This window comes from Conger conger, chromosome 1 (genome assembly GCF_963514075.1).
Source record: "Conger conger chromosome 1, fConCon1.1, whole genome shotgun sequence".
Classification (NCBI taxonomy): domain Eukaryota; kingdom Metazoa; phylum Chordata; class Actinopteri; order Anguilliformes; family Congridae; genus Conger; species Conger conger.
In genome coordinates, this window is record NC_083760.1 from 33885838 (window position 1) to 33957926 (window position 72089).

General features: G+C 40.3%; 2 protein-coding genes across 4 annotated transcripts; both read left to right on the top strand.

Annotated features, from left to right (window-relative positions):
* Positions 1-864: 864 nt before the first annotated feature.
* Positions 865-5860, top strand: rsad2 (radical S-adenosyl methionine domain containing 2). Its single transcript, XM_061240057.1, has 6 exons — positions 865-1297; positions 1467-1628; positions 1908-2137; positions 2710-2859; positions 3910-3942; positions 4063-5860. The coding sequence occupies exons 1-6, from the start codon at positions 985-987 to the stop codon at positions 4225-4227; spliced, it is 1053 nt and encodes a 350-aa protein (XP_061096041.1). The 5' UTR covers positions 865-984; the 3' UTR covers positions 4228-5860.
* Positions 5861-8799: 2939 nt separating this feature from the next.
* LOC133128228 (probable E3 ubiquitin-protein ligase RNF144A-A) lies at positions 8800-44926 on the top strand. 3 transcript variants are annotated; one of them, XM_061241603.1, is made up of 9 exons: positions 8800-9458; positions 23871-23971; positions 32088-32238; positions 34433-34537; positions 35744-35804; positions 36464-36674; positions 39736-39883; positions 40447-40536; positions 40886-44926. In XM_061241603.1, the coding sequence occupies exons 3-9, from the start codon at positions 32101-32103 to the stop codon at positions 41015-41017; spliced, it is 885 nt and encodes a 294-aa protein (XP_061097587.1). In that variant the 5' UTR covers positions 8800-9458; positions 23871-23971; positions 32088-32100; the 3' UTR covers positions 41018-44926. The 3 variants fall into 3 exon arrangements, with proteins under 3 accessions (XP_061097587.1, XP_061097602.1, XP_061097596.1); XM_061241612.1 differs by lacking the exon at positions 8800-9458 and adding an exon at positions 10318-10335; XM_061241618.1 differs by lacking the exon at positions 23871-23971.
* Positions 44927-72089: the final 27163 nt, after the last annotated feature.

Consider the following 72089-nt stretch of genomic DNA (forward strand, 5'->3'; position numbering starts at 1 on the left):
TTCCTGTCACATCCATCCCCAGCTAGTGTTACAACTCACCCCAGGGGTGGGGTAGGTTTATACAGTGGAACTCCTTGTATTTGATATTAAATCATGCATTTTGTGATATTGTAGATTAAGTCTAAATGACTATTACGCAGACAAATGTGGGTGGCTTAGGTATATGAAAGTATATAGCTGTAGTATAAACGCTCATTGAGTTACAATCGTCCCCGGTCTCCCCTACATACATACATACATACATACATACATACAGTACTGTGCAGAAGTCTTAGGCACCCTAGACTTTATTATATATATGTTGATTTTATATATAGCTATGTTAGTATAAAATAACACTTTTGAGGTTTACAAATATTCATTTTCCAAAAGATTTAATTTTACAGAGACATAAAAACTTGATCAAGGCTGTCTGAGATCAGAAGCAAGGAGCCAACCAAAGTCTGCAGAAGAATTGTGGCAAGTTCTCCAACATGCTTGGAACAACCTCTCTGCTGATTGTCTTCTAGAACTGCAGGACAGCGTTGGCTATCTCAGAGAAGTGATGCAGTTTTAACGCCGAAGGGTTAAAAAAATATTGATTTGATTCAGTTTTTAACTATTCTGCCAAATGACTCAAATGTAATGTAAAATGTATTGTACGTTAAAGTAGGACCTTTCATTGAATTATTTTTGGAATAATCTTATCTGTACAGAATGTTTTACAGGTACCTAAGACTTTTGCACAGTACTGTTCATACATACATCAATGGTAAACATAACCTACAAAAACACAAATGAAACAGCCGGGAAATGTGACGTCAACTCACTTTCGATTTCTTTGCTAGTACACAGAAACTGTGTGCTTATCTTCTAACCACGCCTTAATACAAACAAGTATAAATACAGTCCGGATATGTGACCGGGTTTATTCCAGGAGAAATTAATTCACCAGTCATTTGAAGACAACGAAAGAACATCGTTGGGAGGCCAAACGGTGGGTTGATGATGATGCTTTCAACCCAAATCGTTTATGTGAAAATGATGCTGCAGGTTTGCTTTAGCAACCTCCACAGTATCGTATTGAGCACCCTGGAGTTGGTATTCAGCTGGGTGGGAGTAAACGCTGGCCATGGTCGCGTTTGCGTTGCGCACAAGGCAGCGGAAGCAGTGAAAACTCCGACTCCGACCAGCGTCAACTATCACTTCACACGACAGTGCAACTACAAGTGCGGATTCTGTTTCCATACAGCGAAGACTTCATTTGTCCTGCCGGTTGAAGAAGCCAAAAGGGGACTCCGTTTATTGAAGGAATCTGGTGGGTTGAACAGTAGTTGATATAGTAGTTGACTTTTTTTCCCATCAAAAGTAATGAATAGCCCAATGATAAAAAATAATATATGTACATTTATTGTGTAGATAAGTCTTGAATTCAACATTATATAGGTTGTATGCTAATTAGTCGATACATCTCATATTCTTTACAGGAATGGAAAAAATAAACTTTTCCGGCGGAGAGCCGTTTTTACAAGAAAGGGGTGATTTCGTTGGAAAACTTGTGCAGTTCTGCAAAGAAGATCTTCAGATCCCAAGTGTTAGTATAGTAAGCAACGGGAGTCTGATTCGAGATAGTTGGTTTCGGAAATACGGTATGGTCACTTTTTGAAGTAGCCTATGCATTATTTTAGAATTCAAATGATAGCCATATCTGAAGAACCATGTATTTTATGCTGAAACCTTTAGCGATGTCCAATAAAAATACGATAATACGATCATTGCAACATTGTTTTTCCACCGAAAACGATTTCACTGGACATTTTTTTTTCAAATGAGAATAGCCTTTGTTTGTGAATTTACGAGTCACCTTAATTCTAGATTATGTATTGGGTTATCGTAACAATATACATGTATGCCCCATTCTCTCACAGGAGAATATTTGGACATTCTTGCAATTTCCTGTGATAGTTTTGACGAGGACACGAACAAGCTGATCGGCCGCACGCAGGGTAGGAAAAGTCATGTCGACAACTTGTACAAGGTGCGGAGCTGGTGCAAAGAATATAAGGTGGCCTTCAAGATCAACTCTGTGATCAACACCTTCAACTTGGAGGAGGATATGCGAGAGCAAATTCTTGAGCTTTCTCCTGTGCGCTGGAAGGTGCGTCTTGTCACAAGCTACAGCGGTCTATAGCCTACTGTACCTGCATGCTGATCCAAGTGACATACAAAGTGTGTGTGGATCTGTGGAGGGCCTTATAACTTAACCTCTGACGAGGACGAGAATTTTTTAAAGCATAATATCTGGGCTATTTTGTTGTAGCTGTATTAAGATGGTCAGAAATGTAAACAGAAAACAGTTCTGTGACACAAGAAAACCCCAGGAATAGCCTTTGGTTGGACTGATCAAATATTCCCAAATCTACTTCACCACTTAAAAATCTTTGGTTAAGGTGTACTGGCCTCGCTCAGCCTTTCTTTCTAAAGGGCTCATACTTACATAACTTAAAATTGATATGTGTTAGTTGCTAATTATGAGATTAAATACTGATGATTTTTGGAAGGGTGCTCATTTATATGCACATCATGGGGGAAGGAGAAAAGGAACAACTTGATAGTTGCCTGTATGTTTCAGCTTGGTGACTAGAGTAGGTGCTTTGTATTCTTAAATTCCTGAGGTAAATTGATAAATAGATCAAGTGAATGGGTAATGATATTTGTCTGTGCATACAGGTTTTCCAGTGTCTGGTGATCGAGGGGGAGAATGCTGGGGATGATGCTCTCCGGGAGGCTGAGGGATTTGTAATCAGTGACCAGCAGTTCCAGGACTTTCTGGACCGCCACAGAGACATTACCTGCCTAGTCCCTGAATCCAATGAAAAGGTGAGGGTGCATTTGACAGAGGGAGATGGCAGAATTGTGGAATAGTTTTGTTGTGTGTTTGTGTTTTTCTGCTCAAACTTGTATTTTACTGTGGCTAAGGGTGATTGTAAGATCTGGCCACAGTTTCCAGACTGTGTTTTGTCAGGCTGCAGAACGGACCCAGTCGCAAAATCACAAAAGTCTTTACTGAAACTGGGCCAGGTTAAACAGGCAAAGGTCGATAGCTGGCAAACGTTGCAGGCAAGGCAGTTCATAGTTGATAATCCAGGCAAGAGTTAACGGGGCAAACAGACACAGCAAAGGAAATCCAAAACGTATTTGTGGTCACAGGCAGAAATTGAATAACCAGAAGGTAGTCCAAACAGGCCGATAAACAGAAATGAAATTCAAAAACACAAACCAGGAATCCAGAAAAAGTCCAGCAGGTCATACACAAACAGCAGCTATTTGTGTCCATAAGCAGGCAGGAGTGCGAGAGCTTTAGGGTGACCGAAACTTGGAAACTTGTGGACCGAAGAAAGCAGAGCAGCACTTCTCCAAATAATAAAATTAGTCAACCTATTCAACGTGATCCCATGAATGTTGAACAGTTTTTCAGTGCTTGCACAATGGGAACATGCGAATAAACATCAAAAAGGCATACCCACTCACGGTAGCTTGCAAGCTAACTAGCTACCGAGTTTGGCAGAACAACATTAGAGTTTATTAATGTAGCACAGCAACCACCTGACACTATCTGCCAGCAGCAGGAATGATTTTCTCATAAATTATACTTGTAATGTAATTGTTCATGAAAAACAGTTTTCATTGGATTGTGTCTAATATAAATATTATTATGTTTGGTAACCATTTTATAAAAGCAATAACTCACTCCATGACGTGGTATATATACATTTTATCACAACTACGGGGGTGTGATCCTTCGCTGCGCATCAGCCTGAACAGCGCCCCCTAGCTGTGATAAAATTTCTATATACCACTGCCTGTCGTGAGTTATTGCTTAAGAATAATAAGCTTAAAAGTATAAGCTCATATTTTTCATCTTTTCAGATGAGAGATTCCTATCTTATCCTGGATGAATATGTAAGTCCCACCTTTTAAAGCCTGATGGAAGCATTTCTCAGATTCATTTTCATAATGAATTGCATTTTTAGATACTGTTCCATCCATTGGAATGCTGAGGGTTCTTATCCTGTTCTGTAGATGCGGTTCCTTGATTGCAGAGAAGGCAGGAAGGACCCGTCAAATTCCATCCTGGACATAGGGGTTGAAAACGCCATTCAGTTCAGTGGCTTTGATGAGAAGATGTTTCTGAAGAGAGGTGGAAAGTATGTGTGGAGCAAGGCTGACATGAGGCTGGAGTGGTAGTCTTAAAAAGGGAGGTTTTGTGGAATTTCAGTTTCCTTGTTGACAAAGCAAACTCACACCTTCTGTTTGTGTTCTGTATTTTTATTATGTCCATGTCTTTGTTCTTAGAATATCTCGTAGCACTTTACATTAACTGTATGTTTCCGCATAAGATAATATTTCGAAGACAGCTATGTATTATGTATATATTGGAAGTGAAGTGCTTATTGATATACATGCACAGGAATGAACATGAATATTTAGTTGCTAAAATATTTAGTTGTTTTATTTTATTTTTTTATTTTACTCAAAAGGTGACTAAATAAGATATTCAACATGTATTTTACTAAAGAATCTATTCTATGATTATTAAAGATTAAAATTCTTTTTTACAAAGAAAAGACACAAATGGAATTTGTTTGTTTTCCAAGACTCAGAATTACTCTTAAGTATTACTAAAACAAAGTGACAGAAGCTGAAACACAGTGGAAGTGTATGATGTTTTCTAGATTGAGGATACAGATTCAGTGGATATGCACTTAAAAGGGGTTTTGTCTAAGAGTAAAATAACAGCGGCTGGGAAGGGCAATATATGCTGTCATGTCATCAGTCCATTATTGTTTTCTATAATTATTAACGATATATATGATAAAATAAGTCCAGACATTGGAAGATCACTGTTTGCAGATGATCAAGCTTTCTGGGAAAGAAGGAGGGATATTAAGTATGTAGTATGTAAAGCTTTTAAAGAGTGCAAGAGTGGTCATGGTGTGGGGCTTTAAGTTCTCAGTGGAAAAATCCCAAACAGTTTTCTTTACCAATCTCTGTTTGAAATTATATGAGTATAAGTATTAGAGTGAAAGTGTAAGGCTGGAAATCTGGCATTATCACTCAGGGCTGGTCAGCTTGCTGGCTTCCTCTGGTATTGTGGAATATGTGGCTGTAAAGTAATTTAACTCAGGAGCATGCACCATTAACCCCCACTATCTCCGCACCCATACGGGCAGGAGCCTGTGGGGGAAGACTCGTTACAACGGGGCAACATCCTTTACGGCACGGGAAGGTTTCAGAGGGCACGGCCTGTTGGGCCCATTATTCCCTTCGAACCCCCCTTTATTGCTCTCTCCCTCTTTACTCAGTCACTAAATGATGTGTACAGCATTGGATGTTTCATGACAAAGTCAGTTTAGATAATATTCATGTTTGGTATTATTCTGATTGTTTCAGTGCGACTGGTGCAATGGTTTTATTTCTGCAACAGCAAACCCTGTACATCATAACCAACCAGGAGAAGCTGTGTGGAGCTCTGCCCCAGTGAAAGCCATGTGCCTCAACCCCCCTGCGCTTCCTGGGGAGGCGTGGCTCCAAATTACAGATGGGTGACCTATTTTTAGGGTTAACATCAAAGGCCAGATTTTGGATTTAAGGACAGCAAACTAAGCAATCTGGGAGAATGCAATCAGCCTCCCGTGCACACAGTGCACGTAATTTCTACGTACAGGGTGTCTGTAGCCAGACTCCCGTATGTCGCTTTTATTACCAGGTATGACTTTTAAGACTCCGTAATTTGGTTTCCGTTGTGATGTTTTTGATTTGGAACTAGTATGTAATTACGTGTATGTAACCTGCCTGGTAAAATAAATTGTTAAAACTTGATCTGTTTGGTTTCGCTTACTGACACTCAAAGTTATACAGGGAATGTGTGGTTTACCCCCTCGAACTGGTCTAGGGAGGATGATTATTTCCACTTAATGTATCACGGCGTATAGCACCCGTAGACCTATGTTGGTAAATCCCTCGCCTCCGCATGGTAGTTCATTCATGTCGAGCACAGCCGTAGCTAGGTTGGTCTGCTGTAAACAGATATACCCAAGAGTAGCTATTCCTGCGACCTCTGATGACTACAGATAGCTAGTCAGTTTGTGAGACGTGCACATTATGCGCAATGTGACATGCAGCGGTACCAGCAGAGGATTGTTCGGAGAGTAAATCTCAGTACAGGATTCCTCTAGCAATCAAGTCAAAATTATCTTTATAACTAATCTAAATTATTATTCTAAAATGGAGTCAGATAAACGAAGGTGAATCTATTGGCCCTATTGTGGAGATTCTGGGTCAGCCCGGACCAGTAAAGAGCGGAAGGCAGAGTGGTACTACTGTCTTTGTATCATGGTTTATTTATTGGCTGATCTAGACTCTCCGCATAGGGGCCACTAATTTTTAACCCTACTAGTATTCTTTCAGCAACACCAGAAGGACGAGCATGCTGATACCTTCAGCCCTCGCTAAATTCCGTCGTTGGGTTAGCGTGGGGTTTTACAAAAGTATTTACATTTTGGTTTGATAGCTTATAAACATGGAAATGTCATTTTGATAAAATGGAACCCAGATGTAAGAAAGTACTAAATGTCATAAGGTGTCTAACTGGTATTGAATGGGGAACGGACAGAATTGCGTTAAAAACCATATACCTCACTCTGATCAGGTCAGCCTTTGATTATGTAATTGTTGCTTTAAGCTTTAAGGACATGTTGTGGAGCTCTATGGTCAACCTAGGTTTGTTATGGGTACCAGCTCATGTAGGGGTAGAAGCACTCCACGGTGAAGCAGCCATTCAAGTCAAAATGGAAAAATTGTTAGATGCTAGCCGATGCACATCAATCACTTGCAACAATGTTGCCCAGAATTTGAAAGTAAGCAGGGACCCGCTACACACCGCCTCCACTTCCATGTGATTCAAAAAGATGTGGGTCTAGATTTGCAAGAGAGAATTGTGTCCATAAGCAGGCAGAAGTGTGAGAGAGAGAGAACCCAGGAAGTTGAATCCAGGTTGGGAGAGTAACAAATTTAAAAAGGAGAGTTTCATTATATTTGGAAATGCATATGTAAAAGGAAAAATTGGTGAATGGGCAGTTAGGCCAACTGTTTTGTTTGGCAGACTTAGGTATTTCAGGGTGAAATTATCCTGATGGAAATATGTAGCAACTATCTTAAGAACCAAGTATAGTGTTTATATACCTGTTTATATGGATGGATCAAATTCAGGGACATATGTGGTGTGCTTTTTATGTACCAGAATTGAAAGTGAAGTCGGCGAAAAGGCTACCAGACCACCTTTCAGAATACACTGCTGAGCTGATTGCTATTTTAATTGCATTACAGTGGATTTAGGAAGTCAAGCCAGCTAGAAAGGTAATATGTTCTGATTGTAGTTCAACATTAATTAGTCTTACTTCTTGCTACTTCAAGAAGACTAGACATTGTATATTAAGTATTAAACAAACTGTTAAGAATTGTCTGGTTTGGAGTATGTGTCAGTTTTGTATGGGCACCAGTTCATGCAGGGGTAGAGGGGAATTAAATCGGAGATAAACTTTTTAAGAAAGCTCTTACTTTGGTCACAGTTGAGGGAAATGTGCCAGTCAGCAGTCTGAGCTTAAGTCTTACATATGGCTCTAAATTTGGAAGCAGAATTTAGAGCCATGTGTAAGATATGTGGAATATGGAATCAAAAGGAAGACATCTTTATGAAATCCCGAAAGAGGTGGGGAATGGGAGGCCTGTAGGCAGAAAAAGGAAAGAAGTGTTTACAGTTTTTTCCAATTGTTTACACATGTTTCTGAAACTATACCTCAAGTTCTCAAAACTCATAACAAAAACCACAATACCATTAACCATGCTGTAAACAAACTCTACAAATCTCTGGCTAAATGAAACCATATTACCGCTTCTCAAAAAAAACATTTGTGTGTCAAAATTGCACACACATTCATCCTATGAATAAACCTTACTGAGAACCAATTGGACACAGATTTGCAAAATCACTATTTTGAATGTCTTTACTTATCAGTAGGCTTATGCCTTTTGCATTTTCACATTGCACATAAAAACTATGGACAGTAGCTGATTGTAGAACATGTGACTGTTTGTTATAAAATACTGTATAAAACAAACACACCAATAAAATAAAATGTTCTATTTCTGCAATAATATAAGTACATTCTCTGTTTCCTTCAGATCACAATTCTTTACACACAATTCTCAATTTTTGGCACAATTCTTATTAATGTCATTTCTTGTATTCATATGGGAAGCACTGCTATTCAAAATGCTAAACACAAATTAACAATCGGGCACATTACCTCCTCACCAGACACTAGTCATATGATATAACGTGATCGGAATGGAAAGCTATAATGTTTATAATTTTTGCAGAAATGATATAGGGGCTTGATAGGTTTTGGTTATTGTGTTTCAAGCCCTGTGTTAGTGTGCAAACATTTGAAGAAAAAAACTGCAATAAGCAGGATGAGATTGGGGCATACAAAGCTGAAAGGCACAACAAATAATTAGGAAACATCAGGATGGGGAATGTGATCTTTGTCAACATCAAAAAGAAACCATAGAACCATAGAAACCATGTTTTGTTGACTTGCCCCCAATATTCAGTGGAACGATTCAAGAAGATTTGTTTGAAATCCAGAGAAGGGTTTTCAAACTATCGAGGTTATTTTTATTTTTAACTGTAGGTGGCGATAATGCTCCGGTGGGGTGGTTCATTCGCCATTAAAAAAAAGAAGAGGAAGAAGAAGAAGAATTGTGGTCAAATGGCGTCTTCTTTCAAGGGATTTTTATGGTCCATCTAATTCTCCCATTCTCCCATAACGGATTCTGAATAGGACTTTCAAGGGAAAACAATAACCTCCATATGTAGCTATTGAAAATGATTGTGGCAATCTTGTATATCTAAGACCGTTATGCTAGCAGAGCTAGAATAATATGGACGTCGCCCAGATGTTTTAGGGTAGAGATTCTGAGCCTTTGGAGCTGTGTATCAAACCGTTAGCTCGTTAATGTGTTCAACATTAAAACGATAAGGGGTTTAATGGTCACGTTAGTTAGTATTACAACGTATTGTCTTTCCGGCTGTTTATTTAGTCAATCGTGGGACATGCGCGGTGAATTGTATCTTGTTATTTCTTTATGGGCTTTCGTTTTAAGTAACGTTAACGTTACTGTTTTGATCTTTTCATCGATGGACTTGGACGTCGCAGACGGATGTCTATGAAGCATGCCATGTGATACTCCAGTGTTCTACCAAAGTAGAAGGCACTTTGCGCTTCGTTGCATCAATAATCCAATTGATTTGATAATCTGGGGAAAACTCAGCGATTTACCAGCTATCCATTCTTTCGGATCTCCCAGTTTAAACGTAGATCAACAATATACAGATCGTAGCATACTACAGAAAGGTAGGTAATTTATTTTTTCCATTATTATTTAATTGTTTATCACTTATGTCATCCCGTGTAACGCGGGTTTACTTTCATTTTCCTCAACCGCCATTCGCTAACGTTAGACTGTGTCCAAGAGCTATGCTAATTAGCTAGCTCGGTTGCTACATTAACCTGTGCCACGACGTGTTTAATTTGCGTCAAGCAGCCATCTGTTGTGTATATTTGCGCTGCTGGTGAATTGCGAATCAGTTAGCGTGATTGTGGTTTACATCTGGCTGAAATCCATAATAAAACGCCTGGGATAGGTACACGTTAGCGAGTATTTCACAGCAGTGGTTCCTAAACTCGGTCCTGGAGTACCCCTGTGTGAAATGGTTTTTGTTCCAACCCCAATTGCCATTGCTGTTAATCTTTCTTAATGATGTGCTTTTCATCTTAAAATGTACGATTTACCTGAAACGACATTATGCCAAAAGTATCTTTGCAATGGCTGGAAGAATATAATCACCACGTTCATATTATGCTTATGCACCATCTTGTAAACAATTAGGCAACATAAGAAGAGGTAGGCTAACACATAAAAAAACCGAGGTTAACTAATAGCCTCAAAATTAGGTCGTTGAACATGCGTTTAATTTCATTTGTAATTATTTCCCCTTAAATGTATAATCACAATGCAGGATTGCCTTGTTAGCTATCACTTGCTTTGCCTTTGAATTCTTCATTATCTTCCAAATGGTTAAGTTTGGTGGACAGGTGTCAACACATTCACCAATTAGGAGCCTACTGATTCACATCAGTCTTTAATTTGTTAACATCAGTTAAAAATAATTGACCACTTTTTCTGCATGTTTTTTCTGCAAAATGTATGCAATGTTCGCAGTATAGCACGGTAAGCACAATATGAACATGGGGATTGCATTCTTTACAGTATATTTAGTAGCTTTCTGACAAAATGTTGTGTTGGGTGTCTTGTTCAGGGACACTTCAGCACACCCTCCGGCTGCCAGACAACAGCTCTGAGCCTGCCGCCTGAGCTGAAGTTGTATTGGTGCTAAGGGTGGTGATTCAACCAAATATCATGTTAAGGGGGCAATTTCCTTTTCCATAGGGGTGATATGGGTGTTTGAAAACCTTTTTCATTAAGTCAGTGAAGTAATTAATAGAAGGCTTTGTGTTTACTCAGGTTCCCTATGACTGATAATCACATTTTGTGACAAAGATCTGAAACCATTCAGTGTGACATGCAATAATGGGGGAAATAGGGGGGCAAACACTTGGCACGGCATGGCATATATAAGTTACGGTACAGTTATTTTGCTTTTGTTTCATTCAAAGCAACATACAGTTGATTAGACTAAGCAGGGGCATGGAACAATGCAGGTTTAAGGGCCTTGCTCAAGGGCCCAAAAACTGTAGCTACACTGGGGCTTGAACCAACAACCTTTATTTCAATATTTGATGGCTTACTACAACACCGGCACTTGTTGTATGACTTGCAAACTTTTAAGACTAGTATACATTTTGGTTAAGAACAGCCACAAACAAAATGAAGTCAAATAGATAATTTATTCAAAAATTCTACAAAGCCAAGTTTGGTCCGAGCAGAAAATATCCAAAAAGTGTTAGATATTCAACCAAGTAGTTGGTTAGGTGGACAATTTCTAAGTGAAACTTTGAGTACTACAAAAGGTATAATAGGCCTACTTAGTATACAAAATAATTGGGTTGTTACTGTTATGTCTTTGCATGTTTTGATCAGTTGAAACAGGACCTCAAATTACAGGAATATGTGCATTTAAAATGCATTTGTTTTGAGTTACAAATAAATTAGAGAAAATGATTTGTGAAATATTAATGAAATATCTGGTTTTACATTTTTATATTTCAGTGGACTCTCCCAATGGGCAAAAAGACTTTGTATCCCTCTCTGGCATTCTCTTCTCTTTATAATTCCAAAGGCATGTCATGTTTCTGTCATTCGGGGGAAAGTAATGAAAACAGACTCTGTTTCTATGGCCAGATCTTTTTCCTCTGGGGAAAGTCCAGGGTAGAAATAAAAGCGGTATTCAGTGGCCATGCACACGCTTTAGGGCAGAGCCGTCAGTGTTTTCCATGGTGGGGAAAGAATGCATCTTTCATGGCTGCAAAGCAGGCCTGCTCTCAAACACTCCCAGGCCTTCCTCCCGTTCCCTTCTGGAGTGCGGGTAAACGCTTTTGGGTGCTTTCACTCTGTAGGAGCTGCTTCAGTTGGAACAGGCTGATTTTAAGCAACTGCATCGGCCTGGAACGATTCGTGAAATATTGTTGCGAAACGCATTATGCACTTCTGCAGTGGCAGGGTTTAGGTTTTGCTTGCAGCTGCTAGGAAAAGTAATACTGGCCAGCTGCTTTCTTTCCAGGAAGCACAGTGTGGGATCAATTCTATACACCCGATAGTGTGTCTGTGGTGAGGCATTTCATTGTTTAAAAGCCACGCATTATGTGCGGCAGACAAAGTTGATTGCATTCCTTTTGCTCCATCTCGGTAAAACAGTACTCTCTGGTAATGGAGTCTGGTAATTGCAAGTAGTGCTGTATAGTGGCTTGGAAGCTGTTCCTACAGTATAGCTCAGAGGTTGCAAGTTGTGTGATTGCACCTTTGAGCAAGAAGATCCAGCTGCAGTAATGCAAACATGTAAAAACATTTAGGCAAAAACTGCAACTGCATAAAGGACTGCATCAAATAACTTAATCAATTATCTACATGATCTATGAAATGGATACAGTTGCAAGTATTGATTAGCCTACATATGCATTTTCCTTTCAAATGCAGCACAAGCAAAGTCACTAGTTTAGGTGGCGTAAGCCAAGGCATGGGACTGCAGATCTTTAAGCTGAAAAGCAGTTGACTTTAATTCATACCGAATTGGGTTCCATCATCACCTCACAACTGTAGTTAGAAGGGTTTGGTAGAAATCTGCGTAATCAACCTGTGGCAGTACGTTTTCAGGCTATACTGCAGCGATATCGGCATAATGCACAATTGCAACACGTTTTGTACATGTACGTTGTACATGCTTACCAACTGTATAGCTCAAAAATATATATTTAATTCACAGAAAGATCCTTTGCAGTGTAATATAGCTGGATTTTAACACTTCTGGTGATGTGTATTTCACTGCGATTATATCTGAAAAGTGAAATGGTAACGTTCCTATCGACTTGTTGCATGGACTGTAATATTACGTGGATACTTGTATTCCCCTTATTTCAGCGGTGTTAGAAATTTAGCAGCTCAGTGGACAATGAAATGTAGCAGGTAAAGTAATTAGTGAAATCAGGTAGTGTAGTGCACTGTTGAAGCGAATACTTGCAGACACTGCAGGCTTAGTGTCTTTGGTCTTAGGATTCATTTTTCAATGGAACTCTCTGATTGGCTCTACAATGATGTCCTTCAAAGTTATAGGACCAACCAACTTTGCTTTCAATTGATTTATAGTAAACCCCACCCCCATTTACATGTCAAAAGGACAGGCTTCCTTTTTTTATAAAAGACCATTGGCTCTGTGAAAATCTTAGATTTTAAATGCATTTTACGGATTGAAAATGCGTTAAGAACTGTTTGTTTTATTAACGTTTGACCAGCGACCCAGATGGTCTCATAGAGGGTTAACTTGTTTGGTAACCCCAGCAAACAAACATGGCACACAGGCCAGTCAAACCATCCAACAGTGTGATAATAAATACAACATTTTTAGATCCCGTAAGCCTCTGCTATTACAGGAACGACTCATGCCTGGGTGCGTTGTCTGAGCGGTGTAATGGTGACGATGTTGTGCGCACTCTACTGTGATAGTGCTCCAGGTTAGAAGAGCTGCACCCATTAATTTGCGAGGTCAAATTCTGAATGGGTTCTGCCGTAGCTTTGATCAGACTGAACTCGTTTAGGAATTAGGGCCTACCTGGATGTATGATTGGGTAAAATGCAGTACAGGAGTGGACATATCTGTTTCATATTCATATTTACATTGATATTCTGGTACTCTAGGGCAGACGAACACACAGACGCACACACAGCTTAGTAACTGGCAAAACCTCCATTTTGCAGGAATAACCAAATATTTTCTACAAGTCTCTCACATTGCCTGTGAGAAATCCAGGGCCACCTTGTTATTTGAACTCCATCTTTCTTGCATGTAAGTCCTTTCAGTGCATCTCCTGGGTAACAAATAGGAGGTACACTCAAGTGCTCTTAGGTTCCTTAAGTGTATAAACGGGTGCATATACTAATATAGATCACAGCAAGCTACAGTGCATATTTAAATGCATTTAGAGTAGTAAATGTATGGCCCTCTTAAATCCGGGACAAGTATGTGTAGTTTGCTAAAATGAAACGATTAGACTACAAAAGGGTGGGGGGGTAATTGTTTTGATGAAAGGCGTGCATTAATCGTTTTTGCATAAAATGCACTCCAATTTTATGACCGTGGCTGCTGTTTTTATTCAGCCGTAAGGACGTATCCTCTCAGCATTTGTTCCCAGGCTGGGCCCTGTCAAGAGTCCATCAACGAACAACAGGAAGCAAGTCTGTTTCCTTGGATAGATTAGGCTTCCTCTGCTCGCGCCCTGCTGTGGGGAACCTTTTGTCCCAGGGCAACATCTGTGACCAGGGCGGGACGCGCCACACCAGTGACCTGGGACAGGGGCCTCTCGTGGCCTCTTGCCTCTTAGTGAGGGCTCCTGTCAGACCTAGAAAGTGGAACCAGTGGCTGAGTCTGTACAGGCACTAACCCTGAAACATATCACAGGCTGAATGCGCCGACATATGTCGTTATGTTTTAAAGGGAGAAGGGTTTTTACAGCCCATGTCAAAAATTGTATTCTAAATATACTTGATATAGATTTTAGTATTTTAACTGGCATTCTTGGGTATAAAATGGTGTACTTCCAAGTTGAAGTATACTTCTACATACTGTGTTTTCACATGGGAGTATAGGCCAAACCAAAAAGCTATACCCCAGTGGGCTCTTCATGGAGATCACCCAGAGAGAAACACTGGAGCTTTCGTTGAATTAAGCACATTTATTATATCAACATTGACTCAGAGGAAGATGCCCAGTCAAAACATCACTCTGTTGCAAAATAAATGTGCTGAATTCTTTGAGTGCCCCAGTGCTTCACTCTGGGTAGTATCTTTGTATACGTGTATACGTTTTTGGTTGTACGGGCAATTCCAGCATTATGGATGTGATATTTGGACACAAAATGACAAACAAAATCAGAAGAATTACTCTTCTTACATGATAAAAAAATGTTAGGCCTATGTTATCATTGCACCCTCTTGGCTGAGGGAAAGGGTCAAAATATAATGTTAAAATGTTAAAAAAAAAAAAAAAATTTATATCAAGTGTTAATGTAGTTTAATTAAGTAATAAGTAACTTATTTTTGTATGCACTGGTTGACATTACTGGAATTAATTTGTGTGTGGAACAAGTCAGACTGCAAATAGTGAAAATATATATTTTATATTAAATATATTTTATATTAAAGATTGCACATGAACAGGCAATTTGTTTAACAAAACATCAATTTAAATGAATACTATTCATCACAGTTCAAGCAGTCTTTTGCATTACATTACATTACATGGCATTTAGCAGATGCTCTTATCCAGAGCGACGTACAACAAAGTGCAAATCAAACACAAGAACATGTGCAAAAGTGGACCGGAGAGGACAGTACTGTTCCGAGGCCTAGTGTAAACATATAGAAATTCAGAACCCTTGAAGAGTACAATCAACTTTCAAACTAGCATACCACAGTTGGCAGCTAGAATACTAGAATACAACAATACAACAGCCAATAAAAACAACAATACCTATACAAGTAACGATATCTATACATAAATGCCATTACGGTCTAAGGCTAAGGCTTTTGCAACGTGTTTATCACGTTCATATCTCAAAGATAGATGAACAATATATCGTGCAGCCCTACTACAAAGGGGACAGGACGGAAGTGACAGTCATATTTTTTATTGGCTCTGTACAATTTTATAATTGTAATAAAACGGTACACATGTGCTTAATTTACAGATTCTTTTCTTTTTTTTTTTTTTTACCCTTGAGAAATGACTTTTTATACATGCTGCCAGCTCTATAACTTTTGGTCCACAATTTCAGATTTGTAATCTGGCAAATCCATAAAATCAATTTCTGGTGTAGTCTACTGTATTCTTCCATTTGGACTGAAATACTGTATTGTTCTTTTTTTTTTGTATTCGAATTGCGTAAAGCAATGTGGAAAAAAGGTACTCTGGAGATGAACTCTGGTATGCGGATGAAACAAACTATCAGGGCGAACAACAATTTATTAATGGTAAATATAATTTGTCATGCATAATAAGGAGCTTGAAAATGTATAATTGCTTATACTTCGGGGTTTATACCCAGTTTAACCGGTTACTCCATGCCTCTGGGGTTCTCTGAGGTTACACTACAGTTCAACACTGTCACCATTGCCCTTCACTGGAGCTAATTCTTCACTGACACCGTTTGTGTGTAACATTGTCACCGGCTCACAGGTTTGTACATTAGAGCAGAGCATGTATTCCTGCTAGTGAAATCTGGGGTTTGGGGGGGGAAGGGAAAACTGAGCAGTTAGGGATGACCCTGTGCATGACGGCCAGTGCTAGCCCAATGACGGGGAGCACCAAAGACTCATTTGATGGCTGGAAATCCCCTGTGGGTAGGGGGGACAGTTCCCACCTATATTCTGTTGAAGAAAGGTTTTTTTAATAATTATTTTTTATTTATTTAATTTGGACCAATTCACAGAGCGCAAACTGCTGACTGGTCATTCCAAACTGTCTACTCCTTTGAAGCCTTTGACTTGGTCCTTGGTCTTGTAAGTTTTTTTTTTCCCCCAAATGTTTTTATTTTATTGTTTTTGTTTTATGTCTTTCATTTTCAGCTGCCCATACATAAATGATTGCTGTGCTCCCCGGGTAATGATTGCTGTACTCTGGTCTGCTGTACTATAAAAGTTTTTTTTATTTTTTTTATCAGCTCTGAACTGAGAGAAAAAGTTCAAGGGGAGATGAAGCCAGGACCGGATTTTATCAGAACATAATCTAAAAGCAAGGGAATAAAGTTTGCGTAGCCACTTGATGGATAGATCTGACCATTTGTTCTCAACCTTCAACTCCAGTTATTTTAAGGGAAAGCTGTTTTTGTTGAGCCCAGAGCCCTTTTACACGACGGACCATTGCCTTTTTTTAAATCTCTTCAGTAGGCTACTGCGACACACCCCAGTGTGATAAGTCACAGCCGTGTCTTCTGCTACAGTGGTCTGTCCTGACTCTGGGCTACATGGACTGATAGCCTAAAACCATGTCATTCTTTAAAACGAAACATGCATTTTATACATTGCTAATGAATGGGTGTTTTTCAGTTCACTAAATTTCTGCCAATTGCCTGAGCTGCATGCAGTAGGGAGGATGAAGTTACCATGAAAGACATGTTAAGAGTGCACTGTAAAGTCCAAGTAGACTTGTTTCCAATCCAGTCATCCAGGGTTGAGCTGTCCTCACGGTTCTGCAAGGAAGGGATCTAAGTGGAAACTTAACTTGGCTCATTTCGCACCGTGATTTATATTAGTCAGACTGAAAATCATGGTTTTGCAATTCTTTGATCGCTTTGTCAGCCAGGCATCCCTTCACAGCTTAAAGTTCCTCTTCACTTTGGCAGTTTTTCATCATGAGGTTTTTTAGAAAAGGATTTTTAGTTCTTCCATTGAATAGTTGAACGTAAATCCGTGAAATAAATTGATGTACTGCTAATCAAATCAGAACTGTAGTTCATGTAAGGTCAAGCTATAGGCTATATATGTTTTTAGGATTAAAAAAATATGTTTCCAATGATATTTTTTATTTTCGTGTTATATTTGCCGTCTCAGAATATCTGGCTCCATATCTGTGGTTTGAGTTCAATGAGATGCAGCGTCATTTGTATTAGGAAAATAGGATTGTCAAGAATAGGACATTGAAAAGACTTGAATGCTTTTGTGCTTCTTTGCTTCAGGACAAAATTGTTTCACCCTCTTGACCTTCTCGTGTTGGCTGGGCCCTTGACTTATAACAGGGCCTGAGTGGCCCCCAGCCCTTTAGATTTCCCCTTCAGTCACAAGATGTCATAATGGTTGTAGTACTCATTGCCACGTGACAAGACTCCCTACAAGAGGCTCAGCATGTGGTTTTGCACAATGGGAGGAATTACTGAGAAACTGGCATTGTGCATCATGTAGCCTAGGCCTACACTATGTAATTGTCTCCCACCCAATGAAATTGTTCATTTGTCACACCTTACTGTACACAAGATGGCAACCAAGCCAGTATAAGTAGGTACTATCTGTCGGGTTGGCTGGCAGTACAACTAACGCAAGCTTCCAGGAACCATTTGAGTCTCCTCCGCACATCAGCCTGTACCGCATAGCAGTACGTCAAGTTGTTTAATTCATGTTGAAATATTTATCTATTTAGTTTAGCTATCATGAAATGCCTTAACTACGCAAGTCAAGAAGAGGCACGGGATAGCTACACCATTTTTGCTAGCTACCAAAGTATATAGTTATATCCTAAATACACTGGTTTATAAAAGCAAGATGTCAGCTACTGTGCACTGCCAAGATTTAACCAGTTAACTCAATTTTGGGAACGGGAAGTTTTCTCGCTAGCTAGCCTGTTTTAAAATGTCCTGTGAGTATTGATCATGTAACTAAGTTTAGGATTTATCCAATACAATATAAAATGTTCATTATTTACAATTTTTTTTTTTGTTGTTGTAAGGAACCTGTTATAAGAACTTAATTCTCGGCCTGTTGCGTAGTGGTTAATGTAAATGACTGGGACCCACAAGGTCGGTGGTTTTAATCCCGGAGTAGCCACAATAAGATCCGCACAGCCGTTGGGCCCTTGAGCAAGGCCCTTAACCCTGCATTGCTCCAGGGGAGGATTGTCTCCTGCTTTGTCTAATCAACTGTACATCGCTCTGGATAAGAGCGTCTGCCAAATGCCAATAATGTAATGAACCAAACGCAAGCATCATCGTAATTACCAGGACTGTTTTAATTTTATTAAGCTTTTCAAAAACTGCACCAATTAAGTGGATTTCGTATGCTTTGCTAAATATTATAAAAGCACCAAAGCGGTGAACACGCGTAGCATCACACCAAACCAGTATTCTGGTTTTATATATTTATGTATTTAGAATTTTTACTTTGGGTCTTGGTTTACAATACTGGTGTTTTAACATTATTCCCTGCTTCCTTACACACCGGACTAGGAATGTTGTTAGCACTGTATTGCTCATATCAGGCAAAATTTGGTGAATGCATTAGATATCCAGAGTAACTTATTACATTGTACTTACATTCTAATTAGCTAATTCTGTTTTTGAAAGCCTTCGATACAAGATTTTACCACAGTGCATTCCCTGTGGAATTGTACAAGAACGAAATAGAATAACAGGTTACAGGAGAAGTAGCCTCCGTCCACGTGTGTGAATAGGGATGAAGTCCACACCGAATCCAACTTTTCCCAAATGTTTTTGGATGCTAAAGTGTGCCATCAGGCTGAGAGCGATCATCTCCTTTGGACTTTCGGCATTACAGGCTTACATGGGAACGCTTTGATTTCTCAGAAAAACATTCAAAATCTGGGGAATGGTGTCAGTTTTCATTATCTATTTGTTCATTTCAATCTATGTTGTCTTTGCGTGTTTTATTGTTTGGAAATATTGGAAATGTATACAGTAGTTCTTCTAGCTGTGTAGAAGGGTTGAAAGGTATTGAAGGGTAAATGCGTATGTGTGCTCAGAAAATGGCTTCTGGGGTGTTCACAAACTGCCTAATCAAGTCAGAAGGGGACTGAATTTCGTTATCTAAAATGCCGCTTCACCTCAAAGGTGTCCTTTTGAATTTCAGGTCTTGGTTGGGGAAGAAGCAAAACTGTATAAGACTGCTGTGGAAACTTATGAATATTTAATGCTTGTCATTTAGCGCTACCTCAACTAGAACTCATGTCCTTAGCCAATTTAGGAAGCTTATAACTGGTAACATTGAAGTAATGTGAACCAGAGCACAGTATTGAAAACCCTAGATGGTAAAACGCTACAAACCTATTGCAGTTACTGGCTGCCTTTGTGAGCGAGTTGTCCATCACGCTTCAAAGGGCCCAAAGAGTGCACCATGCTGATGCCAAACATATTGTCTGAATCCATCAGCTTCAGACAATATGAGCAACAATGTGTGAGCAGGACTTCCAGTTTTCAATTTCCCAAAAAACTTCTCAAATTGTGTTTGCGTTTTTTTGTTTTTTGTGTTTTTTCATTCTTCAGGGCGCCACAATTCATATTTTATTTGTACTCCCTTTTAAAAGCGCTTACATATTATTCTATATTATAAATAGTTGGATGTAGTACAGTAATGCTTGCACGATATGGTAAGATTGTTTTGTTCAACGTTACGCACACACTAACCAATTTCATACAATACATATTCCATTCTGGAAATTCAACATTCATTTGTTGACTCATAATTGGGCTTTGTTGTTACTGTGGATGATAGGCTCTCTAGCTATACTATAACTACTAGTTATTAGTTTTTTGGCTACCTTTCTGTCCAAATGATTTATCCTTAATTTGGCTAACAAATGAAATCAAACTTGATTGATTTCTGATTTAATTCCTGAAAACTGGCGTTGTATTTCTGTATCAGAGATTTTCTTACACAGAGGAAGAGAAATTGGCTAGATATGAAGACAACCATAGATCACAATGACTGTCACCAGCTTGTTAAAAAGCAGAATGCTAAGTGGCATGCACGTATGCATGCACGGAAAAAAGATTAAGCGCAACCATTTTATTGTATCTTTTTTGGCACAGTTTTCGTTAAGACACAAAATCACTGCACATTTGAATCTTTTTGCTGTTTATATGCAGTTTATTGCCAATGGTGTTGACATAAGTTCAAGTGAGCTTGACAACATTATTATAGTGCCGGTTCGCAAATAACAAATGCTTCAAAGCTAGTTTCGCCAAGGGAGGCAACACATTCATTCTAGCAGAGCATCTGTCTGACAACCATGCCAGTGTCTTCCTGGCATTCAGGTCTCGAGCAGTGTGATGATAATACGCATACATGCCAAGTGTAGATTAAGGTATATGGCTAGTTTAACAAGTGCAGTGCTATTGTTTACAAAGTGCTCACATCTTAACTTTATTTCTACTTTATTTTTATGCGTGAGATTTTGTGAATCTATTTGAAAAGATATGCTATATGTACATTTCATTTTATGAGAAATTCTTGGTTGTCAGTGATATTTACTGTGGTATTAATTTGGTATCAATCCTGAGGTACCCAAGTTAATATTAGTATTGAAGTCAAAATTCTGACTGTGTGTGTGTGTGTGTGTGTGTGTGTGTGTGTGTGTGTGTGTGTGTGTGTGTGTGCATGTGTTGTGTTTGTTTGATGGTTATGCAAATGAATGCTGGTTGTGTGTTTGTGTTTGTGTGTGTGTGTGTTTGTGTGGGGGGGGTACCCTGTTGGCTGTACCCTGCATTCCCCAGGCTGGCAAGACTCCTGGTGCATGGTCCTGAGCACCGCTGCTGTAAACATGAAGGCGAGTGGGGTTCAGAAGGGAATGAAACCCCACTCCTCTTTGTGTGACTGAAAATCGTGAGGTTTTTAACATGGAGCACCGTTTAAAATCTGCCACAGGATTGTAGAAGACAGAGATGCGTTCATTTTTTAGTTTTGAGATATTAAGCAAGTTTTCTAACATCACACTCACAAACTAGGCCTAAATAACCAAATAAGTCAAGATGACTTGATTTCCTCAAGCTTTCTTTGTATAATTACATTTGCATCAATTCCAAACACACATTACTTTTGCACATTTGATACATTATATACATATATATATATATATATATATATATATATATATATATATATATATATATATATATAGACACACACATATTTTATAAGTAAATAATGGCATTTTTTAAATGTAAATACATTTTTTTACATTAAAAAATGCCATTATTTACTTGCAAAATCACTTATATAGCCTACGTGTCAAACGCTTGCATGCACACTAAATCTCTACACTGGTGCTTAAAGGCTTGCTGGTCGTACTTAAAGGGTCTTTTCAGGTCCTGTTTTGGGACTGTGGCCGCTCATTCTGACCCAGTCAACTGACCCAAATAAATAACACCATGGGATTTAGCAGCCGTTTATTTCCAGCGCTCCCTTTTTTTAGTCTACGGGATTCCGGGGTCAACACACCCTGTGAGACAGGTCTGGTGCTCCATGTTAAAAACAAACCTATTGCAGTTACTGGCTGCCTTTGTGAGCGAGTTGTCCATCACGCTTCAAAGCGTCCATCAAGTGCACCATGCTGACAGCAAACCTATTGTCTGAATCCATCAGGTTGCTGTGTAGTGGATGAGCAGTGTTTCTAGTTTTCAGTTTTCAAAAAACTTAATGTATTTTTGACCCTGAACTTTTTTTCAGGGTGACCCAGTTCATATTTTATTGGTAGTCCCTTTATTGGTAGACGCCGTTTAGTCCCTTTTAAAAGCTTATATGATTCTGTATTAGAAATAAGTGGGACTGCTCTCATTAAAGGCCCACAGCATGTCTTTCATGTTTTTGAGCTTTTCATATCATCCTCGAGCTTTCAGTTTGTGCCCCGTACTATTTCAAGTAAGAAATTGCGAAGTATTTCTCAGGTGATATGAATAAGATATCAGATAACCTTGCAAATTATAAACCTCTCAGCCCACGTATCTGCCTCTTTAAGAACAAGCCAAAAGCTCTGGCACTAACAGTCATTCACGTCACTTGGACCACAACATGCCTGCATGCCTTTATGCATTGTGGTGATTGAAGCATGTGATGACCTAGCAGGAAAAATGTATGTTTGTACATAATTAGCCTTATTATACTTTTCTGAAGTTTCATTTTGAAAGTATCCACCTTACCAACTACTTGGTTGAATATCTAACACTTTTTGGTCATTTTCTGGCTGGATCCAACTTTGGCATTGTATAATTTTTATAATTTTCTGTTTGACTTCATTTCATGGTGTCTGTTTTTAACAAACATATCTAAGTTACTAGTCTTAAAAGTTTGGAAGTCATACACCTACTGGTGCTGATACTGGTACTGGCACATTTTAGCATTTATGAATGACCATAACTTTTTTGAGCAATATTATGGAAATCGGCATTCATAATTGTATCAGAGTCTACGTTTTCCAAATCTCGAGTGACTTTTTGGGGACCAACCCCCTTTTTTTATATCTCTAGAATGACAAATCCAAATCCAAAAACATATGACAAATATGTTCATCTTGTCTGTGTAAGGATGAACATATCAACCTGGTGTCTGCATGGAAAAACACCCCGGCAATATGCCAGTCATATGGGACATTTGCACCCATGCCGGAACAAGTGGTGCAGTGTGGTTTGAAATAAATCCTTTGTTCCCCTCTTCTGTGGACAAATGTAGCTTGTTTGCAGCATTTTGGCTGTTTGAACTGAAAATTGTTCCAGATTTCTCTCAGAAAATTGCTTCTTTTTTTTTACGACACATCATAACAACCCCCCCTTCCCATTGCAATTGTTTCTGTCCTTTCGATACTTTAAAGTTATGTGCAAGCATATGGCAGCCTTTTCATCTCTGAATGAACATGTTTCAGGGCTATTAAAATAGTTTCTGTGACATAATCTCATTGTGATTGAGATTTTTGCTTTTTATACTGCTTGTATGGCAAAAATCATAGAAAATGAAATGAAAATGGAAAAAGAGAAAGTGCCATTTCGTCTTGACTGCGCAGATTTCAGCAAATAAAGCAGGATTCTACAGTTAGCTTTGCCAGGGAGACATTTACCATAAATTTGGCACAATTGGTTAACTTCAAATCTGCTTGCATTGTAAGTAGTAGTAGCCTATTTTCTTAGCCAGATTAATTACCGTTAAGAGTACAGTTCCAGCTGCTGGGTGGCTCATTCGGTTATGGCAGCCTGGGAGACCCCCACGATCTTCCGCATGTTAAAGCCACACATGAAAAGGTCTTCCTCTGACTACACTCTATTCACACATGGCACTGTGTTGCATGTAAAGAAGCCGCCGGTGACACCACGCTTTCAGAGGAGCACTGTGGGTGTTTACACTCCCATGAACACATACGTGAACATAGCTGTGGTTGCAGACTAAATTAGTTTCTAATGGTCCTTTTCTAGTAGTCATTCTTTAATTCAGATATAATAATATAGGCTCATGCATACAGTATTAAAAATACTTTTAATTGGTAGCAACTGCCTTACTTTACATTATTCCCTGTGTGCTGATGATTCTGTGTGACCTTCTTTTCCCAGTTTTCTTGGCCTTTGAAGGTGAAGGCATTGACCAGAAGGCTTCCCTTTACATCAGATGCAGGGCGACTGAGCTGCTTGCGAGAATCGGAGAACAAACCGAGGTGACCTATTTTCTTTTTCTGTTTTGCCACTTACTGCCAGTCGCTCATATTTCCAAAGCACCCTGTTTTCAAAGGGTGGAACGACAGAAGGGCCAGGTCCCCAGAGTGCTGCTTTAAATTTCCAGTTTAGCACCTTTATCCCTTTTCCGACTATAAACCTCTGTACCCGGCTCAAAAGCCGCTCGCTGTTGAAACAAAAATTGTTTTTGTGAATTCCCCAACATGGGCTCAAGCAGCAGTAGGCTCCTGAGGCAGGCATTTGCCTCAGTAGCTTTTGTAAGGGTGCGTGTTCAAATTTAATATTAGCCTGGATAGATTTATTAATAGATTATATGTAATAATTTTCATGTGACATAATGTAGTCCTAAATAAATCCGCTTGACGGTGGTTTAAACGGAAGCCACAGACCTCCAGTGGCACCCTTCTCCTCCGACCCCAGCTCTCTGAATATCGGGAGAAAAAACTATTTACCATAGTAAATCAATGGTGTTGATTTACTAGCAATGGGTCACCAAATATTAGAGCATATGGATGTACCAGATGGACGTGAAAGTCCAAGAAACTTTGACAAGTGCTCATTCACAAAGGCCGGTATTTTAGGTGTATCAGTTTTTCTTTTTCACATATTTTCCCTGGCATGCAGACAGAGCTGACCCACTTCTGCTGAGGGAAGCTAAATAATGCAGGAGAATTACAGGGGCTTCCTTTCTTCCCAGTCTCTCTCCAAATACAGGACTCTGCCCCACTTTCCCTGCCAACCATCTGCTTATAAATGTTCTGCTAATTTTAACCAGGGTCGCCAGATACTTGTGACTTTGATCCCCTCACAATAAGTGTCTTTGTCCTGAATTTCCAAGCTTTTCCCAGACTCACTTCTATCATTCTACATTTACTGTTTATTTGATCATTTTTCATTTTCTGGTAAATCCCCCAGGATGGTGTCCTAGTTGACATAATTATGTTAAACAAAATTCCAGTGTAGAACATTACAGATATTTATATAAAATCCATTGAAGGCCAGCTTTCATGTAATCCCTATGCAGAATTTTAACTGTCACTATTTATTTGTTTTAGTATACAGTGAGCACTATAATTAATTGGACAGTGACACTGTTATTTTGGTTCTGTACTCTAGCCGTTTGAGTTTGAAAGGATACAATGACAATGAAGTTGAAGTGCAGACTGCTTTAATTTGCAGGTATTTTCATCCATATCGGATGAACCGTTTCAAAATTATCTAAACTTAATCCCCTGGCACTACGGGTATCTTCCCTGGTGATGCTCTATCAGGCCTGTACTGCAGCAATCTGCAGTTCCTGCTTTTGGGACTTTTTGCCTTCAGTCTCCTCTTCAGCATGTAAAATGCATTTTCAATTGGATTCAGATCCAGTAATTGACTCAGCCAGTCAAGGATTTTCTACTTTTTGACTGTCAAAAACCCCTCTGTTGCTCTAGCAGAATGTTTCAAACCATTGTCTTGTTTCATGGTGAAGTGCTGTCTAATAAGTTTGGAGGCATTTGTTTTTATCTGAGCAGATAAAATATTTCTGTTGACTTCAGAATTGTTCTACTTCTGTTTGCAATCACATCAGAATGAAGATTGATTGAGCCCATTCCACTGACAGCCATACAGGCCCAAGCCATAACACCCCCTCTACCATGTTGCATGGATGAGGTGGTATGCCTTGGGTCATGGGCTTTTTTTTTTTTCTCCAAACTTTACTCTTTACATCACTCTGGTACATGTTAATTTGTGTCTCTTCTGTCCACAAGACTTTGTTCCAGAACTTTGGGGCTCTGTTAGGTGCATTTTAGCAAACTGCAATCTCGCCTTTTTGTTCTTCAGGCTTACCAGTGGTTTGCATCTTGTAGTGTATCCTCTGTAGTCCTGCTGGTGCAGTCTTCTATATGTGGTAGACTTTGACACATCTACATCTGCATCCAAGAGGGTTGGGTCATTGTCAGGGGGGGTTTCTTTCCATAGAGAGTATTTTCCGGTCATCCACTACAGTGGTCTTCCTTGGTCTGCCAGGTCTTTTGTCATGATTGAGTTCCCCATTTGTTTGTTAATAAAGAACCAAACTGTTGACTTGGGCATGCCCAGGGTTTTTGCAGTGTTCCTTATTGATTGATTTTCATTTCTCAGCCTTATGACGGCCAGCTTAATTTGCATCGACACTGCTGACTTCCTCATGTTGTCACACCCCAACAACAATCTCCAAAGGCACTTGCAAAGTCTAGAATCAAGACTAGTCATCAAATGCTCTCTTCTGCATTCACTAATGACACAAATGAATACACTTACCTAACAAAACACATCTGTCAAGCCAATTCAATACTTGTAGGACCTTAAAATGGGGGGACCATGTACAAAAGGTGCTGGCATTTCTAAACCATTCATCCAATATGGATGAAAATACCCTTGAATTAAAGCGGTCATTGTTATTGTATCCTTTCAAAATCAGAAGTGCTGAGTACAGAACCAAAATAACAAAAAATGTGTCACTGTCCAATTTATTATGGTGCTCACTGTACTGTATAATGAATCACATAGGCTGTATTGTCTGCCTGGCTTCAACCCCAGTGGTTTAGGCCTGGAGTTTTCAGTGTCTTTAAATACAGGATGACATCAAAATATACCCACTACAATGTCAAAATTTTTTAAACTGTAGAGTTTCTGACACCATTTTAGTTTAGTGTAGATCTTTGGTTGGCAAAGGATTTAAAATCATTTCAAATTATATGGTGTACAGTGCATTATCAGAATACAAACCAGTAATCAGAGTTCAACTAAACTGATAAAGTGGTTGCATGTGGCCTTTGACTTGTCTACATAAAGTTGCCACTGGCCAATCGATCATGGCAGATTACAAAGATAACATAACTGTACAGCAGATGGAATGACCGTAAACTGGCATGAACTTCTTTAACTGAGATGATTTGCTATTGGTTTCAGGCAGCTTTTAAGGGAGCTGTCCAGTGGTGTCGATCTAAGCAAAGTCCTTATTCTACTGCTGTGTTGGCTACTTTGGAGTTACTTGAAGCCTGTTTTCCTGCTGTACATCACAAACCAGTCATTATATTGTATATTTACAGATTCTACATATGTGCCAAATGACCCCATTGCTCGTCTACCTGCTTGTCTGCTATCACTGAGCCAATCATTTTATAAAAGTCAATGAGGATAAGACTGAGAATTTTAGTTGGCCCCAAGTCACAAAGAGATCAACTGTCTATTAGGCTGGTCAGTCTGGCTCTACATATAAAATCAGCTGTTAGAAATCTGGGAGTTATTTTAGATTCAGACCTAAGTTTTAAACCACACTTGGGCACAGTGACCATGACTGCTTTCTTTCACTTAGAAATATAGCTAAAGTGAGACTTTTTAACACAGCAAAAAAACACAGAGACACACACATGCATGCTTTTATATCAAGTCGACTGGACTATTGTAATGCTCTCTTTTCTGTTCTGCCAAAGAAAACTACCGTAAATCCTCAAATTGTGTCCGGGGTCTTTTATTTGCACAAAGCACAGGCCTTTATTTGGGGCAGGCTTGTATTCCAGGCAGGCCTTTACTTCTTATTAGGCCGTTCAGAAATCAATTAGTACTAATCTAATAGAATAATAAATACTAATCAGGAACAACGTTTGGTAAGTCATGGTGTCAGTCTTAACAGACTTAGTTTATTGCAAATATTCTCAAACACAATAAATCACATGTAAGTCCAGAATCCATAAAATAACAACTTGCCAGACACGCCTTCATGAACAATAACAAATTAGTGTAGATAACAGCACGTTAAGGATCTTTTTTTCCTAAAGTGCGTTTTATTGTGAGACATGCATTTCGTTTGGAGCAGCATACCAGTAGGCTATCAAAAGATTTTCGCTTTGGTTTGGGATTTAATTAATTTTGGACTGATTCAATTGCTAAATGTTGTGACTGATGGGCACTGAAATCTGGGGGGTATTTGATGGTTCACTGTTAAGTTTTATGTAGTTGAAAGAGTGTCCGGATTTCCACCCGTCTGTGTATTGCGAGCCAAGGCAGCTGCTTTCATTCATTCATTGAATGTGCAGTGTGCTGTAAATACATGGAAACCTTATTGTATAGCCAAGTAGCCTAAATTGAGTTAATTTTTAATTTTGCCTGATTTACTTTTTATTAAATTCGTAGGCTGGAATGCCTCGCGGCAACAATTGTGTTTAAATGTATACTGCTTCAGCCTTTGGCAAGCTACTCAGAAGGGGGCGGCAAGCGACTGGACACTTGAGAGCAACGTGTTGGAGACCCATGGTGTAGGACAACGACTTTTCATTGGCAACAGTATTAATCCAACCAACAATATAAAATATTAAGAAGAGCTCTTTTATTTCATTGAGTTAAATCGAAACAATGTCTTCTAGTGCTCATGGACTGATAGCCCTACTGGTAGGCAATATTACCCCGGCTTGTATTTGGGGGTCGGCCTTTATTTGTCCGAATCGACCACGCCCTCGGCTATTATCCGAGGCCCGGCTTCAAATAGAATCCCGGACACAATTTGAGGATTTACTGTATTGAGAAACTGCAAATTATTTAAAATGCTGCAGCCATAATTCTAACTAAAACTAAGAAAAGAGAGCACATTTCCCCTGTGTCTGCATTACACTGGGTCCCTGTGCGTTTTAGAATTGATTAAGTTTCTTTTACTTGTTTATAATGCAATTAATGGCTTAGCACCAAACTACATTTCTGATATCATATCTCTGTATGTCCTAACCCCAGATCTAAGATCCTCCACTGTTAGTCTTCTCAAGGTCCCAAGGGTAAAGCGAAACAGAGAAATTGCCTTTGTTTTTATGCACCGCAACTATGGAACAGTCTTCCAAAAAATATTAAAGGGGCAGGCTCAGTTGGCATTTTTTAAAAGCAGCTTAAAACATACCTGTTCATCTTTGCTTTTAATTTAAAGTTTTATATGTCCTGTTTTTATATTCCTTTAAATTGTGTTGCATTTGATATATTTTTACCTATTGCTTTATTTGTCCTGTTTTTAATATTATGTAGCCTATAGATTTTTGTACAGCACTTTGAGCTGCATTTTCATGTATGAAAGGTGCCTTAGAAATAAATAATAGTATTCTTATTATTATTATTATTATTAAACTTCTGTAAGCAAAAATATCCAAATAATATATTATAAACTCCATAAAGTTAACATTTCCTTTTATAAGTTCTTTGGATTTAAAATGCAGATTGGCATCATCACATACAAGGGAGTACTGGGTTTGACCTGGGTCACCAGACAAGTCGTCAATCAGTTCCAGTTACCACAGCTAGGATAAGCCAAGTCTCCCCCTCAATGCAGCACCAGCCACAATTTAAATCTGTGACTGAATAACTTTATCCATGCTGACACAGAGAGTTAGAGATTAAATGTGTGAGGCTGAGTGAGAAGAGGCAAGGAGGGAGACCAAGAGTAACTGAGGTAGTGAGTGTGAGTCAAAAGAAACAGATGGAGAGAGAGAAAGGTAGAAAGAACATCCACTGAGGTCATGTTTGTATTGTGAGGTTATGTAACACCTCAGGAAGCCATTCTAAATAGGGATGGTTAATGCCTGTTCCTGGCCCCATGCCACTTCAGCTGTGGGCAAGAACACACAGTCCAACGATTGCTTGTTTGAACATTTTCTGTTGTTGTTTTTGCTTAGGAATTAGAGTCACTAACTGGCCGAACTAACTGGCCACTCTTGCGTACTAACCTGCACATAACCTTGCTTTACCTGGTTTTTAGAAGAACCGTATACAAACCGCATACTTGTGGTCATTTCTCGCACCATGATCTTTTTAGGCACTTACTGGCTAGAACCTGGACCTGCTTTAACCTGCTGTGCGTCAAGAGTGTTATTTCTCCCCGTGTTGATATGGCACACCTTCATCGTTCAGTTTGGCAGTCTTTTCTGGGTACGCTCTAAAGCAGCCCTCTACAGCTCTCCCCGAAGATTCCGCTCTTCATTTCCCCTGGCAACCCTGTTGCCTAGCAGCCCCAGTGAGACTCGACGGTGACACTGGTTGCACATAGGCACTTCCTGTAAACACTGCAGACTAAAGCTACCACAGGATCTCACTACGACTCGACATTATCAACATTTTTTATATATAAAAAAAAACAGCAGTCAAAAATAAACTGCTACACTGGTGCGCACAGACACACATGAATACGCACACACTTTAGCAGGGGGAGCTGCTGTGAAGGAGAACACATTTTATTTCCCCATGCATAAAGGTCACCCTTTTCAAAATGCGTTTATTTTTTGTCCAGTCATTTTGAGGAAAGCGGATTCCCCCCAAGCCTACTAAACAAAATTCAGAATAAAAAAGTCAATCAATGGACACAGAGCAGAGGGAGCGGCAGAGGTAGGGGGATGGTGACAGGTGGGGGGGTAATGGAAACTATTTTTTTCTGGATAAAAAAATCTTTTATACTTCAATAAGAAAAAGAAAGTATTTTACACGCCATAAGACTCATAATATCATTTAGTTTCCATGTGCCCTTTTCGAGTCTCCAAATGTTTTTTTTGGAAAACTGCCTTGAAAAAACAATGCAGAATGCTAATTTTTGGTGATATTGTCATCAAGGGGGTTAGTCCAGTGCTTTGGCTGTGGCTTTATTGTGTTTCTAAGCGCGCCAGGCACCGGATTTCAGTGGATAAACTGTATCAACTCAAAAACAGAAAATATTTTCAGTGAGAAAAAAATATTCCACTTCCACTGTGTTTGAGCATCTGTAACTTTGATTTAGCAAAACTGACTGCAAATGGTTACCTTTCAGAAGACACCAGGATTATGCCATGACCAGGATAATGGTCATTTTATCTTGGGTATGTAATAATCAAGCTTGTATTAAATGGGGTTAAATTGAACACTACTCGTTTGTGAGTAAGTATACAGTTAAATTGAATAAATTTTTCATTTATTGTTGCTACTGATTTGGGTAGCAATAATAAATGAATAGTGATGGGATATTCTGCTCTGTAATGGAATACAATGGGATAGACAAATTGCTTAAACATTGGGTTTTTACCCAAACTAATTATCTGCTCCAAAATGATTATTTTCAGAATAGGTATTTTCAGGGAAACTTCCGAGTTGCAATTTGAGTTTTTTCGAGTCCTTCATCGAAGAAATTGATAAAAAAAAGATTGGAAGATATAGCTTACTATTGTTCTACTAATGAGCTGCAAATGTGATAGTTGTCCTCTCAAAATATTAAATATTTGCATTACCCAGCCTATCGATATATTTGCTTGTAATGTAGCATAGCAAGCATAACCTGAACATCCAGCATAACAAGGTTGGTTATCACTGGTCACTATACCATTTTGCATGATCTGAGATTGCTCACCTTGTCTCTCCCACAAGTTCCCAAGAACTGCAACAGCCGGTGGCATTCTTGCCACAGAGGCAAAACGTCAAATGAAACCACTGTAGGTTTTACATGCATGTTGGTTCATGTGCTGTCATATAGATTATATCATTCAAGATGAATAATTTATTGAATATTATTTTTCTGTCCCCCACCCACTCCTGCAATGTAATAGAAGTGTCATGTAATGTCTGTATTAAGTATAGAAGCCTTTTTCCAAGTCTTGCGTCCTTGTCCGCTAAGAGAGTCATTCTCTTCTAAATTGACGAAAAGTCCAGATTCTTTCATTTTCAACCATTCACAAATCACAAAAATTGGTTGCATCTACTGTTATTTACCTCTGTGTTATAGCAGGGAATGTTACTTCTTTACTTTGTTTGCTTCAATGTTCATGACAGAGCCTAAGAAACCTACATGACAATCACATGATATTGATATTATCTTTATTTTCTCTAGCTGAAGTAGCGAAGTAACTGAGTACGACCGGCCCTGTCTGTGAGAGAATCAAACCTTGGATTTTATTTACACAAAGAGCATCAGATATATGCAGTGTTTTATTGGGAAAGAGTGGTCAGATTGAGCAAAACAACCCTTTATTGTGAAGATCTCGCTCTCGCAAAAAAAACAACAAAAAATAAATGATGTTTAATCACCGTAACTTTTATGTTACTAAGACACTCCATGTCTGTTCTTGCGAATTGCAGGACGACGGTGCACATGATGACCACCGCCAGGTACCGCCCTACCTGGGACCTGGCTCTGGACCCTCTGGTTTCCTGCAAACTATGCCTCGGCGAGTTCCCGCTGGAACAAATGACCACCATCACACAGTGCCAATGTGTCTTCTGCACACTGGTAAGTTTGGTGGTGCAAGTACTGCAGCCTATCATATAAAATTTCAGTTTTCAAGAATATAGTTATTTTTTCAGAAAAGTAGCACTCAGTGCCCTGAAATATCCACATCCCACTTGTGTAGTCGCTGTGAAGCGCAGGTGACCTCACTGGCTTTACTTTTCCAGGTTCTGAGTATCTGAACATCCATGAAATGTTTTTCCTCAATACAACTTTGCATTGCACTTTAGCATTTATCATGCTGTTATGACTTGCTGCACAAGAAAGCGAATAGGAGGAACTATGGAGAAGATTAAATGCAATCGTTCCAGTGAACCGTAAAAATAACGAGGCGGTCAGAGTCAAAACAGGTTGTTTTTACATTGATGACTCCTAACTTTCAACAGTTGACCCCATTTAAAAGCTCTTCAACTGCCAGGATATCCTTCTTTAAGCTCAGACAGCTTTAATTTCCAGTGAAAATGAGTTTTTATTGGAAAAGAAGCAGCACTTAAACTTGTATTCTGTTGAGGTGCCTCTTAGGTGGCGTATGAACAATGCTTGCAAAGTGTTTTGTACAACAATTTCTACCTGTCCTGTGGCTATTGAAGCTAGATTTCAGAGCACAGTGTTGCATACTATCCATTATACACATTATATACTGAGCACTTTATTAAGAACAACTGTATACCTACTTATTTATGTGATTATCTAATCAGCCAATTGTGTGGCAGCAGTCCAATTAATAAAATTATGAAGATACGGGTCAGGAGCTTCAGTTAATTTCCACATCAACCAGCAGATTGGGGAAAAATCTATCGACCGTGGCGTGATTATTGATGCCAGACCGGCTGGTTCAAGTATTTTTCTAACTGCTGATTTCCTGGGATTTTCATGCACAACAGTCTCTAGAGTTTACTCAGAATGGTGCGAAAAAGAAAAAGAAAAATCATCCAGTGAGCAGCAGTTCTGCAGACAGAAACGTGATAAGTGAGGTCTACGGAGAATGGCCAGACTGGTTCAAGCTGACAGAAAGGCTATGGTAACTCAGATAACCACTCAAATGTGGTGAGCAGAAAAGACAGAATGCACAATGAACACCTCGAACCTTGAGGCTGATGGACAACAACAGCAGAAGACCACATCAGGTTCCACTTCTGTCAGCCAAGAACAGAAAGCTGAGGCTGCAGTGAGCACGGTTCAAAATTGATGAACCTCAAATTCTGCTCAGGCGTACAGATTGTAGGGTCAGAGTTTGGCACCGAAACCATGAATCCATGGACCCAACCTGACTTGTGTCAACAGCCCAGGCTGGTGGCGATGGTGTAATGGTGTCGGGAATGTTTTCTTGGCGCACTTTGGGCCCATTAATACCAATGAATCATCACTTAAATTTTTTTTTTAAAAAAGCCTATTAGATTGTTGCTGACATCTTCTAATGGCTTCTTCAGTGGCCTTCCCGATCTGAATCCAATTGAACGCCTTTGGGATATGGTGAACAGGATATTTGCAGCATGAATGTGTAGCTAACAAACTTGCAGAAATTGTGTGATGCAATCATGTCACCATGGAACAGAATCTCCAGGGACTTCTTGTGAAATCCATCCCACGGTGACTGTTATTGAGACTGTTTTAAGGGGGAGGCCCTACCCAATATTAGTGTAGTGTTCCTAATAAAGTACATATGGCCCTCATGATGGGCACTTTGAACAGTCCCCAACAAAACAAAAAAAAAACTACCTTTAAACCTTTAAAAGCTTTCAGTCTTCCATGTGTAAAACTTCTGGGCTCTCTCAGGTCCCTGAGTACCTTGAAAATGCTGACTGAAAAGTTTTTGTAAAAAGAAAGTGCCTTTTCTTCCACCATAGTGCTTGAAAGTGCTCGGTTTTCTGTCAGGTAATACTTATTGAAAAACCTATCCGGCAAAGAAAAAGACATCACTTAACCACAAATGACTCTGGTCACAGTCAAAACGTATTTCTTCAAAAAGCTAAAAACCCATTAATATTATTGACTTTAGAATTTTGAATAAGAAATGAGATCCCGAGAAATGTGCTTGTGTTATTTTATTCAAATTATGTGAAACTCCCTTCAGTCTTTTGTGCAGATTAATTTCATTGGCATCTGCAAGGTCGCCAGAGAAAATGAAATGAGAATTGTATCTCCTGATGTCCTGTGTTCTCAACACATTTCCCACATTCTGCTTTCCCCTGTGCAGTGCCTGAAGCAGTATGTTGAACTCCTGATCAAAGAGGGCCTCGAAACTGCTATTAGCTGTCCTGACTCTGCTTGTACGAAAAGGGGACACCTACAGGAGAGTGAGGTAGGCCTGCCCACAGTCATCATGTTTGGAGTGTTCGATCCAAGATTATGATCCAGATTTGTAGACTGCAGATTAGTTCCAGAGGAGAAAGGAGTTTGGGGCGGAAGTCCTGTCTGCTTTGCTCCAGGGTTAATAGAACAGGGTTAAGAGAGCCTGTGAAATCCACTTAATTGTGCCAACCTGGAAGCAACTTCATTTGAACAAATGGAGCTGCCTAGATTCAGGCTGCATTTCATGTTCTTTGAATGCCTTTAAGCACTTCCACAGGGTTCCTACGCAGTATGGAAAATTTGATTTTGGTCATTTCCAGGTCTGGCTAAGCATGGGAAAAGAAAAAAATATTTGTGTTTCAAGCCGTGTTTTTGATTATATTTGGAGCAGCCAGAATGTTTACTATGGATACTAAATTTTGTAAACTTATTTCACATTTGTTTCGGTTATGACGCCTAAGACACCCGTACAAGACATTAGGCTATATGATTATTTCTGATGACACAAGAAATTATTGTTTTGTAAGGGTTTTGTTTTCAGCTTACTGTTGAAAACACCAGTAGGGTTGCCCAGGTGCCTGTTTTTTGGATGCCACTCCAAATTGCCAACTGAGGTAAATCTTCGGAAGGTCGTTTGACAGCAGGCACGAGCTGGCTTTGATCTGAATGAACTTTGAGTCGAGTGTATCAGTCACCTGGTGAGGCCCATCCACAAATTACTTTTGACCTTACTGCCACTGTGAATTCTCAGCAGCTTCATGAATATTTGACTTTAAATTCACTCCCTGGTTACTATTTGAATTTCATTTTATCTTTACATAAGAGATTGAAAGGCTAAATATCTTTCACCAGAGATTCAATTTAAACTCACAAGACTTGCAATCCTTTGTTCCATCATTTATCTCTCATTTATATATTATCAAAAACCAAGATGTTTCTCTAACTGCTTTGAATTTTACAGTCTAAAGACTCATGGTGAAAGGAGGTGTCATTAATATTCATTCGTACTGACTCTAGCTACAAAGTGTAGGACTATTGTAAGAGTCAGTCAGGAGCAAAATACCTTCTAGACAGAATGTTTGTTGTGTACTGTTGTGTAAAAATGTAACTTCAGAATAGGCATCAAACTTTCCGTCTCATGGAAAATTGATTAGACTTGGAGTGTGTGCTCTGGTCTCACTGACGACGAACTGTCTCTGGATCTTTTTCCCAACAGATTGAGTGCATGGTTGCCACAGAAATAATGCAGAAGTACAGGAAGTTGCAGTTTGAGAAGGGTAAGTGGGCCATTTAGAAACATTTGAAAGCAATATACCGCTAGCTTAAGAATATTAATTGAATGGCATAATACCCAATACTCTTTCTGTGACTATCATATGAAAGTCTTTGTAGAAGTGTGTTGTAAAAAGTAGATGATGAATCTGATAATTCCAACTCGTTCACGACACTGCAAGGTACCGATACAACCAAACATTGGTTCTGAAGTACTTTACATGGCATGCAACTGCTGCATTTTAGTTTTCATTTTATGTATGCCTGATATTGCATCTGTTGCGCTGAGGGCTTTGTGTTTTAACACAGGTTGAGAAGTCACTGTGTTAGCCTGTAGCTCACAGTTGCGGAGGCCAGTTTATAGTCCAGTGACTTACGGACCCTAATGTGGCACACCTGATTCTACTTATTGGCGGCACAATGATTGCTAGCTGCTGAACAAGGTGTGGTGTGTTAGGGGTTGGAATGAAATCCTACAGGACATTAGATCTCCAGGAACAAAGTTGTTTATTGAAGTTCCATCCTGTGGCTGGTGTGTTCTGTCTCGGCTGTGTATGACCGTAACTTCACCCTGGCCGCCGTTTAAGTAAAACTGCCCACAGTCATCTTCCTTGTGTTTTTTCTGTGGGTGACTTGACCGTGTGAGACTGTAACTCTGTTGCAGAGGTGCTGCTGGACCCGTGCCGGACCTGGTGCCCATCTTCGACGTGCCAGGCGGTCTGCCAGCTGAAGGAGACGGACATGCCGCTGCCTCAGCGGGTGCAGTGTGCCGTCTGCAGCCTGGAGTTCTGCTCAGCCTGCAAGATCCGCTGGCACCCGGGCCAGGCCTGCCAGGAGAGCCTGGCCATCACCGCCTTCCTGTCTGGAGAGACCAGGTACCCCATCCCCCTCATAACCACCATCATGACCACTCTGTGTATGTGTTGTGGTGCCAGGAAGGGAGATGGGACGCAGCCACCCAGTGTCGGCCCTACATACAGGCATGGCCACCACTGCGATTAATGGTAATCACTTCAGCTGCGGCCTACTGCCTAATCATTGGGCTTCATAAAAAGGCCTTGCTCCCAGGGCTAAATGCCTTTTCTCCTGTGAAAGTACTGGCGTTGGAGCTCTGGGGTTTTTTGTTGGCATATGGGGACTGGCTTCTTTGTTGGGTTTGTGTTCCTTTAGGACTTTCAGCTGATTATTTGAGAGTAGTTTTGGTATTTTTGTTCCAGAGTAAATAAAGGGCGATTGGCCAACTAATTATCGCTGTGCTTCTGTCTGTTCACCATGTGATGCAGTGGTCAGCCCCTGCCCTGCATCACTGTACATATCATGTACAATCATGACCGCAAAACAGTCTAGCGATACAGTTTGGTAAGGCCAAAAAACCAGTCAGAGAGAGAGAGCGCCAGGATCACCATCAGAGGAGGTGCTTATACAGGACTGGGATTTCCCTCCATACATGGGTGTCCCACAGGTGAGCGCAGTTCTCTGCAAACAGACAAACTGCCCTTTATAATTAATAAACAGGGCCCCCTACTGGGCACCAAAGGATGTAACAGCAGTAACTTGATCGCTCTTGTACTTACATAACCCAGCAAGTTACACCATTTGACCTTTTGGCTAATTAGTAGATGAAGGCTGTACTTGTGCCTCAAGCTGAAGAAGATATTTCTATTAAATATATTCTGTGAGGTCTTTGATCCTTATAGCTTTCCGTAGACATTCTAATCACGATTCTAAACCAATTAGAGCTGGAGATATATCAAGAATTTCTGGAGTCCAGCTACAAATATTCTCCCACGTTGGCTTTGTCAATAAAGGAGTAGGAGGAGAGAGGAATTTTTTAGGAGTATACGCTCAGTGAGCAATTTATTAGGTAGACCTGTACACCAGCTTGTTAATGTAAATATTTAATGAGCCAATCATGTGGCAGCGACTAAAGGCATAAAAGCATGCAGATGTGGTCAGGAGCATCCAGTTAGTAGCAGTTCTTCCGGCAAAAACTAATTCTTAATCAGAGAAGTCTGAGGAGAAGGGCCTGACTGGTCGAAGCTGACAGGAAGGTGACAGTAATGCAAATAACCACGCATTACAACAATGGTATGCAGACAAGCATCTCTGAACACACAACGCATCAAACCTATAAGTTGATAGGTTACAGCAGCAGAAGACTAAGTCCAACGTTTTCCTATAGCTAGTTGTACAGAGTTTGTTTGTTTCTTAGATATACATGTCATGTCTGTTAGATTTCGGTGTTTTCAAGATGTAGCTGAGTTAAAAAGTTGACACGCAAGTTCTGATCCTATTCAAATGCATGTCCCCACAATCACCCTGTTTTCCCCACTCTATTTACATTTCCTTTCCTGGTGTTGATTTGAGGTCTAGGTGCCGACAACCATTTGTCTGTGGCCTAACCAGGAAACCTGTCAATAGACATTATCATATCTAAAGGAGTGTTTTGTCACCATGGATGAAGCACTTCCTTTCAGATACTGATATAAACTCTGTCATTCCCAGTAAGGATTGTGTAAGATTGGTGAAAGCTCAGGAGAACGTACACACTACCTGGAACCACGAATAAAGAGCTGAAACTTGTCTTACACCCTCGAATTTCGAGTAACTCGAGACGCGATTCGAAGTACCAGCAGCAAAACAGTTATAGTATTGAAGAAGAAACAAGAAGTTCTTCATGTCATTTGGCATATGAAGATATACAGTGCAGTGTAAGCATTTGGACAGTGGCACATGTCTTGTTTTGGCTCTGTACTCCAGCACGTTTTAAAATTAAGCTCTACGTTGAAGTGCAGACTGTCACCTTCAATTTGAGGGTATTTACATCCATATTGTGCTCCATGTAGGAATTGCATCCCTTATACATAGTCCCCCCATTTTAAGAGACCAAAAGTAATTGGACAGTTGGCTTCTTAGCAGTTTCTAATTACTCAGGTGTATTCAATTACAGTTAAGCCACATGTACTCTTTGTGAAGCGCCAGAATTATGCTGCATGTCTCTTGGCTACCTGTTCCAGACTCTGGCTGGTTTTGGATTTGAACCTTGGTTTACAGCATCAATACATATCATGTACAATGACATGAGAAGCCTGGTGAAGGTGAAGAACCAACTTAGCACCATCATACCTATCCTACAAAGGATTTGCCAGGGCTTTCCACTGTCAGGGATGCTTTATACCCTGGCAATTGAGCCCCTATTGAAGAATTACAGGCATGGTTTTCACTGCTGTTCAGCCTGCACATTGGGTGCAGGTGTCTGCATATGCTGATGGCATCACTGTGTTTGTGAAGGACCAAAGAGATGTAGATGCCATTGGTGACAGTTTAGGTCTTTGAGAAAGCCTCTAATGCAAAGGTGAACTGGGGGGGGGAAGTGTGAAGCTTTCCCGGTAGGGCGGTGGACCCCCCACTGCTCCCCCAGCCTCCGGGCGGGCTTGAAGGTGCTGGCTGTGTTCCTAGGGAATAAGCAGCACATGCTGAAAAACTGGGAGGGGATGCTGGACACGATGAAGGCACGGCTGGCAAGGTAGAGGTTGATACTGCCACAGATATCATTCAGGTGTAGGGTGTTAGGCATAGGCTGGTCTGCCTGAATCCTCCTCCAGGAGCCCAGAAAGAGGTTCAGTCAGTGTTGCTGTCCCTTTTTAGGGGTGGAAACCACTGGGTGCGTCCAGCAGTATCGTATGTGCCTGTGGAGGAGGTGGGGCAGGGTCTGGTCGACGTCTGCAGCAGAGTGGCAGCTTTCAGGCTACGGGCTGCTATACTCTGCAGAGCTGAGCTGGGGGCCAGGGGCACTCTTTTTCCTGAGGAAGGTGGGGAATTTGGGCTGCGATCGGCAGCTGTTCGGAACGGACCTTTCCAGGCTCCGCACAAAGGGGCTTGCCTGGGTCTTACTGCAGCATGCTGAAGGCCGCTGTCACTCTCTCTCACTTTCAGGTCTTTCTATAAGACAGATGAGGATGACGCTCCGATCAAGCGGTGTCCAAAGTGCAAGGTTTACATCGAGAGGGACGAGGGATGCGCCCAGATGATGTGCAAGAACTGTAAACACGCCTTCTGCTGGTACTGCTTGGAGTCACTGGACGTAAGTACATTACAACAGGGGCTCTCAATCTTCATCCTGGCGACCCCTATGTGTGCCGATTTTCATTCCAACCGCAATTGCAAACCCAGAATTTTTGCAAGCTGGTGCTTTTCATGTATATAGGGATTATTTAGTCTCTGAAGCCGCATGTTAAAAATGGCTATGCATGCCATGAAGAAGTCCTATTCTCACATTCTGCTTATTGTGCAGTATTGCAAACAACTCCACACTCACGCTGCCCATTTCCATTTTCAAAAGTAGATGAGCTTCTGTAAATAAGAGTAGAACTTCGGCAAGGTGGGGACTTTGAGAAATCAGCGCTATCTGTCTTTGCAATTTTTCCACATAAAATACCTCATAAAACAGAAATGTCAAAATATATCAAAAAACCCTCTGTAATTCCCAAGCTAATTTCATTCATAAATTCAAGTAAAATTTGGTAGCTTTATCTATAAGTTAAGTCATAATTTAGAAAACCGTTATTTTTATTATTATTATTTAAAAAATTGTTGGTGCCTGGTTTACATGACACGGCTGGATCAGTCACAGTCCTTTTCCCGCAGGATGACTTCCTCCTGATCCACTACGACAAAGGGCCGTGCCGGAACAAGCTCGGCCACTCCAGAGCGTCCGTCATCTGGCACAGAACACAGGTGGGCGCTCCCGAACCTCCTGTTTTCACGGGTATACGAAATTGTCACTGTCCTGCCAGATCCAAGTATGGCCGGCACATAATTGTGCCATTGCTTCGAGGGTGGGGGGAAGGTGGAGAGGTTTGCTGCATACGAGCACCCCTAATTACCCTGGATTCATGGCCCGGGGCGCAGGGTTGTAGCAGTGTTTCCTCAATATCCATGGCCAATTGACATAAACAGGGTACAACTGGCCACCAAAATTGGGAGAAAATGGAAAGAAATCTGAAACAAAATAAAGAAATAATAATTTGCAGACATTTTTTACAGTGAAGGGGTTTTGGCCTTACCGCTCCCTGTTTCTCCGCAGGTGGTGGGGATCTTCGCGGGTTTCGGGCTCCTCCTTTTGGTGGCCTCGCCCTTCCTCCTCCTAGCCACCCCCTTCGTCCTCTGCTGCAAGTGCAAGTGCAGCAAGGGGGACGACGACCCCCTGCCCACCTAGCGAGGGCCCCGCCCGGACAGCCCCCACCCAGCAGGGTTGCTTCTCCTTTTCTTGTTTCTTTTTTCCTCCTTCCAGCCCAGAGCCCAGACATCTTTGTTCGGCTTGGGAGGGGATGTTTCCTGCATCGTCTCGTCTCTAAGTGGTCTTTGTGGGAGTGCACCCCCCCCCTGGTCTAGTCGGGGAGGACTGGTGGAGGACCCCGAGCACAGGAGGACCGGGGCTTTTCATGCGGCGTGCGGGCATTTGAGAATATGCGTCTCGTTCGTTCCTTATGAATTTCACTGTTAATCAATGTGAAAACAACGTCCGCTTAACCACTGTTGTTTGCAACAGTAATATGCAACCGTGGTGCACACCAACTGCAATCTAACAGAAACTGTAGAATTCAACAACTAGGCTACATCAATCCAGTTAGGAAGTACTGCAAAAATAATTTCAAAATAACTCTTCTAAAGCTGTTTTTATTTGAAGAGGGCTTTCATGCAAATTGTAAATAATGTGCAGGGTAATTCATCTCAAGAGCAAGAATCCCTAGACTAAAAACTTGAGCATTTAGCTGCAACGTGTATGTCTGTATATAGAATATATAAATCAAGTTGTATATGATTTAAAAGTGAATTCATATCAAACGCATGGATTTAGCAAGCCAGATGATGTGTGATGTGTAAACATCACGTCTTATCGGATGCACCTCTGGCTCTACTATAAAACAACATGGGCTGGTATATGAAAAATAATATCAGGGACTTTGAAAACATTTCTTAATCCTTTCATCAGGTGAAAGCCCACTGTCTTGAGTGTTTAATCAGGACCACTGTAGCTATTCCTATGTGTAGCACCTCGGGTGATTCTGGGGAAAAGCTGAAACCCAAGGGATGCTTTTGGTTGGATGTGCCAAGCATTTAGCCCATATAAGTGGGTGGTTTTGTAAACAACGTTCACTCTATGGGATTGAAAGGGGCTTGCCCAGTCCACGCGTTGTACAATATGTAGCCCAAGCACATTCAGTTGGCTCGCGAGTCCTGTATAAAAACAAACAATATATTTTCAGCTTCTTTTTTTCTCATAGCAGAAAGCATTTCACCGCTGCTGTTTTTGTGTTTGTTGATTGATTTCTTTTTTTGTGTTTTTTGTATGTCTGATTTTACTCTTTCGCAGTGGTTCTTTTTCCAGTGTTAGTCGACTTCATGAAGAAAGTTTGAGAGTATTTCATGATTAAGGTCAATATTGTTCCATAATTGAATTATTAGCCTTTCCAGTTTCTTTTAATCCTTTGCTTGAAATTATGTCACTTGTTTATGCTAATAGCACGTCTTTACACACACACACTACCCATTATGAAGAGTTTGTTAGAATACTGGGCTATGGACAGTGTTCATTATGAAGAGTTTGTTAGAATACTGGGCTATGGACAGTATGTGTGGTTTCGAACAACAGTAGCCTGATAAATGTTTGATCATTTTTCGGAAGTGCCAAGTTGAGCATGTTCAAGTGTCTGCAGCTGGTGCAGTTTCATAACAGTGAAAATTATAAACATGGCCACAGTTTCGATTACCACATCTACACTCCAAATCTAAAAAAAGAAAAATTCCACCCTCAGCTGCAGGATTTTTCCTTGTTTATCTGGCTTTATCTGCTGATGCTTCATTTGAAAAATAGCGGCATGCGATAATGTAGCAAACTCAACCCCACATATACAGTGCAATCAATAAGAATTTGGACAGTGACAAATGTTTCAATTGTTTTGGCTCTGTTCTCCAGCACATTGAATCTGAAATAAAATAAAGACTATGAAGTTAAAGTACAGACTTTTAGGATTTTGCTGGATTTTTACATCCATATTGGGTGAACAGTGTAGGAATTGTAGCCGTTTTTATATATAGTACCCCCAATTTTAGAGGACCAAAATCCTTTGAAATCAATGACTGCCTGAAGTCTATGACCCACAGACATCATCCGATGCTGGGTATCTTCCCTGGTGATGCTCTGTCAGGCTTGTACTGTAACCCTCTTCAGCTCCTGTTTGGGGCCTATTTGCCTTCAGTCTGGTCTTCCACAAGTGAAACAGTTGTTTTATTTCAAAGGTTTGTTTGCTGGAGTACAGAGCAAAAACCACAAAATAGTGGTTCAGCTCACAGTCCAAATACTTACGGACTGCACTGTACATGAAAAGAAAAGAAAGAGACAAAGCTATGTCAAACCCAGTAGTCCTGGTCTTCATTTAGTGCAGGTGGGTTATTTTTAGCTAGGCAACCCTGGAGGGGCCTTGTACCTGCAGGACTACTCAACCCTGGTACTGTTGACCAATAGTGCCTGCAGGCCAATCCGATCCTGGCCAGGAGGTCATCGGTGCCTGTACGGCTACTCAACTGTGGGCCAGGTGATTAGTACTGGATGCAGGCTTTAGGTTCAGCCAAATCAAATGACTGATTCGATTTACCTTCCCTTGCTTAATTCCAAGGCTTTTAAGAGGGTCGTAGCGCTCGACCTGTGGTCTGTAGAACTGCCGGACACTTAAACCGGCAGTCAGCAGCCAAAAACTGAACAATGTTTGCCTTAATATTTGGGTTGCTCATTTCTAGCCTCAAGTAATGTTCTTTCGTCGATCCCACATAATCACCTTAATGTGGTTTGCACATACAGTCCCTCCATATTCAGCTTGAGGTTTCTTCAGTCACTGTAGAAAGGCCAGTGGCTAATTTGCACTATTGAAAGGGTCCATTTCATAATGACAATCATGCCATTCATACAAGAAAATCTTGAGGTCATGGCAGGAGATGCATTTTGAATTGGAATAACCATTGTGCAGGTTTATATGTGTTTGAATCAAGAAGAAAAAGAGATTAGGAGTTTGAGAATTAGTGATTTTTGAAGAATTGTATTTGTAAGGGGCAGACCTACCTTTACCTAGAGTTTGATACCCTGGGGAGAGAGTAGCTAGATGTCGAGCCTGTGAATGATTGGAACATGTTACAGCATGTTTTTTTATTTTTTATTTATCAGTCTCCGTAACAACAGGGTGTGGGGGTGTCAACAAATTAGGTTTATTTTGGGCCCTGGAATTAATATGATAGACCCCATTTGATTCCATTTTTCCAATTCCATTTGCATAATTTAAGTGTGTTTCTTTGGTCTTTTGTGTAACGGACATTTATATAAATAAGACATCGCCTTCATCCCAAACCCATTTGGATCCAGTCCGTCCATTGAAACACAGATCAACAGTGGGCTACAACATTACAAAGCAATCATACCGGGCCAAACTTAACTTGCATAACTGATTTGTTCCAAATTAATGTGTGATTTAATTCACATCAAATAAGTCTAGTTTTGAATACTTCTCTACAAATACATTCATAAATGACCAAATGTTCAGTGTATAAATGATTGAATGCTTTTATAGAATATGTTTACTTGAACTTTTGAGTTGATTTAACACTAGGCATTTTTCTGCAAAGGGGCTATATAGGCTATATTGGTGAATTTAGTTTACCTCTACTAGAAAGAACACGTCTCACCTCTGTTACTGCATGCTTCACATCTATTCATTGGGTTTATGAAATAATTGCGCTGACATTTCTAAAAAAGCACATTACTCTGACATGCACAAACAATACCCCTTCTTCTCATGAACTTGCCTTCATTGTTTAGTTTGCCTTTTTAAAACGTAACACTAAAAAATATATATTTTTTGTCTTTTTAATAAGATAATTGTTACATATTGCATTTGTATTTCCTGTAAATGGGAAGGAATTCTACCTGTAAAAAAAGATTTAATCTTGTATTTTGGCATGTGTGGATAATGTATTGTATATACAAAATTGTAGTTGTCCCTGCAGAAAAATCTATGTATTTACACGTATCTATTGTGCCACCTAACACTGTGACATAAAAAAAAAAGTGTACAAACGTTTGTGGTATGGTATGTGGCTCCTGTATCTATGTGTGAAATATCTACAGTGATTTGCTGGGTTTGTAACTTTCAATTGATTTTCCAATGAACTAAGACACTGCCTAAGTTTTGTTAGAATGCATAATTTGCCATAATTAATAATGGTAATAATGTAGACACGGAGACAAGCTCTTGAAACAACTCTGCCCTCAGCTGGCCAGAAGAAGAATTACACTCTGCCTGCTGCTCATGTGATTACTCCATTTACTACTAAGCAACTATGATATTTACAAAGTCAATACTACTGCATCGTAAACCCTAAGTGAGGGGTGTCCAATCTTATCCAGAAAGGGCCGGTGTGTGCAGGTTGTTGTTTTAGCACAGGACTAAGACCGCTGATTCTACTCATCAATGTCTTGATTAAAGACCACGATCAGTTCATTAGTATAATCAGGTGTGTTACTGCTGGGTTAAAACAAAAACCTGCACCCACGCCGGCCCTTTTAGGATAAGATTGGACACCTTTGGCCTAAGTTCTATTTCATTAACTTGAAAATTCCCTCTTGAGTAGGCAACATTGCAGCCTATTCTGTGTTCTATACATTGTGAATGAGGGCGGAATGTGAAAAAAAACACTGACCCTTTGTTTCCACTGCTTGAGGTTTTACCCACAGCGAATGTATTGAAATGTATGCAAATGGTTATGCTTTTGGAAGATGAGGCGGGAGATTTGCATCTCCGTCCAAAGCGCAATCCACATTCTACTCTACCATCGGCTGCTTTTCCTGAAGGCCGAGCCATGGACCTTCCCAACTACGGATCCATCCCTCTTCTCATGCCATTATCAAGGAAAGGGGGCACCAGGTTAGCTGTTGAACACAATGTTTCTGCTTAACTGGAGATAAGACATGCATGATGTTGTGTTTTGCAATACATCACACTTCAGATACATCAGGGTCAAAATCCAAAGAAAATGGAGACGGACCAGTGGAGGAGACAGGAAGGGAGTTGGCCCCTGAAGTGAGGACAGCTGAGGCTTTTTTTTTGTTTTGTTTTTTTCAACTCCTGATACATTAATTAGGTCTGACCATTGGTTTGGGGGATGAAATCTGGAGGATAACTGGGCCTTGGCTCCAGTCGGGACAGAATCCAGAACCGGCTGGAAATGGCTGGAGGTTGTCCAAGTGACCAAGGACCGCGTGGAATGGAGAGGGGTTGCAGCAGACCATGTGGGCGCTGGTTACTGGCATTCCCACGAGCACACTCTGAGCAGGCTGCGATGAACTGGGCAGTGTCTGGACTCCAGTCCTGTCTACCTAAACAAATCTAAATTACCCTCAGCTAGTCTTCGAAGGCTTACCGGGCTCAAAGTGGCATGTAGCCCTCCCCCAATGGAGATCAGGTCTCCTCCCAGGATCGCCTTCAAAAGTTTTAAGTTGTGTCCCGTTGGAAGGATGCAATCCAGCTGCAGACACTCTTACTTTACCGGAGTCTACTATACACACTATAAACAGGGCCGAGCACGAGTGAGGCACTGGGGCAAACAGATCAAAAAGGGCTGGGCAGGAGTTGAAAATAAACAAGGCAATGGTCATACACGAGATCCGAACAGCAAACTAACAAAATGCGAGAGTCGTAAGTCAAACACAAATAAGGTCATACACAAGTCAAGTTGAAAAAATCACGAATCCACGATCACAAACGCAAAGGGTCGCAGAGCTAGTCTACCCTGATCAGTAGGATCGGTGGCCTTTTTCACAGGAACAAACTGGAAATTGCCGGAAGTAAAACCAAGATAGTTGTGAATCAAGCAAAGAGCCATAACTGCAAATACACAAGCTTTTTTGTCTTTTATCTGTTCTGAGAGTCCGTGTAGAAACGTGTCATTAAGGGCTTCGTTATTTCAGCCAGCAGAGGCTGCCAAAGTGGAAACTCAATAGAAAAGTCTGATAGTGGTGCTACAGGTGGTAAAAATATATTCAAGACCAGTTTCTCAAGACACTTCATGATTATAGAGGTGAGGGCTACAGATCGATAGCGATTCTGTTCAGATTTTCTTCAGAACCGGAATGATAATAGAATTCATCAGTATGTTCTGAATTGTGGCGGTGCTGAGGCATTTGTCACATTTGTTTGGATCAAACAATTAATGATTGCTGTCCAGTTAGCAGCCTGTTTATTTTCAAACTGTTCCTAGGGTGGGCTTGTGCACTAGCTCTTTGTGCAGTGGTCCAGAACCAATTCCTTACTGTGCCAGTTCCAACAATGCATGGGAACCCCACCAGGCAGAGAAGAATTAACCTTAATGGTACAATAGGTCATTCCTAACGGTCAAGAGAGGAATTTCACCAAAAAACACCCTCAAACCACAACACTGTTTATCCCTCCCCCTTCTCTGAGAATGAGCTGACAGTGAAACACGATTGGCTGTGGTAATTAGAACCTTTTTTCAACCGATGAGCTTGAATTATGTACAATAATGTACATTATGTACAATAATGTACATAATTCAGCTGTACAATGTTTGTGAGTGTCAGTGTGTCAACTGTATATTTTGAAACCCGAATTTAAGGACTGTAAACAGAGGGTGAGTCAACATGTCAGTGAGCCATTTTCAATGATAGGAAGGCATTTACAATGGTCTTCTAACAATGTTTTAACACAAAAATCTTACCTATTGTACCTTTAACATCACTCAGGGAGGGAGGCTTTGAGTCAGCAAAGTGTTCCTTCCCTGATTGCACAAGGACAACTTCCCTGGTCAACTGGGTGGCTGTGTAAAAAGTGTAGTCTTCCAGTAACAAAGTAAGACACTGCAAAAACCAAAAAATATATTTCTGATATTTCTGAAAAGACAAAAAGTATACAAATTTGTGAGATAATTTCAATAGTATCTAGATTTCGGTATCTAGATTTCGGATGAATGGTATATAGATTTTAAAGCCCCATTACAATATGGAAATACATTCAAACTTTTTGCAGTGCATGTGTCACATAATCTGAATGCCATTATAAAATGTTTTTCTTTTTTGTGTGTCTGAATCATTTCCCAAGTTGACCATATACAAATTCTTCAAGAAAAATGTCCATGTATTTCAAGTTTCAAAATGATATGTGTGGTAAATTATGGCCTGGTCCTTTTTAATGTCAGTGTTCCAGAGTTTAGCAGTCGTACCAGCCATGTGATCAAATCAGTTCTTAGCTTTCCTGGATGAATTTTCCACCTCTAGATGGCATATGGAAGGCCATTTTAATATGTGGCCCAGAGTGTATTAACTAGAAAATGTAGTCATTTATTGGCCACAAGAGGGAACTAGAGTGCTATACAAAATGTGTCAGCTGCTTCTGTATAAATTCAGTTGACACAATATTCTTTTGATTATATTCAGAGATAATAAACTTTTGAAGGATTTCTTTTCATCCTTCTCATTTCATAAAAGATATCAAATAAGCATAACTAATTTACTTTTATACTACAATTAAAACAAAGATAAAATACTTGAATATCGCTCTGTGCCATCGCTTACTTTTTTCATCATGACCCTCTACTGCACACATTTTGGTGTTACATGGTAAAACAAATATCCCACCTTATTCCTTAGATCATTTAGGACCACTATTAAGATAAAAATGATTTTTAAATGCATCTGTTGCCTCAGGACAACACCATGCCACAAGGGTACTGAATTACAGAGAAAATGCATGCATTTATTGATGATTTATTTAATCAGCAAATGCAGAAATAACAAATGACAAAATCATAAAATGTTTCAAAATGTCACTTAACAAACTTAACTTAAAGAACACTTAACAATGTAAACTAAATAGGCACTTTAAGGTGTGATTCGCTGTGTCAAGTCTACTTAAGCATTTAATTTAATTCAGTATGAAATTTCATAGAGCAGTTGCTTTGGCTGGTGAAACAAAGGTGTGCATAACTTTTTTTGCACATAACTTTTGGTGTACCTGTACACCCAGGAACTCTGCATCTTCCTTTCTTGTCATTCATGACCGGCCAGTGTGATGTGCAGTCCAAGTGGACATCTGGATTTGGGATTGAAGCAGTGGGTCCCTTCCTTTTCCTCTTCTCCTCAGTCCTGGTGTGTCCTCTCTTCTGCTCCAAATCCTTGCTGCTCTTAATAGCATAGAAGTATAGAAGGAAAACATCAATGAGTTGAAATTTTGACATGAAAAACATTATACCCCCCTCACTTCAATGATATGTGGATTATTCATGAAATCTTTGTACAGGGCATTCTAGGGAGCGAGACATAACTAGTGTGACAACCATCTCCGATCTCACCTATTATATCTTATTTTATCTCGTTTTTATTGCATTTGTGTTTTTGCTTTTTCCGGTTTGTTCGTACTTTTATAGTATTTAATTGTGGAGCATGTTGTAACCATTGGTTTAGAAAGGTGCTATATTAATGAAAAATTACTTACTTAACTGGATGAGCCCCCCAACAACCACCCTCTGATAATTCTAACTCATTCATACACCTACATTTCAATGTAACCTACAAGTGTCCAATGCTGACCTACATTATGCAGCCATAAATGTAAAATAATGAAAAAAATGTCATGGTTTTTAATGAGATGCTGGAGATGGGAAAGTCTAAAATAATTCTTGTGAAATATGAAAAACACAATGACTCACAGCCTGTCATGGCTCTCCCCAGTCATGACATGTTTGCAAGTCTTAGCCAAAGGATCCACTAAAGGCAAAAGGAATAACACCTTTAGCTGCCAGTATATCAAGCTAACTACCAGAGCAGGGCTGCCCTTCTCCTGTCGAGCTCCAGGGCTCCATAGCCCATGCTGATTTCTATGGTTACCATTGACACACACACACACACACACACATACGCACACACACACACTCACACTCACACTCACACACACACTCTCATACACACACATGCACACACACACACACGCGCACACACACACACACACACACACACACACACACACACACACACTCTAGAGACTCCACAGACTAATGGACAGCCCATTATTTAACATGTTCTGCATCTTGGTATCCTACAGGAAGGACATACAGTATTATATCAACCTGCTAGGTCCCAACAGGACCTCCCACGAGTCAGTCCAGGAACAAGACAGCATGCCGAAACTAAAGGATTGATTTCTTAAATTACGGTAGTTCAAGGTTGTTCTTTTATTTTGAAAGGCGTAAAATGACCAGTAATTACAGTGCCGTGGAAAAGTATTTGCCCCCTTACTGATTTCCTCTATTATAGTCACACTGAATGATTTCATATCTTTTGACAAAATTAAACAAAATCCAAAGGGTAAACACAAAATAATTTATTTAATTTAAAACATAGTCAAACATCCCCTGTGAAAACGTCATTGCCCCTGCAAACTTAATAGTTGGTTGCACCAAACACTTCTTATAATTTGATATCAGTGTTTCACATCACTGTTGAGGAATTTTAGCCCACTCTACTTTACAGAACTGCTTTAATTCAGGCAAACTGTTTATTCTGGGCCCTGCCATAGCATTTTTATATCTTTATTAAATGACATATTTTAGACTTACAGACATAATGTACCTACCTTAACCTTACATAACACAATTTTGGTAATTTTGCGATCATTGCAATCATTCAAACTTTATATTTCAATAGCGACATAGATAATATTTAATCATAATGTAATGATATCACAATTTAGACATGATTCCATTTTACATGTTAGTTTCTGCATTGCAGTCTATGATGAGTGCTGGATAAAGGTGCCAAATGGTAGCCATTTTTATTGGTCTTCAGCCAGAGGGTGACCATTTTAGGGTGAATCTTAAGACATCATATTACACAATTGTTATCAAACTAGCTAACAGCAATGAACCTATGACTCTTGAGAGTGTTCTGACTTCAGGTATATTTATTTAATATGTTTGTCATTGTTGTGTAATCCCATCTACAAAGGGCCAGAATTATAGGCTCCCTTGATATAAGATCAATGGCACAATGTTTTCGGTACCAGGCAATTTTGGCAGAGAATCTGGTCCTCTCTGCTAGGAAGCTGAGACTTGGTTAAGTGAAAACAACATCCATGTTCTGCAATGGCCATTTCAGTCTCCGGTTTTAAATCCCACTAAAAACCCGTGGTCTGAACTCAAGAGGTGTCCATAAGCACAAACCCAAGGATATCAAAGATTCAGAAAAGTTCTGCAAGGAGGAATGGTCAAAAATGTGGTTTCTAACCTTATCATAGGAAAAATCTCTGTCATCTTTGCCAGCAGTGGTTACACATGGTACTAAACCAGGGATGCCAATAATTGTGAAGCCTGGTTTTGGGGGAAATATATATATAAATATATATTTTTTTATGTCAGATGGTTGATTCCACTCAAACTTGAATAAAGCACACAACTTTACATACAGTTGGAAGATAAAGTTTATGTTATGAAAACAGTACCTTTTGTGAATATTTGCATATTTTTGTGCAAACTATACAACTCATGCCTCACATATTAGAAGTGCAGAACCGTAAAAAGTCATTCTACCTGGTGGGCCTTTCTAGTGGATTTAATATTTGTGTCAAACATCAGTTCCTTCACCATCTACAACAGCAGTAAAAGTTATCACAGCTCATCCTGCACCAACAAGATGATGCCCAGCATCTTGGACAGCCAAAGGTTGACAAAGGTCACTCACATGACACATTTAAAACAAGATCCCAGTGTTTTAGCTCAATACATATACAAGTACAGTATGTCAACAACCAGTGCAGCTGCTGCCAAAGCCAGAACTAAAGCCGAGGCAGCTCACGCTCATTCTTCTTATGCACAACAAGAAGCTGACATGATTTTAGAAGAAGCCAACATGTAGCAAAAAGGCAGAAATTAAAGCAAATCGTCATGGTCTGCTGCAGCAGTAGCTGAAGGTAATGTCCTAGAAACAACCATAGAATTATAAAATCAGGAACCAGATTGAAATGCACATGGAACCTTTGAGTCCAATGCAATGCCCCAGTGAGTACAAAGCTGCTCATTGTGCAAAGCCACCAGAACTTAGCAAACTAGCACCAACCAACCAAACAGTGAACAGAGCAGTCAGGAGGAGGGCCCAAGCTTATTGTTTATTGTTTATTGTCAGCTCAACTATGAATCCCCCTCATCATGGGCTCATAGTAAGCCACACAGGAAAGTTGTATATTGGAAGAGAGGACTCACCACATTGCAACAAGTGCAAACCAACCTACCTTACAGCCTGACCAGACATGTTCAGCCCATCTCCTTCTCCACAAAGAATACTCGCTGGATCCAGCTTCATCAGACCTTACCAGGTACCTGATACATTGTGAAATAGTGAGTTCAGGCCTGCTCATGTTTGATGAATTACGTGAGAACCATTGGACCTGGAAGACATCATTCCTGAGCTCTTTGGAGATTGAGGTCAATCTCACTACCAGTTGGAACTACTTACCAAACAGCTTCGCCCACAGTCTTTTCAACAGGCCAAGAGGATCAGATCTCTGCATGCCCACAATGCAACTGCAGGACTCAACATGTAGTGGCAAAGATTGGAAGAGTACTTCGTTTCACCTGAGGTATCACCTGAATAAATGGGAAGCGTTTCGCAGGAAAACAAGCAAAAACAATCTCAAGTTGAGAGTTAGGGGACCTGGAGCTGGAGGCTACTAAAGCAGATGGACAGCTTCCAGGCCTCAGATAATTGGACACAGCTTGTGGAGTCAATCCAATTGTGGAGAAACTCCCCCATTACCTACAGGAGAGGTGGTTCACCCAAGGGTCCACGTTTAAAGATGACCATTGGGTCCCCTTCCTTCCATTTCCCTTTTTTTGCCAGCTTCATTGTTAACAAGTTAAGACTAGGAATGATTCCAGCTTTGCCTCCTTAAGCAGAGGAGGCCCAAGTTTCTCAAAGATTAACGTCGTAAAGCATAATCAGAAAACTCCAGTGTTTGTATGAAAGACAGAAGTCTCATCAGAGGCTGAAGCAAACCAATGTGCCCTCTCAGGAATGAAAGTTGAGTACCCAAAAAAACAGTGGCCACTACATAACAAACCAATATCCGCTCAGAAAGTGCCAGAGCTTCAGGAGCAAGCCATTGGAGGAACCTTACCTGAAAGAGGACCAGCAACTTTATAGAAGAGTCCATCAAAAGTACAACACTGGTTACTCTTCCCACACTAATAGAATAAGTTCCAAGTAATAGATCAGAAATTCCAACTTCTGAAATTTCACATCACTACTTAAAGCCAAATTTCACATCACTACTTTCACCTAACACCAATAGCGGAGAAGGTTCCAGCTCTCGACCCAGATGCAACCGTCCTGATCTTGCTAGGAAGAAACATACTGAGAGCACACAAAGTTAGAGAGCAGTTATTGAGCAGCAATGAGCCACATAACACACCATTTACCATTTGTACAAAATCTCAGTCACCCTCAATCACATACTCTTTCACAGTCACAGTCACTGTGAATCAAGTCCACACTTAGTGGGTATAAATAAAATCAGAATTAATCATAGTATTACACAGAAGGAAGATAGGTAATAGTTCGCAGAGCGCACGCCTTTGGTGTTCACACTCTTGTCAGTGCATGGACATGCCTGAAATAGGTGAACTCAAATAGTCTCAGTTGTAACATAAATCAGGAAATACAACAAAATGACAAACAAGGCCAAGCAAACCTGGTTTCGGCAGACCCTGATGTAGCTACCGGGGAGTACGTGGGGCAGAAACTATATTGGTTGGCCATACCTGTCAACGCAGAAGTGGAACTTAAACTCCTCTCACTGTTTTATTAATAATAAAAATATATAACATTATATCGGTGATAAGACACTCTCCCATTAAACCAGAAGCGATGTTAAATATAACTCCCATTTCCCCCATCGGCTACATTTACTTCCTTCATCAAGGCTTTTCCATCTCAGTAGTCTACTTGTATTACTACAGAATTTTCAAAAATGTGTTTTGTGGCTTTAAAAGGTTTTGGTTGTAATAAGGCACTGTGTAGTAGCTTTGAGATTGCCACTACATTGTTTCGAATGTATTGATTCCATTAGTTAAATGGTGGACTGTGAGCCGGCAAACAAATACCATCTGCTTCACAGAATCAACAACATTTGACTTTTCACAGTACAATAACAGCATTTTTCAAAGTGCAGAGGTAGCTAGCCTAGGCATTTGCTTACTGCCTAACCGACTAAGCTAACGTTATCCAGTTTAGAAAAGAGAAAGAAAGCTAGAGCTAAGTTCCCTAGGTAACATGGAATCCAAACTCGCGAAATATTAAAGATAACGATTCGCTGACATTATATTAAATTATGTCTTAGATAAAACCTAAGAAAGCAAGCTAGCTAGAATCAGGTTTGCAACCGAAAACTCAATATCTAGCTAATATTTATTTGTTAACTGAGCTGCCTGTGGTCTACCGGAAAAACTGCCAGCTTTTCATAAAGAGAAACAGTAGGCCCACTTGTGGTGTTCAAATTAAAAGACCACAATGTAATTTTAACTTTGACTTTTTACTGCAATCTCCACTGTATGACCTTCGAATATGTCAAAAGAATATAGTGTTAAACTGCATCCTTATCCCTGCCCCAATCATTTATTTAATTACTCCCCCCTCCCTCAAATACTAATACTCTGATTTATGCATTACTAACATAAAAGCAGTGGAAAATAAGCTACCAGGTAACTAACAGTCAGTCCTAAATAGTACTCAATAAAATCACAGTCATTAACGGTAAAACATAATTTATTTTCTCCACACAGCATCATTTTTCAGTAACACCATGGCATTTTGCAAGAGCTACTATGATGATTTTACACTCATCTTAACAGGTTATTGATTTTACAGTCAAACCAGTTAGGATTAGTAATTATGCCGCCACAACATTTATTAATTCTTGTAAAGTCCCTGACAGCCTCTAGTTTGGACTTTAGACTTGGTAAAACTGGCCCTAGGAATTTCTCAGCTCACTGGCTCATGCTAGTTTGAATAGGAGGAATTACATGATAGAACATATTAAAAGTAAATTTTCCGGTGACAAAGTCATCTGAACAAACTGGTATATATTCCATTTTCCTGCATTGCCTACTTATATAACAAATCCACCTTGCTCTTCTTTCAGTAGACAACCTTTGCATTTCTTCTCCCTGATGGGTTATATTTTTTGGCAAAGAACAAATGACTGGTCTCTCTCCGTCAGATCGATTTGAGCAAATGTGAACTGTGCAGAAATTAACCACAATGAATCAGTGTTATAGCTGTATTTACTGTATACGCACTGTAGCTGACTTTAAATTTAAAAACAATCTTTTTTTGCAGAAAAACACATGCAGTTGTATGGACGGGTTGCCCTCCAGCATAGCAGATTCAAGGTTACATCATTTGTGATGTGCATTAAGAACAATCCAAATGCCTTTGTGTCTTTGGTAATACTGTCTGTCAAATGAGCAAATTTCCTAATCATTTCCTGGATGAAGTCCTACGCTAGTGACCCCCTGTTTTTGCTGATTTTTGTCCCAACCATGGTTTCAATTCTTACAAGCTCTCAAGTGCTTTTCAGGTCTAGACGGATTATTAACCCTCATAAATTACATTATATCAGAAATAGCTCAGCATTCCATGGACAATAACACCCTGATGTTCATATTGTTCTTATTATACTATATTGCAAACAATTACATAAAAAGATGTAACACAAAGATTTAACTGATCAAATTAGAGACTGAGGTGAATCAATAGGCTCCTATTTCGTGACAGTGTGGACAAATGGCTGTTAAAGCTAACATTTTGGTAGATAATGAAGAATTCAAAGACAAAGAAAACGACAATGAGCCAATCCTGTATTGTGTTAATAAATTAAAGTAAAAATTATGAACAAACCTTAACACATATGTTGAACAACCTCATTAGGAACCTATTGATTCACCTAATTTGATCAGTTTAAAAGTGTTGCTACCTTGTTATGCACAATAAGCACAATGTGAACATAGGATTTTTTAAATACGCCACAAGGTGAAGGCCTGCAAAAAAATATGTAAATGGTGCCAGTATTAGAATCTTTGTCTAGTTGCCATTCTCACATGGGACACATCAAAGCCATATGACCTGATTTTGCAGCCGCTGTTTAATTAAATTTACAAGACAGACACACTCCCCACTCCCGGTGATATACAAATCAGTTTGTATTACCTAAGCCCTGTAATGCACGTGGCGACTGACTGCTGTGCGATTACAGAGGCTGCCAAAGTACTCTCCGTGACGCTGTACCCCATACAGGTGCCCCTATAGCATCCAGCCAAAGGCGAACAGGAACAGCTCTACTGGACCTCTAATCAATCTTCTAACCCTGCAACGTGGCCCGATCTTTCTGCTCACAACCTTGAGGTGACAGGCTATGCCCTCCATTGTCACGGGTTCCAGTCACAGTGCCTGTCTGTACTTGTACTTGTACTCTCCCCATCTGCCACATCTGTAATTGACGTGCCTTCAAACTGACACTTGAAAGGTCAGAGCTGAATATCCATTTCCTTGATTCCTCCTTCCTTGAATTCTTTCCTCCTCTGGTGGGTAGAGCTAGGAGTAAGGAAAGGAGGCAAGGAAAGGAAACAAAAATATGCAATTGAGCCCATTAACACCAGCAGGCACATGGCTTTCTGGGACCAGGCTTGGGGACCCCTGGGTTTTTGGATCTTCTTTGCAGTGCAATAACCATCTGTGAGCAAGACAAAACATGGCCTAGAGGATGCAGGTGCGCATGTGCTTAGCATATGAAAACTGTGCCACACTCAGGATGTCCAAAAAGGCAATGGATAGCAAAGTTACTTCAGACATGCTAACATTTTGAGCCTCATCCATGCTAAAGTAAATCCATTGCTTCCAAAAGGCAACATGTATAATTCTGCATGCACACCAATATCATGCAATGAGTGTATTATCATACAAATCATGTATGTTACTGTGAAGCTAATTCATCACTTACTCATCTCAAGTCTTACATTAACTCATGTTACCCCTGTAACCAGACCAGAGTACAGGAAAGGTTCTCTAAATCGGCTCATATTTGGTTATATTTATCTTGTCTTCACTGTTCTAATGTGTGGTTATTTGTGTTACTGTCACCTTCCTGTCAGCTTTGACCAGTCTGGCCCTTCTCCTCTTACCTCCCTTATTAACTAGACTTTTTTGCCCGCTGAACTTCTGCTCACTGGATGTTTTTCGCACCATTCTCTGCAAACTCTAGAGACTTTTGTCTGTGAAAATCCCAGGAGATCAGCAGTTTCTGAGATATTCAAACCACCCTGTGTGGCACCAACAATCATTCCACGGTCAAAGTCACTTTTCTTCCCCATTCTGACATTTGGTCTGAAAAACCTCTTGACCATGCCTGCATGCTTCCGTGCATTTAGCTGCTGCCACATGATTGGCTGATTAAATATTTACATTATTAGGTAGACCTGTACACCAGCTTGTTAAAGTGCTCAGTGAGTTTAAACCTTTCATGCCTTTTTATTTTTGACAAAATGAACATCCGCCTACAGCTCTGTGTATTGAAATGGTTAAAATATTGGTTCATTACTCCACAACACTGGTGAATGGAAAAATACAGGTCAATATTTTTTTTTCCAGAATACATTTATTGGAGATACTAAACCTTTCCAAAACATTGACAAAAAGCGAAATAACCTCGCAGGCTTAAAATAGAAGACGTGTGAGTTTTGATTTTAAAAAGAACGCGTTCTCTCCAAAAGCGCCGTCGCCGCGCCGGGATCTGCAGCCGTGCGCATTTTGAGAAGCGTGCCCCGGGTCGCCACAGAGCCCGCTTCACGGGCGATTCATAATAGATGATGAAATTTGGCATGCTTCCCACCTTATGCTCCTTCCTTCCTCCCGCAGCTGCTCGCTTTCCCACAACTCATCTACGCTGACCAAGTCGTGGGCGCCGACGCGCCCGGTGCCCGCATGGTGCCAGGGCCGCCTGTTGCCACCCCGCTGGCCAACTTTACATTATTCAGCATGCTAAATATTTACTCACAATATCCAACTTTCTGCGCCTTTCTTTATTTGGCGCCGTGGGTTTTGGAGCCAAACTTTTTGAAACGGCTCAAAAGGAACAGCAGTCAAATTTCTCCCGCCTCTTCGAGCGTCGAGGTCGCACAAATGCTTTTCCTCGTTCTTTGCGCAACAATACGAGGGCTTGCCAAAATTGAGGAAAAAAGTCCAATAAATAAACTTAAAGATTTACTCGGCACAACCATGGATTGGCGTGATAGCCATCCAAAAAAAGTCTTCTCTGCTGCAGGATCACAAATCCCAAAAATGGAGCACCTTAATCTGTAAAAGCAATTGATTTGAACATAAGCTAAGCTCTACAGCCTAGATATTGCTATTTTAAATTCTTCACCTGTAACAACAATTAATTATTACATTTATAGTAAAAATGCACCATTTATCTTCTGATCTCACAGTACTTTAGTGTGAACGGTAAAAGTTGTATATGTATACCATCTCCTTGATGATGCACAACAGCCAATTTGCACCAGGATGTTTGGCACTCCTCAGCTGAGGTTTAAGGCAGGAAAAGACAGGTGTCGACAAGTGTAAGACACTATTGGCCTCATCCTACATGGTGGGGAGGACACAATTTGGCAAGGATTCCTCATGCCTTCATTAAATTAAGTACCCCCTGCTACTGAAAGGCACCTATAGGTCAGCAGTTAGCCAAATTAACTTTTTAATTTGCAATGTGATAGGGGTGTAACAGACCATATTGTTGTTACAGGAAAAGGCCTTACCTATCTTTAAGCTTGTCCTTTGGAAAAATAGAACTTGACTGTGTGTGGGTGTGTGTGTGTGTGTGTGTGTGTGTGGTCTGTGCGTGCGTGTGTGTGTGTGTAAGATAATGGAAATGGGGTACTGGGTAAAAAATGTAAATGAAATGATGTAATCTGTCAGTTTTTTGGGTTTTTAACGTTGCTGTATATTCCAATATTCCAACAGTTATCTCTCTTTCTCTGTCTCTCCCTCTTTCTCCCTCTCTCTCTCTCACTCTTTATCGGGGGGGGGGGGGGGAGGGGAGGGGGGGTGATGATTGATGGGCCAGCTTGGACAAGAAGATCAAGATGTCTGTGTGAGTCAGATCTGAGCAGGCAGCTGTTTTCTCAGAATGAGGGAGGAGAAGAAGGAGACGAGGGGAGAGGAAGTCTTCGACTTGCCCTTCAGGCAGGCCAGGTGCCTCGCGCTTCACGCTGTGTCATCCGCCGAACTTGGCACGTGGCTTCCAAACAGGTCCAGTTCATTGTTCTCCTTCAGCGGGGGTAAGCGCAATTAACGTGCGCGTGCACCTCATCTCCAAAGACATGCAAGAAATTAGGCCTGAAGCAACTAAGAGAAAGAGAGGGAGAATCGTACAGGAGAGCTTGTTTTGTAACGATGCAGGTGCAAGCTTTGTTTCAATGCCAGGTCAGCCTCTCATTTTGGTTTCCCCATTAGTGTTGGGAGCTTTTTTTTTTACGTTGTTGTTGTTTTTCCCTTTTTCTTTTTGATAAATCCACGTAATTTCTTGCTGTTTGTTAGTTTGTACTCAGGTGTCGTGCACCAACTGAGAAAATGTGTTGGGAACTTTAGCAACTCTTTGTTTCTCTTACTTGGCTACTAGCACTAAAGATTCTGTGAATCCATGTTATTACCTTGCAAATGTGCATGTGCAATTTAAGAGTATTCCTGGGCTTAAACATTTTATTTGCAATTCCACATGCTTACAGTATACTAAGTCAGTCACTCTGAATAATTAATAATGGATTGAATTGTAATGTTTGAACAGCAGGATAAGTCCTGGTGTATGCGCAAATGTACAGTATAAGCCGAAGGATAACTGAAACATTGCGCAGAACCAACAACAGAATTGTAGCAACAACATAATTGTAGCAACACAAGAAGCAATGTCCTGCTGTCATGAACTGAAGGGGGCGCTATTATATTGTGAATAGCTGGAGACATGTTTAAGTCAAAACACAGGATTGATGGCATTATTTGAATGATGTGCCATACCTACCATAAGTAGTTCCACCAATTTTATTTCCTTCTTAATTAATACTGACTGACATTCACAACACTTCCTATAAACAGTTTAATAGAATAAAGAGTCATACATTTATTCTATGAAATAAGGTGGAAAAAGGAAACTCTTCAATCACCAGTCTATGCTTAAAATATACTTGAAAACATGTAAGCAAATGAGTGCACCTTTCTCAAATAAGAGCACAACTTTCCCATGCTTATATAAAACTTTGCTGTGCTTCTCTGGTCCTGCTTAATTTATTTATTTTCTCAGTGTCTCATGAAAAGTCGCACAAAAAGTAAGAAAATAGTCGCCAAAAAACCCATTGTTTCAACGCACAGCCTCTTCTTCAGGGTGTATGCTGTGTTAGGATGTGAGGATTAGAATGTATTAGGAATCATCTCAACATCTGCTCAGTGACTACTTTATTAGGTAGACCTGCACAGCAGCTTGTTCATGCAAATATGTAATCAGTCAGTCATGTGGCAGCAACTAAATGCATAAAAGCAGTCAGACTTGGTCAAGAGGTTCATTTGTTTTTGAGACCAAATGTCAGAATGGGGAAGAACTGTATGTCTAAGTAAATATTTGACTGTGGAATGATTGTTGGTGCCATACAGGGTGGTTTGAGTATCTCAGAAACTGCTGATCTTCACAAACAACAGTCGAGTTTGCAGAGAATGGTGCAAAAAACAAAAAAAGGGTCAGACTAGTCGATGCTGACAGCAAGGGGACAGTAACGCACACACCACACATTACAACAGTGGCATTGCAATTTGTTAAGTATTTTAGAGTTAACATTGATGAGTTTTTGTCACGCATGTCACAGGTTACACCCATTACCAATCCTCCCTCCCTATCCATTATCAGTGTCTCCGCTGAAACTGCTTTTCAATTAGCATGCAGTTGATGAACCGTTTGTCGAACCTTTGATGTGTCCAGGACCTGTTCGCATGACTGCTAAAGGGGACATGAGCCCGCAGCTCCACAGGTTGAGGCAAAGCATAACACAGTCTGCCCACACCACCACTGAAAGAACCTCTGTTAAATTAGGTTTAAATGCCATATCTTTTTCCCAGTGTTGACCTTTGCAAGCAAAACTCTGTAATCAGCTAAATCAATGCAATATCCATGAATATTGAATTTATGAATACTGTACACACCACATGTGGGTATTCATCATAATTTGTTCACTGTATAAGTTTTTCTTTTATATTCAGACAAGTGTTTTTAGCAACCTACAGTATATAGGAAGTTACCCCATAGTCACTCAGCTCTGTGTGCAAGTATTTCTTGATTGTCTTATACGATACTATCTCCGGTTTTCATTTTTTAAACCTCACTCAAAAACACGAACACATAGGCTAAGGTATCTGACATAGTTAAATTCTCAATTCTTAAACCCTCTCCCATCCATAAGCATGCGCTTATGAATGATTCATGAACCAACCGAAATCATGAAAAAAATGATCACCTCCTCTGACGACACACTGATTCAGTTCATCATGTGTGGAGAATTGCATTGTGGGATTTCCCTTCTTGCTGGAAGCTGGCGCTTTATATTCTTAGCGGGAGGGAAGAAAAACGAGGGAGCAAGGGAATATAATTGCTTCTTCCCCTTTCATAATTCGGGACGCAACCCCACTTGGCGTGGCTGCCATATTTCATGCTGGCGTTTTGGGGATTCCCTCCTTGAAGCAAGGGAAGGGAACATCAGGAAACAAGCATAAAATTCAGATTTGAATCCAGTCCAGGGGTCTGTGGTTAGTATACCCTTGTACCTGGAAGTGTAACAATAAAAAATCCATTGGAACGATTATACCAATGGATTTGCTGGCGTTGTGATGGATGTTGTGCTACCTCCTGTTGGGGAACAGGCCACAGAAACCCTGACCCCTCAGTCTTGATGAGCCATCAAGTCATGTCCAATATAGGGAGAAGCCTGAGGTGCCCCAAATACAGCAAACAAAATGGAGAGATGAAAAAGATAATTACGCTGTAATCAAGCAGTATTTTTTTTTTCCAGAAGATCTGATTTTCAGTGTAAACAGAATGCATCTCGGTTCAGAAGAAAGATCTTGCATGTCATTAGCCTTGGCAGGAAGTTATGAATTCTCTCCATCTGTCTATTTTAAACATGTCTTATTTATATAAGAGGTCAGCAAATAGATTTTTACCCAACCGTCTGAAGTAAAATTCCACAGTACCTCAGAAATGGCTAATTGCTTTTCATGTTGCATTTTTGATGATGGTGACAGTTGGTTCGGGAGGCTAACGGGCCCCTGCACCAGATTAAATAAAGCACAAGGCGGGAGTTGGGCGGCTTCTTTCGAGGGGCAGGGCACATGGCTCCTTATTTTCTGTCTGAGAGAACAAATGCTGCACATCAGCAAAACTTGGCAAAAGCCAAACACAGCTTGAAGCCAGCAGAGGAAAACTGTTCTCAGATTAAAAATAAGAACAAAGCAGAGCTGCGCAGGCATGCATGATCCTCATTATTATGCGGGTTCCTAACTGACAGAATGGGATCTGATCTTGAAACCACGGACAGCTGGCGATTCTCCACCAGCAAGGCCTGCTGGGATTTGTAGTTCTGTTTTGTGCTTCTTTTTTTCACTTTACCTCAATGACATGTGGATTTCAGCTGTCCATCCTTCTGCTCTTGTAACTATTAAAGCAGAGGACAACACTTATTGATCTGGTGATGCAGGCTTACTGCAAGAGCCTGACTGACCATTGGAATTGATAGAGCATGATAGGTCAGAGGACCCCCCTGCCAGACCAAATCCCTCCCTGGGTGAAACAGTATAACCAATCATCCAAAACCCTGCAGGGCTAGAAGCTCCAGCCACAGCTAATCCTCTACTAAGGAGTAATGCTCTTACAAAGCTATTAGCACATGGTTGAACTGGACAATTTCATGACATGAGAGATCTATATTACATTCTATAATTAACTTAAAAGTAGACATTACTGAAAGCAATAAATAATTTAGCAAGTAGCAAATTGCACAAATAGACCATTCAGTCACGTTAGCTAATGCCCGTATGACCAAATAATATGTTAACCTTAACAAATGAGTTACTGAACACATTAATAAGCATTAACAATACTTGTTCATTTTAACTAAGCCTTTAAAGGATATTTTGTTCAATCTTTGTTCATGGCAATTCATAATCTTCCATGAATTTACAGTCTTACTAAAAATTTGTTGTGAACAAATTAACATTTAACTATTTGCTCATAAATTCATAGTTTACATCAATGCTAATTAAAACCCATTCACAAAGGATATATATAGTGACTTTAATCATTATTAATTCAATTAAAATGTATTTGTATCATGCTTTTCGCATAAGACTCACAAAGGCACTTAACAGAGTAACAGAAGGGAAGAAAAAATGGGAAATATCAGCCCTAAGCCTCCAAATAGCATATGAGGTAACTCCCTTGTGGCAAGAAAAAACTTTGGGAGGAACCCGGCTATAGGGGGATGTCTATCCTCCACTGGCTTATAGGTTAAGAAGCTAACAGTTCAGGTATTAAGCTAGCAGGTAAACTAGAAAGTCCACATGGGTGGATGTGAAGTGTGCTGTTCAGAAGGGAGGGGGATGAATCTGTTGCTCTAGGGTGTGTGGGCATGAACCAGGGGAGTAGCAGGGCTGCTGCAGTCCATGATCTCAGAGCGAGGGGCCAGTTGGTGTGGTCCATGAGCTCGGGGGGGTAGGACCAGGTGCCCCAGGAAAAATAAATGAAGAAGGATGCTTGGCACTTGTCAAATTTATCAGTGCATATAATTTTTTTCTCATGCACCGAATGCCTGTATGGTTAGTTCTAGATTGGTCTGGTTGCAAAGGGTTACAAATGTTTCAATATACACTCACTGAGCGCTTTATTGCATAGACCTGTACACCAGCTTGTTAATACAAATATTTAATCAGCCAATCATGTGGCAGCAACTAAATGCATAAAAGCATGCAGACATGGTCAACAGGTTCAGCTCTTGTTCAGACCAAATGTCAGAATAGAGAAGAAATGTAATCTAAGTGACTGTGGAATGATTGTTGGTGCCAGACAGGGTGGATCTCTAGAGCAGCAGTTCTGCGGGCAGAAACGTTAATGAGAGAGGTCAGAGGAGAAGAGCCAGACTGGTCAAAGCTGACAGGAAGGTGACAGTAATGCAAATAACCACACATCACAACAGTGGTATGCAGCAGAGCATCTCTGAACAAACCCTCAAGTGGATAGGCTACAGCAGCAGAAGACTGTAAGGAGCAGAATAAGTCTATAAAATACCAACTAAAGTATATATATCACTGAGTGTACATCCTATATATTTTCAAGAATGTTGTGACTCATTTGCTTTACTTGTTTTCCCCAGGCAAATGTACCATGACCAGTTTCAGAAGACATTCAGGTTTTATGGTCGGGTCAAAGTCAGCTAACATTACAGGCCTAAGCTCCGGTAGCTGGTTGAAGAAGCGCTCACTCTCACTCTCTCACTCTCACTCTCTCTCAAAAGAGGAAGAGTAGGTGGAGGAGGAGGCTGGATCCAGGCCACTTCCTGCACGGCGGGGCTGTGGCGAAGCGGCCGGGGGCGTTTTCACTGGCACGGCGCGGCGCGGCTCCAGACTTCCTGTTCTCACCTCCCACTCAGCGAGCGCTGGCTCAGGAGCACCGCCTCCCCACTCACAGCTGTCGACGGAGACGCGTGCAGGTGTTGCGATCACACTTCAAACAACAGCTCGGGCCGGATGGGAGAAGACGCCGCGCTCGGCTAAACGCGATGTCATGCAGGAGCCTTCTGGAGAGGCGCTGGATGCCTGGGAGATTCGCCGTTTGAAGCAGGTAGCCGCGGCAATCAGAAAATTGCGGGCGGGGCTTTCATTGTTTGCCGTTCTGTTGCATCAGTTCTCCGCTTCCCGAAAGTGGGCCGGGTCCTCTCAGAGTAAATCGTCTGAAGGGAGCGTGTAGGCGTCGTTGCGGTGGGATTTGATCAGGCCTCGTTTACGAAAGCCGCCCTCAAACTCTCAGCATGTTAACTACTTTCAGCAAGGCTTCTTCACAGCAGTGATCCCATCTTGTGACCTACCAACCTCTTTCACAGATACCTCAAAGCCCCATCCCCAGTGGCTCCCAGCCCACAGTTTGGGAAGCAATGGTTTACAGCGACCGCGACAGCTAACACCTGTTTGTTAAGACTTTGGTGATGACGTCTGTTAGCAAACTCACAAATGGAAACCAGGGGCCTGCTCCAAAAAGTAGGTTTACTGAGCTGGATAACTGTACTGAGCAAATACCTGGACCCCCACAAATCTGGAAAATGGACCGAAATAAAATGAGCTGTTATACTGAAGTGCAGTTATCCGGCTAACTTTTTAGACAAGGGTCCTGTTTTTTTTTTTTCTTATTCCCGCAAATGACTATGGCCACACACAGGTGAAATGTTTAGGATTTGTTATTGGAAAAGAGGTTCAGAACAAAGAACAAACACCCTGACATTTTTTCAAAAAGCTTTTTTAGCCTGTGGAAAGTCATGAATACATTGTGTCTGCAATTTTGTCAGGTCGCAAGCAAATCCTTAAAGTGGTTTGCTGTAGAAAAAAGTGTTGCATAGACCTATTTACAACATTGTGGGAAAATTGTGGTTTAAAAATGTTGCAAGAACATTCTTATTCAACACAACCCTGCTCCAACCTAAAACTTTCCAATAAAGTTTTTTTTTTAAGTGGGGTCTGTGGTTAGGTATAACAGAGCTTTTGTTGTGGTGCCAGTGTACTTATATCCTCATTGCCCCTCAGTGCAGAACAACCTCATGTCCAGGATCAGAAGTACACTCTCATATTTACGGGTCAGTAGATTCAGTTAATGTTCACATCAACCATCAGAATGGTGAAAAAATTTGATCTCAGTGATCGTGGCATGATTGTTGGTGCCAGATGGGCTGGTTTGAGTATTTATTTAACTGCTGATCTCACACAACAGTCTCTGTTGTTTTCACACACAACAGTCTCTAGAGTTTTTGCGAAAAACAAAAAACATCCAGTGAGCGGCAGTTCTGCCGACGGAAACACCTTGAGAGGTCAACTGAGAATGGCCAGACTGTTTCGAACTGACAGAAAGGCTACGGTAATTCAGATAACCACTCAATTGTGGTGAGCAGAAAAGCATATCAGAATGCACACAATGTTGAACCTTGAGGCGGATGTCCTACAACAGCGGAAGACCATGTCAGGTTCCACTTCTGTCAGCCAAGAACAGAAAGCTGAGGCTGCAGTGGGCACCAACTCACCAAAACAAAACTGTACAGTTGAAGACTGGAAAAATCTAACCTGGTCTGATGAATCTAGATTTCTGCTGAGGCATACAGATGGTAGGGTCAGAATTTGGTGCCAACAGCATGAATCCATGGACCCAACCTGCCTTGTGTCAATAGTCCAGGCTGGTGGCGGTGGTGTAATGGTGTGGGGAATGTTTTCTTGGCACACTTTGTGCCTGTTAATACCAATGAATCATCACTTGAATGCCACAGCCTATTTGAGTATTGTTGCTGACCATATGCATCCCTTCATGACCACAATGTTCCCATCTTTTCATGGCTACTTCCAGCATCATAATGCACAACATCACAAAGCAAAAGTAATCAAAACCTGGTTTCATGAACATGCTAATGAGTTCAATGTTCTTCAGTGGCCAGTGATCCAGTCACTGGATCTGAATCCAATAGCACTTTTAGGATGTGGGAGAACGGGAGATTTGCAGCATGAATGTGACGCTGACGAATCTGCAGAAATTGCATGATGCAATCATGTCAACATGGAACAGAATCTGAAAGGAATGCGTTCAACATCTTGTGGAACCCATGCCATGAAGAAATGAGGCTATTTTGAGAGCAAAGGGAGGCCCTACCCAGTATTAGCATAGTGCTCAGTGAGCATGCACACATATAATTTACTCTCTGCTCACTTGATTTCCATATATCACAAATACCTAATATAGATATTTGATGTAAAGTGCTGTTGCTGCCAAATGTGTGGGATTCGAAAAGGCAGTTCATCAATAGGAACAATTAATGTGTGCATCACTGATCTTGCCTACACGCTGCTTTTACTGTAAATATATAAATATATGCTGATATAAACATATCATGTGAACTGATGTATGTCTGTGCCTTCGTGTATACTGTATGTGAGAGTTAATTTATGGACAGTTAATACAGCATGTAAGCATATTTCTTGTATGTTACATATAATGAAATTCCTGGTCTTTCATAGAATCATATTATGATTGATTTCTTGTCTATTTTTTATGCCTTTTAATGTTATTCATCACCAAGAAAAATTAATATATGCACAATTTCTTGTCATTTATACATAGTCATAAAACCAAGTATAAAATGTATAATGCATATAAAATATGCAGCAATATTATTATTGTGACGCATATCATTGCACACATTATTATTAAAATGTTGCATATTATTGCACTGATATTTCATATCATAGCATAATCATTGTTTGTCCTTTCATGCAATGCTATTATGATTAATCCTTGTTCTTTTTTTCCGGAAAGCTCTAGCGTGCGTTGATGTGTGACCGGTGCACAGCGAACTCGAAATGGTTTCCGTTTTGAACTCGTTGAGGTTTCTGAGGACTGTAAACTGCACCTCTGCATGTTCACATTCCCTCCTACACAACCCTGACTGTGGTTTATAGGTAATAACAATTCTCATAAAAAAGACAAAAACAAGAATGTGGCAACCTTAGAGAGGAGGTGCTTTGCAAGTGCAAAATTCATGCAAGCTTTGACACAAACCTCCTTTCAGTACTGACAAAGAGAATGACAAGCAAAGGAAAATGTCAAGCAGTTATCGACAATTAACAAATTACTCTTTCGGCAGGGTTGGACTTTGCATCTCTCAGAGAAGCAATCCGTTGAATATCAGATTTCAACGTATGCAGATCCATTGATCCCTGTGCTATGGATGGTAGGGTTGTCAAAAATCATACCTTCTGATTATTTCAAATTCATATAAGTGTTTTGCTACCAGGTGCGAAAGACGCACTGTCTTAAAGACACGTTATTTGTTCTGAAATACGAAGATTGAGATATAAGATTTGAGATATAATACCAATTTTCAAAAAGACAAACAAAAACAGTGTATGACTTTTTTTTTCAGTGATGTCACGTAGTCATGTACAACAATACATTTTTGAAGAGATACTACACTACAATGGAGGCGCTACCGTTGGGCCAGGGTGGGCTTGGGTTAAAGTCCGCATTAACAGTTTTTAATCACACGGCAGCAAACACGCTGCATTTCAAAACCAAACCCTTTTGTAGAAATCGGCAGCAGGTAGGCAGTCTTTTAATTCACTAACGTACCGCATTTCTGTAATAATATTTGAGCTAAATGAATGAATATAAACAAAAACGGCTACAACAAGAACAAAATATATAATTAGGCTTAAGGTTTACGGTTAGCCTCAATGCAGTTACAAAAGCCAACGTATAATGCTTATATGCATATGATTGTCATTTATTTATTTTTTATTCTATTTTATAAAAACAGGCCCACCCATGACATTTCTAGGCCCAACTGCTCCAGCTACACTATACTACATGACAGTATATTAATACTACAAACTATATAAATCAAAACTAATCAAGTAGAAGGGTCTGGTGGGTTTATGGAAAGGCAATCTTAATTTCAATGTAAAAAAAAATGTAATCATCAATCTTACATTCTGTTGTTAAATTTGCACAGCCACCACATGATGCTAGTCTACCTAATACGAGAAGTTCCAGAGGATTTCAAAATGCTCGTAATGTTAAATTCCTTAAATGACCACCCTGTGTACCTGTGAGAACATAATCATTGCTCTGTAAAAAAGTGATCAAAGGTACGTATATGCAATGATATTGGCTGAGATCCCCTCCCTGTTTATGCAAGGGTGACACCCTCCAAGGCTAACTGAAACTGGGCACCTATAGTTGGCATTGGAAGTTGCCAACCTTGTCTGCTGTTAATTCTCAACTTAAAATGGGACGGAAGTTTAAACCCACTTTGCTACAAATTTAAGAGAAGACGGTTTGAGAAGCTCTCAGACTGAATGCATAAAGTGCATCAAAGGGCCGTTTTATGTGGGGCCATTTTCACAAGGGTTCAGCTCAATATTTAATGTCAGGATTTGATAATCATCTACAGTACTTACAGGATAAATGCGGAAATGGACATTGCCAGTATTTTTAAAGGAAGGTTTTATATTTACAGTTTTATAGTGTCCACGCTTCATGACTGACTCTTACAGCTTCAGCACTACAACACAACCTGTTTGATTTTGCTATATATTTAGCAACACAATGTAATACAATCTAAAATTATATTAATGAGTTTTAGCAGTGATTGTAATGTGCAAATATGACAGAAAAATAGAATCTGAATATGCTTTGACGCTATTCCGCATCACGCTATTCCGCATCACGCTATTCCGCATCAGCATATTGTGTGAATTGTGCTTCAGAATCTTGCAGGCGCGGTTACAGATACGTACCCTGAGCAGCAAATTATATCCCATTACATCAAGTAAAAACACCCCATTACATCCAATAAAAACACCCCTTTACATCCAATAGAAAACACACCATTACATCCAATAAATACAGGTGATGTAAAATGTTCAAAAACAATGCCTAGTTCTAGTTCAAGGGGTTCCCAAACTGTGGGTCTCAACCACATGTGGGGTTGCCTGATTTCTGAATGGGATTGGCTGAAATTTTTCTTTAAAATATGTGAATGTAGCTACTACATTTTGAGCATCACAACAACTCAACTATAGTAAAGCAATGAGGCAGGAGAGGTATATCATGGCAAATATAGTCATAGCTAAATGTGTGTTGTTTGGTACAAAGTGTCTGTGTGGGTGGGGTGTTGGAGTCGCGTAAATTTGTCAACATTAATTTGGGGTTCCACCAGAAAAAAGTTTGGGAACCCTTGGTCTAGTTTTTACATAAAGTCAAGATTTTTTACAAGATTTTTGTAAATAGGACTCACAAAGAGAAATGCCACATTAGTAATATGACCACCTTTGGCACAGAGCACAATTTCTCTCTCCCTCTCTATCTTTCTATCACGAAATGACTCAATGTTGCCTTTTTTTTTCTTTTATCCTTGTGCTCTATTCAGGTGAATCCAAGACCCCAGCAGTGATGCACTGCTTGTAATCTGTCTTTCCTAATTCACACTCCCAAGGCACTTCACATTGTAGGTGCTGCCACACATTTAAATCTCTTAAGGCACAATCGATATACAAGACCTTTCATGTTTCAGGTTATAAGTGGATTAGCTGGCTCTATAAAAAGAATATAATTCAATTTTGAGACGAGAGTGCTGTAACCATGCACAAAGATTCGAGCTGTACAATGCAGGGTAAACAAAGCCTGCAGTGTACTTACTTTGGTTCAACATACTCTGTACATACTGCTTTTCTTTCACTCATACATATGCATCTGATCATCTGTGCTCTTTACAGTCCAATACGAGAAGCTCTTTGTGAGCAGACAGGCAAGGTTGGTTCAAAATCGAGATTGCGTCATGCTCTGTGCAGCTGAATACGTCCATCTCAATTCTTCAAATTTTTACATGAGCTCCTGGCGAAGGTCTGCCAAACAAAACATAAACGCTTTTTCAATACGGCCGTAAAAATTGAAGAGGCTGAAAGAAATGAGGGTCATTTCTATGAGCATATTATCCTCTCAAAGTAGCTGAGGATGAATTTGCAGGTGTGTAAACTTTCTCACTTTAGAATCGAGTGGTCTTTTTTCAGGGCCCTTGGGGGAATTGAGAGGTGAATGCAGAATATTATTTGTTCATTGGTTTTATAAGGCTTTTCAACAAATAGTGGCATTGAACAATGAAATAACTACCAGGTAGAAAAGCAGAACTACTGATCTTGAGGGCCATATTTCTGTATAGGATCTGAAAAGAGTACCTTCCCCAACTGAGACACTCAAGAGCTGCTCATGTCCATGAATATACTATGTAAGATGCGGTATCCAAAAGCAATGTGATTTAATAAAGATTGTTTATTAAAACAACTGCAACTAATAAAGTTGAATTATGCAAACTTAATGTTACTACAGCGAAGTCAACATTATCACTCGTCTATGAAATATTAAAATTTTTACCCACATAGGCCATGTTCCTCTGGGTCACCAAATGCTTTATTATCATTTTTTTCCCTTCAAGTTATATTCAAGTTGTATTAAAAGGTCAAAACCAGCAACAACCAAAATGGCTGCTTTATCAAATGAATATTTTTATCCTCTGTGATTCATTCTACAGTGTGCCGTCTCCTGTAGCAGGTCTGCTTTGTTTAGCAGGGGAGGGGAAAAATGAAGGGCATTTATCAGAAATGCTTTCGCTCGATACAGAAACGGAGACGGCGGCGGCCATCGAAAACCTTGGTTGCGTTAAAAATAAGCGACACCGAGAAGGGAAACTTATCAAAGATGAGAGGGTGGAAGAAAGATCCATCTCGTTTTCTCGTTTTTCTCATTTAGAAACAGAAAATGAAGCTCCTGCCATAAATTAGAGGCCATATCTTAGCTCTGCAGGGCTAGCCGTGCCGGGTTGCTGGAGGAAGGCTGTTGTCGTAGTAAAGCAATACGACTGCGGTGTGGCTTAAGGCCCTGCGCAAGAACACTGGAGTGGCGAGGGCTACGAGAGAATACAAAATGTCACTTCAAACCACTGTGCAAGGGGCTCAACTCTGCCCCAGTCTTATCATTACCCTCACACATGCAGCTTTCTCTTTAGAACAATTAGCTTTATGCTGGAGCGGAGCAGGCAAAATGTCATTCAGCGGAGTAAACCGGTTATTATATCACAAAGGCTGCAGCTGAGTCAATTATTCAGGATCGGGAGGGGGGCATGGAGGGGGGTGAACAAAAAAAAAGAAAAGCTTGGCACCTGGACAATGAATTCCTGATTTAATCAAAGCATCAACTGCGAGGCCGGCCGCTGTACAGGTCAGTGCTATCGATGAGCGGAGCAGAGGATCTTTAATTACGGTGCTCGCCAGTATGCTAATCTCCAATTTGCAT

Coding starts and splice junctions, on each gene's coding strand:
- rsad2 (XM_061240057.1), top strand. CDS start 985: ATGATGATGCTTTCAACCCAAATCGTTTATGTGAAAATGATGCTGCAG. Junction 2,860..3,909: donor TCCCTGAATCCAATGAAAAG/GTGAGGGTGCAT, acceptor TCATCTTTTCAG/ATGAGAGATTCCTATCTTAT. Junction 3,943..4,062: donor ATCTTATCCTGGATGAATAT/GTAAGTCCCACC, acceptor CCTGTTCTGTAG/ATGCGGTTCCTTGATTGCAG.
- LOC133128228 (XM_061241603.1), top strand. CDS start 32,101: ATGATGACCACCGCCAGGTACCGCCCTACCTGGGACCTGGCTCTGGAC. Junction 32,239..34,432: donor AATGTGTCTTCTGCACACTG/GTAAGTTTGGTG, acceptor TCCCCTGTGCAG/TGCCTGAAGCAGTATGTTGA. Junction 39,884..40,446: donor ACTGCTTGGAGTCACTGGAC/GTAAGTACATTA, acceptor CTTTTCCCGCAG/GATGACTTCCTCCTGATCCA.